General features: G+C 37.6%; 1 protein-coding gene, 1 non-coding gene and 1 pseudogene across 3 annotated transcripts; 2 read left to right on the top strand and 1 right to left on the bottom strand.

Moving 5' to 3' along the window:
* Positions 1 to 36408: 36408 nt before the first annotated feature.
* Positions 36409 to 57773, top strand: LOC118858411 (damage-control phosphatase ARMT1-like). Of its 2 annotated transcripts, XM_036768911.1 has the most exons (5): positions 36409 to 36648; positions 43129 to 43234; positions 49083 to 49327; positions 53157 to 53322; positions 55457 to 57773. In XM_036768911.1, exons 1-5 carry the CDS (start codon positions 36608 to 36610, stop codon positions 56231 to 56233), a joined length of 1335 nt encoding a protein of 444 aa, XP_036624806.1. In that variant the 5' UTR covers positions 36409 to 36607; the 3' UTR covers positions 56234 to 57773. The 2 variants fall into 2 exon arrangements, with proteins under 2 accessions (XP_036624806.1, XP_036624807.1); XM_036768912.1 differs by lacking the exon at positions 43129 to 43234 and having other exon boundaries at positions 36428 to 36648.
* Positions 47374 to 47477, bottom strand: LOC118858893. The gene has a single exon (XR_005011011.1). It is a non-coding gene; the product is annotated as a U6 spliceosomal RNA (small nuclear RNA).
* A 903-nt stretch (positions 57774 to 58676) lies between the features above and the next one.
* On the top strand, positions 58677 to 61069 carry LOC118857599 (annotated as a pseudogene).
* Positions 61070 to 66937: the final 5868 nt, after the last annotated feature.

Genomic DNA, 66937 nt, shown 5'->3' with positions numbered 1-66937 from the left:
GTAGCATGAAGTTTATTGAGTAGGAAATGTACTTTAGGAAATTCACTGGCAGCTGTGTGGAGAGTAGATTAGAGTGGAGAAGTAATTGCAGTAATCTAGGTGAGAAGTTTGGGACTAACCTAAAGTGGTGGCTATGTGATTAGAGAGTGACATGTGGCACCTGATTGGATATGTGAATATAAGGTGAAGGAAAGTATGAAGTCAGGGATGACAGGTTATGAAAATCAGGGTGCAAAAAGGATGGTAAGGATGGTGGTGACATTTGGAAAATGAGAAAGGTCAGAGGAAGATGATGTAATGTTACCTGTAACCCAACTCTAAACTGTTCATATCTATCTCCAAATAGATATTTTTCCACCTGAAATTAGGAAAGAACAAATATAAAAGCAGAAAAAAATACAGCCAGGGCCCCACAGCTGCAAGCTTGCCCAGTTGAGTCAGTTATGATAATGCCAGGGTAGAGAAGGGCCAGCTCTTTCCTACCTTGAAATCTCAGGGTTACGTGGAATGCTAGAAGACTAAAAGAAGAGAGTAATCTCACCTTTTAATTAATAAAACCCTTTTTCCCCTACGGGGTAGGAGAGGACCAAGAGACCTTCCAGGGTTTGCCATTTGGGACACCATTTGGCTGGATATATCTAGAGAAATGTCTATCATAATTGAAATGCTGAAATATGGAGGCACCAGGCCCTGGTGTCCTCACAAGTTTTTCCAGGAGTTCTGCACACGTATTATCTGATATGGCCTTTATAAGCTTTTTGAACATCTGCTCCACCATCCACAACAGGAGTCTTCTAAAATATTTAGTACATAGGACTAAGCAAAAACTAAGACAAAGAGCAGCAAATGGGTAGACTGCCATTGTAGTATAATTATTTCTGTGAACAGCTAAATTTTTTTAATATAGATTAGATTTATATTACATATACATATATATTTTTCAGCTTTAATAGCACCTTTACAAAAACTGACTACTGGCATTAAAACCTCATAAACAACTGTATAAACAGAAAGATGCAACAGATTCTTTACTGACCTCACTGCAATGAACATTAGAATCAATAGGCAATTTGAGGAAAGAATTAACTTAAGTGAAAGGAATCCAAACAAATTAGTATAATCCTAAAGAATATATGGGTTAAGGTACAAATCATTGAGATAATAGATTATGTTATCATAGAAAACTATGAGATGATTACTTTTGGGACATAGCTAAAGCAATTGGGAAAATTTTTATCTAAACACTTTCAGCAACAAGAGATCAATAAACTGATAATTCAACTTATTAAACCACAAAATTAAAAAAAAAAAACCTCCAACTAAATACAAACAAATTCTTAACAAAAAACCCCTTTCCACTGAATTGATAAATAAAGCTAGGAGCTATTAAAAAAAATTAATAGCCAAAGAAGAGAGGGATGCATTTTTTCACTTTTGGGGTTAAGCTTGGCCATTATAGTTTCATTTTTTAAATAGTCATTGTGCCTGTGTTTTGCTTATCTGTTCATATTAGTTTTTCCAAGCTTTTCTGGTTTCTTTATGTTCTTTGTTTCTCACAGCGAAGCAATGAATATGCCACATTCCATTCATATGCCACAAGTTACTTAGTCATTTCCTAATCAATGAAGTCAACCTTCAGAGTTCAGTCTGAGAAAGACAAAACAGAATTGGGTTGTATCTGTTTATTTCTCTTAAAGCAGGTAGCATGTATGCATCCATGCATGGGAGCTGCAGTTTGGAATTGAGATTTCTTTGGGGTTAAGGGTGCCCACTTTACGTAACCTTCCAATAGGGGCTGTCACTCCAAAATCATCCCCCTTACCCCCAGAGAAAATACCACCACCACCACCACCCCTTTCCCCCCCTCCCCAGCTATAGCAGACCATTCCCAGCCTTGGGTCACCTAGACAAAAGAATGAATATCTCCACCCAGGTATGAGTAGAACACAATGGGCTTCTCTACTTTAGATTAAATTACTTGCAAACTTGGGCGAGGGCTGACCCAGATAAGGAGAGTCAATGCAATCTCATTATCAGTAATGTCCTTCTGAAGAAAAACTCAACTTCCCAAGTCAGGATTTTGGAAGAAGGGTAGGGCATGGGGATGGGGAGAAGCTCTGAATCTCCAAGATACTGGTTATTAATAATCATTTTTCACATCCCCCTATCTGATTGTAATGAGAGGCATGACCTCAGTGAATCACTAACTAATATGGCCAAGACTTCATCAAGGGGGAAGAAATTGATCAACACATTGACAAGACCAAAGGGGTGAACATGTACATTTTTAAAGAGATTGGAGGAAAAAAAGGGAAGTGGTTTAGTGAGCATTAATTGATGTACTCCCAAAGGGAAGAATTCCTTCCCTCTGGAAGGGAAGCACTGCTCCAAAAGAAGCAGTACTGGATTTTTTCCAGTCTTGACAAAATCCCAAATCTTGCCAGAAAAAAAAAATTCAAATCCTACTGTGGACATTGATAGTATTTCTGTTAATTTTCCCTGCAGGCCGTGAAAATTACAGCATTGCTTGATATAGAATGTTGTTATATTGGCTAATCAAAGTTGATCCTTTTGTTAATTTAAAAAGGTAATTGGGTCCTACATTTGTTTCCTATCATCATCAGTTCTCATATGGAAGGCAAATTGCGTTGTGCTGAAAAAAAGCGAGGGAGACCCGGATATAAATTTGGATGTGGATTCATTCAAGCGAATGAACAGCCCCAAGTAAGGGAAGAGAAAGTGTACTTAAAGGGAAAGAACACAATTAGATTTCTGTGGAGAAGGGAACACAAACAGTGGGGTCCGTGGAGAGGGGGGTAAAAACAGTGGGGTGAGCTGGGGCAAGAAGGAGAAACTGGAGGGTGGGGCAGGGCATAACAATTGTACTATTAAGTCTACTAACTGTGGTCTTCTAGGGTTTCCATCAAGTTGCCTCCTTGTTGTCTCTAGAGGCAACTAATGTGGCACAGGGCAATGAGTAAGAGTCAGGAGAACAGGGACCTGGTTCAGCTTTTGCCATGTCTTTGGGAAAGTCTTATATTAACTGTGCTTCAGTTTCCTCATCTGAAAAAATGAGAGGGTTGTATGAAGCTGTACCAGACTCTCTCCAGTGGCCAAGATACAGCCCTGGCAAACCTGTCAGGTGCTTCGGAGTAAATCTCATGTCTCTCCTCCTGACACACTACAGCGATGCTGTGTGAGGTTATAGCATTCCTAGTGATGCAGATATGACTGCATTAGGAAAATTCTTACTTTTTATTTTTTTGTCAAGATATGAATTGCCGCCACTTCCACATCACAGATTTTCCTCCATCATTTAAAAGAAAGAACTCCCACAAGAGGCAGCTTTAGTGGGAGGGAGTCAGACAAAAGATAGTTTTCTGAGATGAAGAGAAAAATCCATGTATTGTCCCCGTCTCTGGAGCAGTTGGAACGCCAACTTTTCTGTACAAGTGTGATGGTAAGTAAGCTTCTAGATTTTTTTTTTCATTTATTAGAAGTTGATGTGCTTACTTGACATCTGCTTCATTAAAACTTATCCATATCGAACAAAAAAAGTTCTTTACATTTTTTCTGTCATGGACCCCTGTAACAACAATGTTGCTACTTGCCACTACTGTGGCTGCGTGAGGCCAATAACACCAGCACACAGGAGGGCTGTTAGCACAGGTTCTTTGATCTGCTTTTCTAAGGAAAGCAACTTTAAGGGGTTTACAATCTCGCTTTAATTAAACATATACATATATACATATATATACACATATATGTATATTGTGTATATATATATATATATATTATTCACTTAGTTCAGGGGAAAGTCAGCACCCTGAACTTCAGAGAAAACACAAACGGAAATTACAAGCAGAAATTATATAAATAGAGCAAAATAACACAAATCAGCAGACAGGACTTCTAACCATCTGACGAAAGCAATACATACAGTTCCAGAGAGAGAAGCACCAATATCTGGGTTTTCAAAGCTGGGGGGCTCCAATGGCTATGCAGAGTCTCATATGGTCAAATCACACAACACTCTTCCAGTGAGTGAGCCCCCAAACAAAATGCTAACCTCAGAGTACAACCATGCAACTCAAACTCATGTGACTTAGGCTTTCTTGTGACTCAGGCAGGTCATCAAAGACTCTTGATTCAATCAAAGGCAAGACTCAAAGGCACTAGATTGCTTTGGTGTGGAGCACTCTAAAACAAAGGACAACAAAAACTCCCACTTTACTTGCCATTACAACCTCTTTGGCAGTCTGATGGAACATAAAAATCCCTTCTAAGAATACTGGTTTTAAATATATAAGATTACAAAGGAAACCAATTATATTGAAATGCAGTTATCAAAATATTTTTGCTATCCAAATTCAGGCACTCTCTAGGCTCTGTGTGTATGTGTGTGTGTGTCTGTCTGTCTGTCTGTCTGTGGATCCCAGGTTAAGAACTCCTGTATTTGGGCTCTGTCCTAGTTCTAAAGTGACAATCTATGACCCTTATTTCTTACCATACCGCAAAACAAAACAAAGAATACCAATAGTTAGTATTTATATACCACTGTAAGACTTGCAAAGCACTCTATATACATTATCTCATTTGATCCTCACAAAATAGGCACCTGAAACCTCCACGTCATGAGAAGACCTAGGCATGTTGCTCTCTCTCTTCACTTTCAACTTACATCCTGCCCCACTCTCTCTACTCCTTAAGAGTAGGAACCTTCTTATTTTCTTGTTTTGTATTTCCAGCTCTTAGCACGTCTGTCACATAGTGAGGCTTAATGAATGCAATCTATCTATCTATCTATCTATCTATCTATCTATCTATCTGTCTAATCTATTCTATCTATAATCTATCATTTGCCTAATCCAGGGGTGCAGAACCTGTGGCCCTTTGATTGAATCTAAATGGGCCACACTCAAGCACCTGGAGGGCCACATGTGACCTCAAGGCCCAAGGTTCTCCAACCCTGGAATCTATCTGTCTAGCTATCCAGGTCTCATAGGTAAGTGTCTGAAGGAGGCTATGAACCCAGGTCTTCCTAACACCAACTCCAGCACTGTGTCCACAATGCTGTGGGTCTATCAAGTACAATTATTTTTCCTTGTTTGCAGGAGTGAGCTGATAAACGCGTAACAACTGGCTCTCTGGAGGAAAACACACACACACACTTTTAAGTTTGATCTGCATTATTAGCATTTTCTCCATTACTTTTTTTAAAGTCTTACAACTAGTAAAACACTAAATCAAGCCCTGATCTGTAGTGCTTGCTGATTTCTGGGTTGTAAATGCGCCCTCTGAGCATGGAACAGCTGGCTCTAGGGAGCCAATTTGAAGTGGCTGCAGCACACTCCAGCTCTTCTTTATACTTTTTTTCAGGCCAGGGCTCCCAATGGAATGCTCTATTTTTCTCCATATTACTTACTATACTAAAGAAGGGCTAATATTTCATTTTTATCCAACAGATTATTTGCTTAACATTAATCTTCCCTTTTATTAAAGGGTCCTGAAACTTGCTCTATAGAGAAGTGCAATCTATCTTCCTATTAATAAGGGGATACAGGGAGTATTGGCCTGAATGGACTACAGGTCTGACCCAATGTCAGTTTTGTTGCTAAATCCTTGAGGTTCTGTTCTCAACAGCTCTGTTTAGGATTCACCTCTTCCAAGAAATTTTCAGTGACTAATCCCATTGACTTTAATCACTGTCTATTCTCACAATCTTTTATCATATTTTATACATTTTTATTTTGTTGTAACTGGGTTTTTTATGTTTTATGTTGTGGTTCCTATGTTTATTTATAATTGTCCAACTTTGCTCCATAAATTCTAAGCCCTTTGAAGATAAAGAGTATGTCTCCTGCCATCTTTTTTTTAAAACAAATAAGCATAATTTGACCAAAAGCCCTCCCCAAATTTTCCATGTCCAAAAATGTGTGTTCTGTTGTGTACCTTGAGTCCATCACTTCTCTGTCAGGAGGTGGGGAGCATACTTGTTCATCAGTCCTCTGGAGTTGTGGTTACCTTCCATCCTTTTCACTCAGAATCATAGAATGATGAAGCTTAGAAGAGACTTTAGAAGTCATCTAGTCCTTCACCTCCTCATTTACAATAGAGGGAACTGAGGCACAGAGAAGTTAAGCCACCTACCCAAGGTCATACAAGGTTGAGGCTTTTGATTCCCATGCCAGCTTTCTCTTTGTACCTCTTACAACACTTTGCCTAATAAAAGTGCATAATAAATGCAGAGATATAAAATGGCTATAAAATCAATCTACAAAACTAATTCATTCATGCATTGTACCATCTCAAAACTTTCAGGAAGGATATCCTGAAACACTTTTCACCATAGAAACAAGGATAAAATGAGCTACTGGTTGCTCTGCCTTCTGTTTATTCCTTCCTTTTAAAAAATGGTAGAAAAAGGGGAAAGAGGAAAACTGTCACTGAACTGGTTTTTGGCCTTTAATACAGGTTTATAAATAGTATATTTTAGCTGAGGCCAAATTTGTGAATTGCCAGAAGATAAAAATCTCTTTCCTAAAAAAATCTAATGAAATTAATTTATTTTTATGATGTTGCTAGAAGAATTAGAGGGGGATCATTCTTTATAGAGAGTTGGATACACCTCAATTTGTAATACAATCTAGCCTGATCTGAATTTGAAAAATCATCAAAAGTGTTCTTTTTTCTCCCCCAAACCTCAGCAGCATGTTACAATGAACATTAAGAAGCCAGAGGAATACACAGGAGGAACAAGGACTTTGCCCTCAACCTCTCTTTTAGTTTTTAATTAACAAGAATTATTGCTGCCAATCGAAAGGAAGTTTGCATGCTTTTAAAAGAAGCCCAAAGCATGTCTGTCTATAAGAAGATCAGGCAAATCCCACACTCTACATCCCATCCTTCCCCCCCACCCCTAACCCTGAAGGATTAAAAGAAAAATTAGGAGAATAAGTATTTGTTCATTCAAATGGAGTTGATTTCTTCCTTATTTTAAAAACAAATTGCTTTTTGAACATGACAGTAAATCATAATTTTTCAAATGAAGGTTTTGGCAAATTGTCCTATGTTTTTTGAGAAATTTTAGCATTGGTCCCTCAAGATCTAGAACACAATTACTAATGAAATAATCTGGAATCAGTATTAATTTTTTACAGCTGTTCTTAAAATTAACTGCTTTGGATTGGTGTGCCTGAGAAATTGGCCTCTTCCATTCTGTACTTCCTTCTTTTCCTGGTTCTTCTGAAATTTTCTTTTGAATTGTTAAAGAAATAAATGGTTTTCTCTTTTTATTAATTTAAAACTGGTTTAATGCCTATAATATTTCCAAGTTCAGGGCAATTTAAACCTCAAAACAAAAATAAAGTTAGCTTTTCCAATACTTTTCTCAAGAATATTGATTGATGCTTTGTACTCATTTTTAAATCAATGTTTCTTCAGTTTATATGTAAAGGAAGCACTTGAGTTTTCCCAGACAACTTGATAATAGTTTTAAGTAATCAAGGACCACAAGGTAAGAAGTTCTCAATCAAAATGACCCACATATACAAAAAGATATATAGTAGTTCTTGTAGTGGCAAAGAATTAAAAACTAAGAGTATGCCCATCAATTGGGGAATGGCTAAACAAATTATGGCATATAGTTGCAATGGAATACTACTATGTTGTAAGAAATGATGAAAGAGATGGTTTCAGAAAATCCTGGGAAGATTTGTATGAAGTGATACAGATTAAAGTGAGCAGAACCAAAAGAACAATTTATATGCTAAAATAGTGTAAAGACAAACAACTCTAAAAGACCGAAGAACTCTAATTAATATATGTCCAATCATGATTCCAAAGGACTGATGATGAACCCACTTCCTGACAAAGAAGTGATGATTCAGGATGCAGAATGAGACATGCATTTGTGGACATGACCAAGGTAACTTTGTTTTGTTTGATTATGCATATTTCTTGTAAGAGCATTTTTTTCTTTTAAATTATTGGAGGGAGGGAGGAGAGAAAATATTTGTAATTGAAATGTAAAAGGAAAGGGGAAAAAAGATAAGAAAAAAATAAGTTCTTCATCAATGTAATGAAATTATAGGGCCTTGGCCACTGGGTAGAAGTCAGCTGAAGAACAAAGAGAATTTCCAGCGATTAACTGAGAACATCAGTCACACTCTTTGTAGCTTAGAGAAAAAGCAAGCTTAACCCACTCTAATGTGAGCTCTAAAAAAATAGTCTATTCTTCACCATTTCACTTGTATCCATTGGAGAGCGTAGTCAAGAAGGAAAGGGATTTCTCTTTCATTGGCCCCACCCTTTTGGGAATGGTATTCTACAGCAGCTACACGTGTTAGCATCCAGTGGAGGAGAGTCCAGCTGTGCAGTCGAGTCGAGGTGATTAGAGGAGTTAGAGTTCAGTACCCAGAAATAGGATCCTGTTCAATAGATGGCAGACCCTAGAACAGAGATTCCTTCTGTTCTAAGATATAAGCTCAAATGCTTTTCACAAATGTTTAGCAGCAGCCCAAGACAGGACATCAGCTGAGCCCCAAACCAGAGACAGTGATGACTACAGTGAGTGATGACAATAAGCAGTGAGGCAGATGCTGGCAGTGACTAGTTGAGTGGTATGTGGCAAAGACTTAGAGGTCAAGTTCAGTGGGAGCAGTGCCCACCTGTGCTGCAGCATGGGAAACATGTGCTTCCTCTCCTCTTATTCGCTTTGGCCGCATGTGTTCACTATATGTGCACATTTCTACTTTGAACTCTGTGTCTACTCTTCTCACTGACAATTTGTGTATTTATCGGAAAATGTACCTCAAGTTTATCAGGGAGATGTTCTTTGCTTCTGTTTTTTACCATGCTGTTTCAGTAAATGCCTTAGCTTTGAGCTAATTCTATCTTCTGGCTGACTGCAGGCAGGTTAAACATACCAGTTGGGGTTTATGAGTACAATTTTAGGTGTTTAACCTTACAAAACATCCTTAAATTCAGACTGTTCCTCCCCAAGGTGACTTAGCCTGTATGTTTCATTTGGGGGGGGGGGGCGTTCCTCAAAGGGGGTGCTACATATAACAGGTTGGGGGGGGAATTTCAAGGTCATACCAGAACTATGTCTAAGAGCATCCCTCATTTTAAAATTATGCAAGATCTTCCATGCAGGAGTATATTGTTTAAGTGTTCTTTTTTTCTTTTCTGTAAATATAATCCAAACAACGTGACTGGAAGCTAGGATGTCTAGCACTGCATTGCCCTTCAAAGTGGTGGATGGAATTGAATCTCCTTAACAATGCCTGACTTCACTCATTCAGAGATCTACTCTCCCTCTCCTTTCTCCTAGAGAGTGAGGCAGAAAAAATTTAAAGGTCCTTTGGTTCAAATCAGTCTCTCAGCTGGGAGATACAAAGATTATTCAGTAAAGGGTAAGGGTCCCAGCTCCTTGTGTCTTTTCAACAAAATTAGAAAACTTAAAAATACAGATTATTAATAAAATTCATAGAGCTCTGAACTTCCAGTGATTACTTTGATCTGGAAAGGAGATTTCGCAGCCAGTTGAATTTGTTGTAATTAATTATCTATAGGTTTTGCTCCGATCCTACTCTCTCTCTATGGCAAAACAAACGAACAAACAATGGCCCCCGCCCCTCAGGATGCATTAAAAAGATCTTCATCTAGCAAACTATAGTTTAAATATATAAATAACTAATATTTAAAATAGGAAGTAGCAAAGAAACACTTAGTAATGAACCAGGCTCCCACTTGAATATGACAATAAACAGGAAAGTGAATTTCCCATTCTTCTAGCAGTTTATACAACTAGGCACAATCAGTCAATCCCTGCTAGATTCTCTCACTAAACTGAGGGATAAACTAGGGAAAGAAAAAGGTGCTAGTCACTATATGGCCTATAAATATCACCCTACAAAACGTTCTTCTGTTGCTGTTACTGCAGCTTTTGCTAACTCTCTTTAATACTCCATGTCTCTCTCCAGAAAGACTGAAAATTACTTCTGCAGCAGAAAAACTCTGCCCTCCAGTTTTGAACACATTTCTTCCCAAGCTGGGAAGAAATGAACTCCTGGAGTCTTTAACAACTTAGTCTCTCTCAAAAGGCAAGCAGTCTGCGCCTTGGCTGAGTGACTAAAGAAAGGAAATGGAAATGATTTTAAGTCCGGGCAAATTAATAAGCAGCATATTTTGCCACTAGTGCTGAAAGATATATTCATCTGTTTACTTTATCCCTGGTTAAGGAAGATAGACTGTAATCACTGTTCTGTGTAGATCCAGGGCCACAGCAAGCCTGTTTGATAGGTGGAGAACTCACAAAGGTGGTGACCAGAAGCTTATTAAGCAGGCTAAAATTAAGAAAAAGCTTAGTTAGATGGGAAATGAACGACTAAATAATGAAAATAAGAGTTAGGGATGAAATAATAGTCTTCAAATACCTGAAAAGCTGACATGTGAAAGAAAAATTAGAATTCTATGTAAATTGAGATTTATAGGATTAATGTCAACAGCTATAAGTTACAGGTGGCAGTACAATAAATAGCTGTAATAATTAGAACGTTTTAAAATGAACAAACTACTCTGTGAAGTAGTGGATTCCTGGTGACTGGATATACTCAAGTAGCTTTTTTTTTTTTGGTCTTATTAAGTCCCGATTTCTTACTCACTTACCTTTTTATTGCTTCTTTTGAGTTTTGTGATTAGAATGTCAAATTTTCTATTCAGCTCTGGTCTTTTCATCAGGAATGTTTGAAAGTCTTCTATTTCATTAAATATCCCACTCCCCACCCTGTAGGACTGTATTCAGTTTTTCTGGGTATGCTATTCTTAGTAATCATTCTAGTTCCTTTACTTTCAAGAACATCATATTCTAAGCTGGGGTGGGGAACCTGTGGCCTTAAGGCCTTCACTCCTTTCAAGTGGCAGCTGCTTGTGTGATCCTTTTTTTTTTTGGCTGCTTGCAGTCTTTTCTCCCTGACCTGGGAGCTCTGAAATTTGGCTATAATGCTTCTGGGAGTTTTCATTTTGGGATCTCTTTCAGGAGATGGCCAGTAGATTCTTTCAATTTCTACTTTGTCCTCTGGTTTTAAGACATCTAGGCAGTTTCTCATTCTTATTTCTTGAAATATGATATCTAGGCTTTTTTAAAAAATCATGGCTTTTCGTAGTCTAATAATTCTTAAATTATGTCTCCTTGATCTACTTTCTAGGTCAGTTGTTTTTCCTATGAGATATTTCACATTTCTATTTTTTCAGTCTTAGGACTTTGTTGTGTTGTTTCTTGATGTCTCATGCAATCATTAGATTTCACTTAACCATTCTAATTTTTAAAGAATTATTTTCTTGAGTCAGGAGCCAAGATAGTGGAGAAAAGGCAGGGACTCTCATGAATACTAAGAAATTCCCCTCCAAACAACTTTAAATAATGCCCCCAAACAAATTCTGGAGCCTAAGACAACTTAGAAACTTGGCAGGAAAGGTCTGTTGCATCAGGGTAAGATAGAAGTGCAGTCTAGCACAGGCTGCATCCCAGCAAACCAGAAGTAATCCTTGGGGGCAACTGAATCAGTAGCATCAGCATCAGATTCCAGAGCCCTTAGTCCACAGATGGTAAAGGGGTTAGATAATTAGCCAGAAGGATATTACAGGGGTCCTTTTGCTGACATTGGGTGCAAGACTCTGTTGTATTGCCTATGCTCAGATCTGTGTCAGAGTCCTAGAGCAAAGAGGAGCACAGCACAGTAGAGAGTACAGCTCCAGGGGAGTAGGGATCCTGTTCACAGTTCCAGGGCAGGAAGGAGTGCTGGTGGTTGCCCACAGACCACAGCACAGGTCAAGAGAGTAATAAACATACCTCTCTTTAGATCATACAACCTTCCAGACATACAAACTTCCAGACTTCCAGAACTAGTTCTGAAAACAGCTAGACGAAAAACCTGAAGGTTTGGACAGTGACTCCTCCATCCCAGGAATTGAGCCCAATTTTAATATAAAACTAAAATCAAGAACTAGGCTGGGAAAATAAGTAAAGAAAAACAACAACAAAAAAGAACCTGACCATAGAGAGTTACTATGGTGACAGGGAATATAGAAACACAAACTCAGAAGAAGACAACAAAGGAAAAACTGCTACATCCAAAGACCAAAGAAAAATGTGAATTAGTCTCAGACCTAAAAAGAATTCCTGGAAGTGCTCAAAAAAGGATTTTAAAAATCAAATCAGAGAGATAGAGGAAAAATTGTATAAACAAATGAGAACAATGCAAGAAAATCATGAAAAAAGAGTCAACAGCTTGGTAATAAAGGAGGTACTGAAAATACTGAAAAAAAAAATATAAAAAACAGAATAGGTAAATGGTAAAAGAGGTGCAAAAATCTGAAGAAGAGGAGAATGCTTAGCAGAATTGGCCACATAGAAAAATATGTACAAAAATTCACTGAAGAAAAGAACTCCCTAAAAAGTAGAAATGGCCAAATGGAAAAGGAAGTACAAAATCTCCCTGCAAAAAAAGAATTTGTTAAAAATTAGAACTGGGCAGGTGGAAGCTATTGACTCCATGAGGCATCAAGAAATAATAAAACAAAATCATAAGAAGAAAAAAATAGAAGAAAATGTGGAATATCTTTCTGGAAAAACAACTGACCTGGAAAATAAATCGAATAGAGATAATTTAAGAATTACTGGACTATATAAAAGTCATGATAAAAAAAGAGTCTAATCATCATCTTTCAAGGAATTATCAAGGAAATCACTTCCTGAAAGAGATTCTAAAATGAAAATTCCCAGGAATATTACAGCCAAATTCTAGAGCTAGAGGAGAGAGTATTGCAAGCAGCCAGAATGAAACAATTCAGCTATTGTGGAGCTATAGTCAGAACAAAACAATATTTAACAGCTTCTACATTAAAGTCTCAGAGGGCTTAGATTACAATACTCTGGAAGACAAAGGATCTAGGATTACAACCAAGAATCACCTACCCAACAAAACTGAGTATAATCTCTCAGGGGCAAAATGGATTGTTCAGTAAATAGAGGACTTTCAAGCATTCCTGATGAAAAGAGCAGATCTGAATAAAAAATTTGACTTTCAAATATAAGACACAAGAGAAGCATAAAAAGGTAAACATGAAAGAGAAATCAAAAGGGATTTAAAAAGGTTAAGCTGTTTACATTTCTATATGGGAAGATGAGACTTGTAACTCCTAAGAACTTTATCACTATTAGGGCAGTTAGGAGTATACATATACAGAGAACATGGGTGTAAGTTGACTATGATGAAACAATTAAAAAAAATTAAGGGGTAAGAAAGAGCAATGCACTGGGAGAAGGGGGAAGGGAGAGATAGAATGGGAGAAATTATCTCACATAAAAGGGGTGTGAAAGGAAGAACCTTTACAGTGGAGTGAAGATGGGAAGTGGCAGGCAACACTTGAATCTTACTCTCACCGAAATCAGCTCAGAGAGGGACTAACATACACACTCAGTTGGGCACAGAAGTTTATGTTACCATACAGGGAAGTAGGAGGGGAAGGGGACAAGAGAAGAGGGGTGCTGACAGAAGGAAGGACACATAAAAGAAGGGAGTGGCTAGATGCAAAATAGACTTTTGAGGAGGTACAGGGTAAAAAGAGAGAGAGAGTAGGCTAAAGAGGGGGGAAAATAGGATGGAGGGAAATACACAGTTATCATAACTGTGAATGTGAATGCAATGCATTCACCCATAACACACTTGAAACAAACACACAGAGTAAAAATAAAGGGCTGTAGCAGACTGTATTATCTTTCAGCTGAAGTAAAAAAGGCAGGGGTCGCTATCGTGATTTCAGATAAAGCACAAGTAAAAATAGACCTATCTAATTAAAAGAGATAAGCAGGTAAACTACAACATGCTAAAAGGTACCCTCAGTAATAAAGTAAGATCAGTACTAAACATAAATGTACAAAGTGGCATAGCATCCAAATTCTTAAAGGAAAAGTTAAATGAGTTACAGGATGAATATAGACAGCAAAACTATACTAGTGGGGGACCTCAACTTTCCCCTTTCAGAACTAAATAAATCTAACCAAAATAAGAAAAATAAGAAAATAAGTTAATAAGTGGGCCAAAGACAAATTATAGAAACAAAGAATAACTTCATTAAAGAGAATGACAACCATGAAATATCATACCAAAATTTGTGGTATTAAGCCAAAGCAGTACTTGGCAGAAAATTTCTATCTCTAAAATCTTATATCAATAAAACAGAGAAAGAGCAGATTAACGAATTGGACATGCAACTAAAAAAAATTAGAAGGGGAAGAATTATATTAAAAATCCCCAATTAAACACCAAATTGGAAATGCTGAAAATCAAAAGAGAGATTAGTAAAATAAAAGAAAACCACTGAACTAATAAATAAAACTGAGCTGATTTCATGAAAAAAAAAACAATAAAATAAACTATTAATTTGATTTACAAAAGAAAACGAAAGCCAAATTATAATTATCAAAAATGAACAGATGGAATTCACCACTAATGAAGAGGAAATAAAAGCAATTATTAGGAGCTATTCTGCCCAATTATATGCGCAATAAATCTAATAATCTAAGGGAAATGGATGAATATTTACAAAAATATAAATTGCCTGGATTAACACAAGAGGAAATAGAATGCTCAAATAACCCTATCTCAGAAAAGAATTTGAACAAACCATCAATAACCTCCATAAGAAAAAATCCCCAGGGCCAGATGAATTCATAAGTGAGTTCTACCAAATGAGATTTTAAATTTAAAAAATTTTAAAATTCTTTTCTCCAACCTTCCCCCAAATTGTCCTGGGAGAAACCAAACCCTGAATTTCCCTTCTTAGTGTACTATAGTCAATTTAAATGCCTATAGAGGTGGACAACTTACTTAGAATGGACAAGAGTGACAGGGCAAGGTTATTTCAATAAAGCTCCCCAGAGAGTTGAGATGCTGGTTGTGAGCAGAGGAACTGAAAATGTACTACTCTAACAGTTTGGACACTAAGAAAGTGAGGCTGAAACACAACGTCAAGATACTGGTTGCTGTTGTAGCTCTCTAGTGAAGGAGTTCTGGACACAGCTTTATCACTCCAGATGAACCATGTCTATCTTAGCGACCAAGCAGCAAAATAGTTATTCTCATTCATAGGGCTATCAAAATACAGTGGAGTCTCTAGTGTAGTGCTCTGCACCTTGGGGTTAAGGGATATTAAGCCATAATTGCTTTGTAAAGTTTCTACTAATCAGAGCCTTCTAGCTGATGATGTTTTTATTCAAATAACATTGTTCACTGAGATGATCCTACTTGGGACCATCCTAAAAATCATGACTAAAATTGTGACTACCACCACCACTGCCACCTCTTTTTTTAGGGAGTCTTTCCTCTTATTTTATACTTTAAAAAATCTGTCTGGTTACTACAGCATAAATTTTAATTTTAAAGTATTTGAAAGTATAAGCAATAGGCAATTTACTCCAAATGGTGTTATTATTCAGCATCCCTATTACCAGAATTTTGTAGCAGTAATATAGTTTTAAAATTTTACAAAAATAAAAGGAAAGGGACCTTCTACCTTCAAAGTATTTAACAATAATATTTTTAAAAATTACTATTTTTGTCTAAGACAATTGACTTATGTTCAAATACATTACTCTTTCTTCATATAAATATGTTATTTGTATAAAGTGACTTTAATTGATGCAGGTACTAAATATTGATATGATAATTCTTCAAATAAATAAGACACAGACAATTGTTTCTTTAAAACAAATTCTACTTCCAATACATTTTTAACATATATGGCTTTTGGATTAAAAAATATGCCTCTAAAGATGTGGGAAAATTGGAACTAATGCATTGGTGGTGGACTTGTGAACTGATCCAATTTGGAGAGCAATTTGGAACTATGCCCAAAGGACTATAAAAATTTGCACTTTGACCCTGCAATCCACTTCTAGGGCTGTATCCCAAAGAGATCATACAAATGGGAAAAGAACCCACATGTACAAAAAACATTTATAGCAGCTCTTTTTGTGGTGGCAAAGAACTGGAAATTGAGAGGATGCTCATCAATTGGGGAATGGCTGAACAAGTTGTGGTATATGAATGTAATGGGCTACTGCTGTGCTATAAGAAATGACAAGCAGGTAGACTTCAGAAAAACCTGGAAAGACTTGTATGAACTGATGCTGAGTGAAGGGAGCAGAACCAGAAGAACATGGTACACAGTAATAGCAACATTGTGCAATGACTAACTTTGATTGACTTGGCTCTTGTCAGCAATGCAAAGATCTAAGACAACTCCAAAAGGCTCATGATGGAAAATGCTCTCTACCTCCAGAGAAAGAATTACAGAGTCTGAAGCAGATTGAAGAAGACTATTTGCTCTTTCTTTTTTTTTTTTTGTTTTGTTTCTTCTTTCTAGGGGTTCATTCCATTGGTTATAATTCTTCTTGTAACATGACTAATTCAAAAATCAGATTGCATGCCATCTTGGGGAGCAGGGAGAGAAAGAAAATTTGTAACTCAAAAGCTTGTGGAACTGAATGTTGTAAACTAAAAATAAATGTTAAAAATATATATATATAAAACTCTGGGGAAATTGGTTATTTCCATTGGTTATTCCAAATTGGTTATGAGATCTCAGTTGATGGGAGAGATTACCCTGTGATGGCTCATGAAGTTACTTTACTGAGGTCAGCCAGATGTTTTATTATCACTTCCTCACTTATCTTAGGTTCAACTCTCTGTTTTATTTTTTCTCTAACTTTCCAATCCAAAGATTCTCCTTGGCAGAAAAACATTCCTTTGTAAAATATGACTTAACATCCTTTAGTTTGCCATTTAAAATTCTCCCCCTCTGACTCTGACCTCATCCTCCAGTCTTATTTTACATTCCCCTTCAAGCACCCTAGGTTACAGCCAGACTGTACTATTAATTATTCCCTAAGGATGCCAGGCCATCTTATATTTCTGTGACTCATACAAGCTTTCTCCCATTCCTGGGAAGCATTTTTCAACTTGGCCTTTCAGAATATTTATCCTCCTTCAGAATACTCATCTTAGGTGTAAACTCTCTCAATTCCCACAATCATCAGTGTTTTCTCTCTCCCCAAATTGCTATTGCAATCATATTAGCTATTATTATATAGGGCTTTGGAGTTTGCAAAATACTTCACAATCATTATCTCATTTTATCCTCACAATACAACTTGGGAAGTAGGTGCTATTATTATCTTCATCTTACAAATAAGGAAACTGAGGCAGAGAGGTTAAGTGACTTGTACATGGCCACACAGCTAGTCTCTGAGGCCAAATTTGAACTCTGGTCTTCCTGATTCCAAGTGTACTAAATAGCTTATAGAAAATATCTTTAGATCTCTCCTTTACCCCTTTCATTTCTTATGCTATATTACACTTATCTAAATCATGCTGTGCTCTCCCAATTGGATATAAACTTCTTGAGATCAAAGCTTATTTTAATTTTTATATTCTCAGCACTTGTATAGTGCTTTGCATCATGTAATAGGCACTTAATATTTGTTGAATTGAATTAAGGCATGTCAAAAATGTACTAATAGCTTGATTTTTCAATTTTTTGGTTTTTTTGTGACCAATCACCCAGCCACCCCAAAAAACAAAGAAAAATATTTGAGAAAAGGCAACCTGCCACATTCTGAACTTCCAGTGCCTACTCTTCATAACCGGTTCCCCTATTAGGAAGGAAGAGTGTTTCCTCATCAGGTTTTCTGGACCAAGATTTGTCATTACAATTAATGAGGCTGCAGTAGCTCTACTATTGGCAAGGGTGGAATCCAAGAGGAAATTTCAATTGTTGAGATCCCACATCAGTTATTCAGCCAATGAATATTTGGGTGCCTGCTCTGAGCTAGGCCCTGTGCTAAGTGCTTCACATACATTATCTCATTTGATCTTCTCAACCCCCTTGGGAGTCAGGTCCTGTTATTATCCCCATTTTAAGGTTAAGGAAACTGAGACAGACAGCAGTTAGCAGACTTGCCCTGGATTACATAGCTAATAGGTATCTCAGAATGGTCTTCCTGACTCCAGTCCCACAGCTCTTATCCACTGAGCCATGCAGCTGTCATATCCCAGTCATAAGGCCTAACCTATAAAGTGCACATGAAACTTAAATCTGCCTCCCTGCATTAGGATCACTACTTCACCTATTGAGTGTATTCTGTGGATGGTGATCAGAAGCCATTTTTTCAAATTACCATATTTACTCTTAGATACCGTCTCCTGCGGATTATTAATCCTCTCCACTGCTGTTTTTCTTCCTAGGATGTACTTTCTATTATAAGGTTTCTAGCTATATTCAGATAGCTTTATCTTTTCCTCTTTGGTGTGGTCTTGTTCAGCTTTACAAGCCTCCCAGTAAATATACTTTAGGCCCTTTTTAGGTATACTCTATACCTGATCAAGAACTTGGTATGACTTTATATTAAGGTATGGTCCAGAAGTACAGATACCTTCTTTTCAATCTAATTGTTCACTTCCTAAATCCAACTCTTTTCTGAAACCTTTACATTTAAATGCTAGCAGTAATAAGAACACCATGTGTATACCTGAAATTAATTTCCTCCTGAGGATTTTATAGGCCTCAGTAATGATTTTTAGATTCCTTCTGGCAGTAGCAGCAAGGATAGTGGCATTAGGTTTGATAAGTCTCAGGAGGCTTTTTTTTTTTTGGTCATATCCCAAACACATGTACTAGGAAAGTAACAGGTCTCTATGATCAATGTCTAGCTGACAGTACACCTGAGGCAGGAATCACACATACAAAGGTCTCATTTTGTTCACTGATCCAAATCTTTACTTGTTATAGTACAAGGTTCTGTTTTATATTTAGAGAATACAGTTTCTTCCTAAGATTAATCCCATACCTATCATTTAGCACCAAATGATGTTTGTCCATTCTTCCCCCCATGGACTCCTGATCGAGGTTAAGATTTCTCTCTGCCTCTTCAGGCACGGTTGCTTCCTTGTTACTACTTACACATTGTGAATGCAGAGCTGTTACTTAGCACTGGCAGAAATGCAGCTTCTAAAAGGTTAAACGCACAAGGATGTACAAAGAACAGTCAGATAAAAAGTTTAGTGAGAGTATGAGATAATGTTTGTAAAGCACTCAGCACTGTGACTAGCATATAGTAGATAGTTAATAAATGCTTTCTGCCTTCTCTCCCTCCCCCATTCAGCAGTGGACCTGGGAGTGTCCTGTATTTAATGTCTTTCCCCTTATGACCTTGCAGGAATGAGAGGGCCTGGGTAAAACTGGAACATGTAGGCTGTACCTTTTGTTGCTAAGCAATTTTGAGGACGGTGTCCTGTATCTGCTATAGCTAACATTTGATTTACTCTGTACCTGCAATGGACCAGTAGCCTGAAGGGTCATTTCAGAGCAAGACATTAACATAACTAGTCTGTCATCAACAGAAAAGGAGTTTCCCAAAGTTTAAGTCCTACCTTCGCAGGGCAATTAAGTTTGAGAAATACTTCCTAAGTATTACTATATGCAAGGTGTTGTTAAAACAAAGATCAATATTAAAGTCCCTTCTCTAAGGGAGCTTATATTTGCCTGGGGCAATACAAGATGAATACACATAAGTATTACACAGGAAAGAGAATAAGGGTGGCAAAGAAGAGATCCTGTTCAGCAGTCAACATTATTAGAACTAAATGAGATACTCATAGTTAAGTAATGGAGATTTATTTTATCATAGCAGGCAAAGGTTAGTCAACCAGGATAGTAAGGACATTGTGTTGATTCAGCTGGGTGCCTGAGATGACCATGGTGGTCTTGCCAATGAAACATCAGGAAGAAGCCTGACCTCTTCATGGCTTTTTGTACTCAGAGGACCAGGAATTAATATCAATGGTCTGAACCTTCGGGCTCCTGAGATAAGTTTTGAAGTTGGCTTCAATACCTTTTAAGAAAAAGAATTGGGTGGGTGGAGGGGCAGAGCCAAGATGGCAGCTGGAAAGCAGGGACTTGCTTAAGTTCTCCCCCAAATCCCTCCATATCCCTGTAAAAAATGTCTCTGAACAAATTCTAGAGATGTGGAACCCATGAAATAGCAGAGGGAAACAGGTCTGTAGCCCAGGATGGCCTGGATGGTCACTGGAAGGGTCTATCACACAATGCTGGGAGCAGAGTGCAGCTCAGCCCAGTGTGGGCCACACCAGGACAGATCAGACTGGGAGTTGGCCAGAGAGGGCCTTAGGGCCAGGAATCACTGAGCTGTAGCAGTTACCAGACTTCTCAACCCACAAATGCCAAAGATAATGAAGCAGGTTAGTGGGAAAACTGTTGGATAGGGGTGATAGCAGTCCAGTCCCAGCCCTGGGGGAGGTGGAGGTGGTGTGGCGGTGCTAGCAGCAGCAGGAAGCTCCTTTGGCTGCTTCCAGAGCTCCAGCGTCTGCTGCTTCTGGAGTCCCTGGCTCACGAGGTAGGGGGAATTGAGTGGAGGATCAGAGTGGGAGGGCATGGAGTGCTTTGCTGGCACAAAGGCAGGGTTCTCTTGCTTTGCCCTGCTTGGATGTGGGTCACAGTCCTGGTTGGCAGTTCTTGGGGGAAGAGGAGTGCTTCTGTGGCATAGCTTGTGGTGAAAGTGGAGTAGAAGTAGTTCTGTAAAAAGCAGAGCAGCCCCTAAAGCTTGGGACAAAGTACTCTCTACTCTACAAGTAGTCATACCCTCACAAAAAGCTCAAAGGTCAAGTAGTTGGCTGGGAACATGACCAGGCAGAGCAAAAGGACTCAGACTCAGACTTTAAAATCCTTTTTTGGTGACAAAAAAGATCAAAACATATAGCTGGAAGAAGTCAACAAAGACATAGGGCCTACATAAAAAGACACCACGAAAAATATGAATTGGTCTTAGGCCATGGAAGAGCTCAGAAAGAATTTGCAAAAGTAAGTAAGAGAAGTAGAGGAAAAATTGGGAAGAGAAATGAGACTGATGTAAGAAAATCATGAAAAACAAGTCAACAACTTGCTAAAGGAGACATAAAAAATACTGAAGAAAATAACACCTTAAAAAATAGACTAACCCAAATGGCAAAAGAGCTCCAAAAAGCCAATGACCAGAAGAATGCCTTGAAAGGCAGAATTACCCAAATGGAAAAGGAGGTCCAAAAGACCACTGAAGAAAATACCACCTTAAAAATTAGATTGGAGCAAGTGGAGGCTAGTGACTTCATGAAAAATCAAGAAATTATAAAACAGAACCAAAGGAATGAAAAAATGGAAGACAATGTGAAGTATCTCATTCGAAAAACCACTTACCTGGAGAATAGATGCAGGAGAGATAATTCAAAAAGTATTGGACTATCTGAAAGCCATGATCAAAAAAAAAAAAGAGCCTAGATATCATCTTTCAAGAAATTATCAAGGAAAACTGCCCTGATATTCTAGAACCAGAGGGTAAAATAAAAATCAAAAGAATCCACCAATCGCTTGAGAAAGATCCCAAAAAGAAAACTCCTAGGAATATTATAGCCAAATTCCAGAGTTTCCAGGTGAAGGAGAAAATATTGCAAGCAGCCAGAGAGAAACAATTTGAGTACTGTGGAAACACAATCAGGATAACACAAGATCTAGCAGCTTCTACATTAAGGGATGGAAGGGCTTGGAATATGATATTCCGGAGGTCAAAGGAGCTAGGATTAATACCAAGAATCACCTACCCAGAAAAACTGAGTATAATGCTCCAAGACAAAATATGGATTTTCAATAAAATAGAGGACTTTCAAGCTTTCTCAATAAAAAGACCAGAGCTGAATAGAAAATCTGATTTTCAAATACAAGAATCAAGAGAAGCATGAAAAGGTAAACAAGAAAGAGAACTCATAAGGGACTTACTAAAGTTGAACTGTTTTGTTGGAGATTGTTGCTGTCATCATATACATTGTTTTATGGGTTCTGCTTATTTCATTCTGTATCAGTTTAAAATTTTTTCCATGTTTCTCTGAATTCTTCTTATTCCTCTTTCCTTATGGTATACATTTCTTATATTCATATAACATAATTTGTTTAGCTGTCCCCCAATCAATGGGCATCTACTTTGTTTCAGGTTCTTTTCTACCACAAAACACTGCTATTGTGAATATTTCTCTATGCCTTTAACTTTAATGGAGCATATATCAACCAGTGGGATCTCTGGTTCGAACAATTACCACAATATTTTATCCATATTAATTAACAAATGAGAACACCATAGCATCACTATTCTCGCTAGCCACACAGTCATGAAGATGCTTGAAAAATAAGTAAATCATGTTAGGCCCAGAAATAGAGTGATACCAAACAGGTCTAAAAAACTGCCAAAGCTTTAAGTCTGGAATGAGGAAATATAGAGAGTGAAGAAGTCTTTAAAGTTCTGACAATTGTCTTTGGGCAGCTAGATGGCAAGGTGAGTAGAGTGCCAGGCCTGTAGACAGGAGTTCAAATATGACCTTAGATACTAACTAGCTGTGTGACCTAGGTAAGTCATTTAACCCTGATTGTTTCAGTTTTGTCATCTGTAAAATTAGCTAGAGAAGGAAATGGCAAACCACTCCAATATCTCTGCCAAGGAAACCCTAAATGGGTGTCATGAAGAGTCGGACATGACTGAAATGAATGAACAACCACCACCTAGGAATTAATTTATTTATTGGTACTCTCAGTGTGAGATTCTTTTCTAACTATCAGCAAGTTCACATGTCGCTGGAAGAACTGACCTATGTCACTATTAACATTCTCACTACAAACACAACCAAAAAGCATGAGAAAGTCACATATGATGGCTAGCTTACAGATTCTCCTTGGAGTGCCAAGAAAAGGAGTTGGTTTTTATCAAATGTCCAAAGGTAATAAGAAACATTGCATAGGAAATTTGGTCATCTTGCAGTGCTTGTGATCAGCATAAGCCAAAAAAAAAAAAAACAAAGAAAAGACAAGTACCATGAAGGAACTATAGCTGTTGGAGATAAAGATAAAATGAGTTGGGCTACAAAAACTCTAAGTGGCCTATCATGGAAAGTATGAGTAGATAGCTACAATGGGTTTTGAAGTATTCTTAAGATACTAACAACTTAGCATCCTTACCACAGTGGAAAAAAGGAGAAGATGGTAGAGATGAAAGAGGGAAGGAATATATACTGATAGTCACTCCAACCAGTAGCAAGCAATGGATTCTACTCCTTAAATTGGACCCTCTGTCCTTTCTGGCAAGAGTAGCATACTTTTTGCTTAAGTAATAGAAAATGTTTTTTCTTGTTTTTCTTTTTAAAATCACATGAGTACACAATAGCATTAAGGAATGTTAAGAGTTAGAAAGAAGCATTTCTACTTTTTGTTTACTAAAGATTGTGATGGAACACACCCTCTTTACCACATAACTTCTATGTATTACTTAGCACTTTTTTAGATTGTACTTGTTATTTCATTAGCATAGATAAAATTAGTCTGTGAGTTTCTTGAGAGCAATTATAGGTTTCTGCCTTTATTTGTATCTCCAGTGCTTAACACAGAGTCTGGCACATAGTAGGCACTTAACAAATGCTTGCAGATTTGACGTGAGCACTCTCAACGAGGAACAAGGTGATGTTGATTTGATTTTCAATCTGAAGAAAGAGGGTTGTGGGGAGAGGTGGTGGTGAAGTGAGCACACAGCAATAGGGAAGATGTCCAGCCCCTGGTCCTAACAGTTAAGGGAAAGTTATATCAAGGTGAAGAATGTTGAGGTACTCTCTCCCAGCTAGGCCAGCTCTGCCTTAGAACATACTCTAATGGTGAGGATAGTATCTCACCAGAGAATTTCTCTTAAGTTAGGCTTAAAAATGTCTCATCTCATGAAAAGGCACTTTCCTCTTTTCTTTTTTGGGGGGGGCGGCATGCAGGTAGGGTGGTGGATACAGGTATGGAACACTGCAGATAATAGCAGATTTTTTCAATATTGGCTAGTGTTGCTAAAATATTTTTCCTTTTTTATTTCTTAAATTATAAAGGCTATCTCTCTGGGAGAAGAGGGAGGGATAAATTGGGAAATGCAGGTGTTGTAAAATATTAGTAAAAAGTAATTAAAAAAACAACATGGGGGAGCTAGCTGGTGCAGTGGATAGGACACAGGTCCTGGAGTCAGGAGGATCTGAGTTCAACTGTGTGACCTCAGATACTTAGTAGCAGTGTGACCCTGGGCAAGTCACTTAACCCCAATTGCCTCCAAAAAACAAAACAAAAACAACTCTACTTTTACTTAGGCAGGATCTTTATCTTTGAACTCTTCTCTTTGTGTAGCACTAAATTTATGAATCCTCTACAGCATCAGGCAAGCTTTTACTGTAAATTTTTATGGTGGTTGGTTTTTGTTAAAAACTGAAAGCAGAGATTAGATATAAAGATGAATATTATGCATCACTATCTTGATGTCAAATGGATGTGCCAAATTCATTAAGGAAGAGTATTGGCTAAATCAAACAAGGTCTATCGGTAATATTTTCTGCAAAAGGCAAATTCCACAAGAATTTCTGGCTAAAAAAAACGTGTTCCACTAGGTGGCGCTAGACAGCTAAAGACAAAGGAAAGTGTCACAGTACACTTTTTAAGTCCACAGGATTTTTTGGTATAGTAGAAGCATTACCTAAATGAAAACACACAACTCTAAGAAGCAATGTTCTATTGCTAGAGAAAATAGTGTGGAATGTACTTCATTCCCCATTATAAAAACATCACCAGAATTTTTCCTTTATTTTCTGCAATATATTATTGAAAGTTTTCAAGCATTGTACCTTGATGCTATTTATTTCAGTGGCAATTTTACTACTTACCGAACTCTAATTTTTCCTAACATTGTATGGTATTCTGAAAGCTATCAGGCTAAAAAGGATGATAAAACATATCCAACATAGCATTCATTTCCTCCTCTTATCCCTCATGGTTTCCACAAAGTCCCAGTTAAAATCTCACCTTCAACAGGAAGTCTTTCCCAATTCCCCTGAATTCTAATGCCTTCCTTCAGTTGATTATTTCCAACGATCCTGTAGATGTAGTTTGTTTGTACATAGTTATTAGCATGTTGTTTCTTCCATTAGAGTGTGGGCTCCTCACTATCATAAGAGCAGGGGCTATCTTTTACTTTTTTTTTTTTAATTCCCAGTACAATGCATGGCAAATAGCAGGCACGATGTTTATTTACTGCCACGCTCACAATAATCTTGTTAATACAAAATACACAAAAGTCACCATAGCACAGCAAAATCTTGTAAAAAGATTGCTTGGCCCATTATCCCTTTTTTGACAATTCTTGTGGCACTAACTTTTTCCTGTAGTATTCCACCTAACATTGTGGGTTTTTTCCTTACTTTCTTTTCAGGTACAAGAAAGCCTGTGTTCAACCCACATAAAATGCAGAATGGTCATAAAGGACTTAGAGTATTCTATAAACAATTGACAGACTCTCCCCCCATACCCTTTTCTGTGAGCAGTCTTTCCCTCAGGGATTTATATAGTACTCTAGACTCATTACACCTACAATTCTGTATCGCTGTGCTCCAAAGAACCAAATTAATAATGGTAAGCAAGGTAAGCCTGCAGTTCAATTCACAGGTCCACGAGTGTTTATCATGAATGAGAAGCATGGGTGTCTGTCATACTGCAGACTCATAATGGGCCTGTGAACTACGGGAATGTCTACATCATTTTCACTTTACCTTCTCTATCACCCCCCATCTCTGAAGAGATCTTATACATCAGTTAAACCTAAGCTTTAGGTAAATCTGGCCTGGCAATGCCAGAGTTGTGATAGTCATAAGGAGGCAAAGAGTATGAGAAAAACAACCTGATCTTAGATCTTTCTCCAACTTTCTATAATTAAAATTTCATCCTTCTCTCTCCCACTCCCCCTGCCCTAAACTTCCTTCTAAGACTATCTCCAATGTATCCTGTATATATCTTGTTTGTACATCATTGTTTGCATGTCGTCTCCCCTATTAGATTATGGGCTCAGGAGAGTATTTTTGCCTTTCTATTCTCAGCACTTAACACAATGCCTGGCACAAAGCAGGTATTTAATAAACGCTTGCTGATGTGATTTCTCCTAAATTTTCTATTTCTGTTAATGACACTAGCAACCTACCTATCACTCCAGGCTCAAAACTTCAGAATTTTCTTTGACTTCCCCCTTTTCCCACCCCTTCCCCCCATCCACAGAGTAGGCACTTACTAAGTTTATTGACCATCTGACTAGCAGAGTGCCAAATAGCAGGTACTTAATTTTGGTTTGATTTAATTTGTTGAGCAGAGGTTAGTTCTTTAAGGTAGTTACTTTTAAGAAGGAGCAATAGAGGTCAAAATTTTGCAGACCAGCAAAAGAGTGTGGACTGGTAGTTGGTGCTGACCTGAGAGTTTGGTTAAAGTAGGCAAACAGAGGTAGCTGATATGAAAATTCATAGTTTATTCCCTTAAAGCTAGTGCAGCTAGTTTACTTGTACATACAAGGAGCCAGACGAAATCTGACTGCCTGAACAAAGAAATGAGAAAGCTTATATATACCTTTTTCAGTAAGAGACTCAGCATACCTGTATTACTTCACTTCTATGATCCCCATGCATGTTTAACCATGATACAAGAAAAGAATTTTCCTTAACGGAATAGGTTGTAAATACAATAAGATAAGAGAGTTGACAAAGCGTCAACTGGAATTACAACCCAGCGTTTCTGTGTTTAATTTACCATTAACATTCCATAACATAACATATGCCCACAAAATATTGAGCAAGATAGTTTTCTCGGGTCAAGGGTCTCATCCCCAACGGCTAACAGGGGAAAGAATGTTCCCGAGTCAGCCCGATCCCGCCCCGCTTACACAGGGTAAACTCAGAGAACAAAGAAGCCCAGGTACAGGCTCTTCTTCCAGTTGATCAATAATTCAGGCTCTGGCCCTTACTGAAAGTTACAAAAATGATATTAAATGATGTTAATGATCATCATTGGGAAAGATTATATATAGAATCCTATGTCATTAGCGTGGAGTAATAAAAGAACATTGATCATGGCATTGTAAGGGCTGGAGTGCAAATCTAAACTTTTTTACTTAGCAGCTCTGAGTAAGTCACAACCTCTCTTAGCCTGTTTTCTTACCTATAAAATGAAGATATGCCCTGTCCCACTGACCTACAAGTCTATGCAAATCAAATATTAAATGTATGAGACAGTATTCTATAAGCTGTAAAGCACTATGCAATTGTAAGTTATTAATGCAGAACTCCATGCAATCAATAACCATTTATAAATTTTTCCTCTGACTATTTAAGTTACTTGCTATTAAAACAACAAACAACTTGATTCTGTGATGTTTATCTCAGAATAAAGCCCAGTAGAAAAGAATAATTTAATAATAACTACTTCTATAACCCCAGAAAAGAAAGTAAAATGGCTTCAGGAACATCCATGGATTGGAAGGCCTAAGAATTGAAAAGATAAAGAATTAAAATAGAGCTCAATAAAAAATTCCAAAGGAGAGGTGAGAACCTGGAAAACCACAGCAAACAGCAGATACCCTGGGGAAAAAATAGACAGAAAAAGAGCTCAATAATTTAGTGATACAACAAATAATATTAAAAAATACAGCAAAATTGTAATATGTGAAATATATTCATTAAAAAAAGAACTGACTTGGATAACAGAACTTAGGGAGAATCTAAGAATTATTCACTGGGCTCCTAGAAAAAGAAAATGAAATAAAATCCTGACTATCATAATTCAAGAAATGAATAGTCTTCCTATTACTTTCCCACCTTATATTGCCAGATCTGTTTCCTACTTCATACAGGTAAGGGAATAATTATCTATATGCACAGATGATGCTAAAATACAAAATATACATTTTGATAATGAAATTCTAAAATCAGATGAGTTATTTCCATAAACCTGCTGGCAGACTGGATTTTGTCATACAAATACTGTCTAATGAAGCCATTTCCCCAAACTGTGCTCTACAAAATCATGATGTTCGACCTGACCAAAATAGGTTTTGTGAGAACATTCTGATGTTATTAAATATTTTTCTATTTAATATATTAAATATGAAGTTATATCAGTATCAAAAATATTACATGTAACATTGTGTTAGTGGGTAAATGCTCTTCATTTCCTCTCTGTTGTTTCAGAATTCCTTTGAATTTTGCCCTTTATATCTCTGGAATACATTCGCACCAGGATCACAGACTTAAATAACTACAGATTTAGAGCTGGAAGGAGCCTCAGAGGCCATCAATTAAGAGTTCTATCAGCATGTTTCAAGCCCTGAAGTGTTCCATTGCTAATATCTAAGAAATTATTTACCTATGTATACTTATATTGTGTTCTTATCTATTATCTATCTATTACTAACAACAGTTAAAACATTAGGAATTGTCAAAGGTCTTAACCATGAAAACCAGTTAAGTCAGTTTAACTTGCTGGTTCTTGAATACAAGAATATGGATGCATGTTACATTCACAGCTCTCTAGAATGCATGATTATTATTATTAAACAGGGAATTCAGCAACAATATGAACTTTACTTCCTGCACAGGCGAAAGTGGAAGGTTAGCCCTGGATGGCTGTTTGTTCCTAGATGCTTTCAGTGGTCTCTTGATTTGTTGAACTTCTAGTCTTCCAGTTGGTATAGATGAATAATGCCTCTTTACTGTTTTAATAGGCCACTTAGTATACAATAGACTTAATTTGTGATTCATTTTCCTGGAAGTACTAAAAGATTTCAGGGATGCAATATTACTTTTTTCAACTCTGCAGAACATAGTCTTCAACTGAGATATTATGTGTGCAGCTGACACTTTCCAGTTGATGTGTCCAGGAAATGAACATTTCAAACCACCAGCTGCTGTTTCAGAACAGCATAAATCCAAGTTTCTATTTATTGTCACCGTCCTGCATGCTGTCTTTTCAAATTCCTTTAGTGGTTTTAGTGTTGGATGAAGAACTCTAGGGAGACTTTGGCACTGGCATATTTTTGCTAAAATGCAGGGAGATTTGGCCAGGTCTTGGAGGAGTTTAACTTGCATCACTGTGCTCAAAACTAAATAAGAAAAAATTTCAATTTAACATTTAACAGTCAACAAGCATTTGTTGATAAAGAAAGGCAAAAACACTCCTTTGCATTCAAGAAGCTCATATTCTAGTGGGGAGACACTTATCTGGGGACATACAAGATATATACAGTGTAACAAGCTCCAAAAGAAATGTTCTTTTATGAGATAAGTAAAATTCTGAAGGCAAAACAGAACATTTAAAAGGAATCCAAAAGATACATCTGTGAGCTTAAATGTGTTGCTTTCAATCAATGTATCAACATTTATTAAACACCAACTATATACCAGCAACTGTGATAGGAACTGAGGATCTTCAGTCATTTCTTTTAATGTCAAAGATACTGGAGTGATTTGCCATTTCCTTTCTAGCTTATTTTACAGATGAGGAAACTGAGGCAAATAGGGTTAAGTGACCTGCCCAACAGTTCCTGCCCTCAAGAAGTTTATATCCTACCTTCATCTAAGATTTTAGGCCAAGCTTCAGTTAAGTTCCAGGTTCAAAATACAATAAAGATTTTTTGGAACATAAGACACGATTAAAACCAGCTTTTGAAAAGTACAAATTTAAAATGTCAGTTGAAAAAGACAAGAGGACATTACTTGACCCCTCCTGAACAATCAACACTGCAAACCATTCTTGGAAAGCTTTCGCCTAAAGGGCAGCTAGAGGTGCATCTAACTTCAATTTTTTATGGGCTGGCGCTCATATCACAGAGGGCAAGGAAGGGAAATGGCCTCAATGCACCTTTGAAGGAACAGCCCAGGAAGAGATGATTCCCTTCCCATAATACCAAACAGGTACTACCTCTTACCTCATCCTGCCCCCTGGTGGTGGGATCCCTAAAATTTCCTAGGTGAACTTCTACCACTAAAATATTCTTAAAACCATCTCAGCATAAGCAGCCCTTGAACAGCACAAACCAAAGTACAAAAAGTCTTCTCACAACAGTGAGGGGGAATGATGTCTTCCACAGATAAAACACTTGTGATGCAGGTCCATGGATCAAGTGATGACCCCTGTCAGGCTGTCTCTGGTCCCTACTGTGGTCTGGATCATCTGAATTATAACAGCTAAGAGCTCATAGGGTCTTGCATGCAATTTCTCCTGGGATCTAAGGTGACACCAGGTTCACCTTGTACTGCTACACCTAATATTTCAGTGTTCCCTGATCATCAGTCAAAATAGAAGATGTAATAGATGTAATAGGGAAGAGCCAGAATCAAGGAGGACCATATCCAACCACGGTCTTGTTCAGGTAAGTTCTCCTGAAAACTAGATCCAAGAAACTGCTGCAAGGGAGAACCTTCCGCCTGTCTTGGGAGTAGTGCTGATTTATGAAAGACAAAGGCTCTGCAAGATAGCACAGTCAACTTCTACAATCTGGGGTGTTGTGATGAAAAGCTGTTGTTTTAGAAGTAATTTGGGTGTTCCATGCATGATACCAGCTGTCTGGAGATGGTGTGGAAGATGAGAAACAGCAAATGGGAAGGCAACGTGCTCAGTCCTAGACCTTGTTCATAGTAAAACGGGTAACCTGAGCAGAGGCAATGGCAGAAGGGAGCCCGCAGGGAGAGAGGGAATAAGCATTTATATTGTGCCTCCCACATGCCAGGCATGTGCTAAATGCTTTACAAATATTATCTCATTTGATAGGCACAACTTTGCATGGTAGGTGCTGTTATTATACCCATTTGACAGCTGAGGAAACAGAAATTAAATACCATGTCTAGGGTTACACAGCCAATAAGTGTCTGGGGCTACATTTGAACTCGTGTCTTCCTGTATCTAGGTCCAGAGCTCTATCCAATGCAACACCTAGTTGCCATATTGAAGAAAGACATATTCTTAAAGGGCTGGGATTGGCTGCCTCAGCAAGAGACTTAACTGGCACTACAAGCTGTTATCCTGAATGAGTATTAACTGCAGTCTTGTCCTGCTGTGGGAGAGAACCAGTAAAGTCAATTTGTCAATCACAGGTATGTTGAAAACCCCAGGGATCATACCAGACTGATCCCTTCCGCATGGCGGGGAGGAGAGTTTAGGGGAATGGTGCTCCCACCCCTACCAACATCTGGAAAATCCATGTAAAATTTTTTGGCCCTCCCTTTGGACCAGAGAAGAAATCTGAATTATTGTGGTATTAAAAGATAAAATATGTTGATGTTATATATACTATACACATATTTTACGCTTTTCTGAGTTTCTAAACTTTTTCTGTGCCATCTGCTGGCTCTCATGTGTTGTCTGCAGCTTCCACAAAACTTCCTCAAAATTCCCACTTAATTTCCTATGCTAACCCTCAATGTGCTGAAACTGTTAGGGAAAGTTGTGATGTGGAAGGGATGATTGTGTTCTGGAATAAGGAGCATATTTCTACTGTACACCAGTCTGATGCTTCTCGCAACTTCTCTCTTTGGTAAACAGTTAGAAGTTAGTTGAATTTTAAAATGTTAAGGTGAGCTTTGGTTGCAATGTACCAAGAAGCAATTGTGAAAGATGTCTGATGTTATGCAAAGTCATGCAGGGTGTGCATATATGGCCATATCTATAACTACATGAGATGAATGAAAAACTTGAGACACAGAGTTTCTGGGTGATTAATAATTAATTAGGTTAGCTTATAATCAGTAAACTGATGGTCAGGGGTTTCTCTCTCGGTAACCAAAGACCCCTCAGTGGAGATACTGAATGCATTAAATACCTTTGTAAAAGGGGAGCCCCCTGACAGGAGATATCAACCCTGATTGGTCTGCATTTAATGGGGAAGTGGACTAGGAATCATCAGTTCCTCCTGCTAAGAGCATGGCTTGATCATGAGACTCAGCCACCTCCCACAATCTGGACAAAAGAATCCATTTCCACCCAGACCACTCTGGTTGGTTTTCTCCTTCATGAGCTGAGTCACCCTAAATTCTAATGGAGGGTTACAAGGACAAGGCTGTTCTCCTTGAGGGCAAGAACTTGCCCAGACTGGATTCTGTTTACACTCCCCCCATCTCAGTTGCATGGTGTCTGGGCCAAGAGCATGTTCCCAGAGGGTTAGGGGTAATCTTACCAATCAGCCATGTCCTTCAGAGACAGACTGACTGATTAATTGACCTTCTACAGAGGCTGAGCCCTAAATGAGGAAAAAGCCTTGATCTTAATTTAAGAATTGGCTGTTAATATAAGAGTAAAAAAATAATTTCTCTCATTCCTTCCCATTGATTCTTCTGAGAGATGCAGTCTCCTCAATGAATCACTAACTAATATGACAAACACTTCATCAAGGGTATTTACTATGGAAACAATGAAGAGGCAGAGGAACTGACTGATGCATTTACAGGAGCCATGGGGGGGGGGTCCCCTTGGCAAGCAGGCCTTACAGAGGATGATGGCACAATTCCCATCTCAGTAACCCATTCCCACTGTAAATTTCATCAGTTTTAAGGCTCAGACATCTCTTCTTATACAGTTGTGTGAAACATCTCCTGATGCAGTCCTCTGGTCCTCTGGAGAACTCTCCTCTTAGGCAATGGGTTGGGCTTCAGAGAAGCTTCTAGGAGATTTGCTACTCTGGTTCAGGTCACTTGCAGAGATCCCCTTTTCTGTTAACATTTCTTGTAAAATAGGTCTTAATACAATTTTAAGTTTGCTTTGCCAATAACCAGGTCTGGTGGTGAGAGCTAGCTCAAACCTCATAGCTTCTAATAAGAATACCAAATTAGGAATGTTTTAGTAAATTTACATTTTTAGGTTAGCAAACTGTCACGTTGATATATTTAAGACATTTAAATAGCAACTGAAAAATGAGAAAATTCTGAGTCCAATTTTTATGTGTCACATATAATTATATAATCTTATTTTTATTTATTAGTATTATTTTTAAACAAAATTTTCACTCTTGCTACTTATTTCATTATTTACTCTAGTTATTTTCTTTTAGCTGCTCACATACAATCCTCTGGCTTCTTTGTCAAACTTTCCATAGTATAAAAACCTGAAAGTAACTTGAAGTAAAAAACCCACCATGAGGTTTGTTTGACAAGGCAGCAAGACTACAAATCTGCCTCTGGGACTTAATGTTTCCACACACATGGTCCTTAGGGTATATAGCTATCTCAAGAAAGTCACCACCATTCTCTGCTAGTGAAGGCTACCATTATCTGAGTAATTACTAACTTGCTCAGATACTCTGCTCAAGCAACTGGCAAGTCTTCTATAACTTCTCTTCTGACCTGCCTTTTAGATTGTCATGACTTACTCGCCTGCCCATCTTCAGAACCTGCAACGACTCCGTATCTCCTGCAGGCACATACAAAAATTTGAGAGCAAGAAAGGCCCTTAGAGATAATCTAAAAAGTATATCTTACCAAGAATTACAAAACATTCTTGGTTTTATCACAAGTCAGAATGTTTTCAGCAAATGGAAATGGGCGGGGGGTGGGGGGGGCAGGTAAAGAAGGAGGTAAGAGAAAATCAAGTATAAATTCAGATTTCAAACTTGAGTGCATTGAAGGATAATGTTGCCATCACAGAAATAACCAAATTTGGAAGAGATGTGGGTTTAAGGAAGAAAGATAATGAGTTTAATTTTAGACATATGATCTTAGATATAGAGCTAAAAGGGACCTCAGAGACCATTTACATAATTGTACAGTAGGGAAATTCAATCCAAGAGAGTTTAAATCAGGGATGGGGAACCTACAGCCTTGAGGCCACATGTGGCCCTCTAAGTCTTCAAGTGTGGCCCTGTGACTGAATCCAAACTTTACAGAATAAATCCCCACAATAAAAGGATTTGTTCTGTAAAACTTGGACTCAGTAAAAAGGCTGAACATAAGGACCTGGAAGGCCAGATGTGGCCTTTTGCTCTGTAAAAATCCGTCTTGCCATGCTAAATTGCTAGCTCTTCTAAGGAGCCCAGCCCGCTGCTGAGAAGCATAATTCTCAATAAAATGGCCTTGCTTGGGGTGGAGATGGTCTGAGTCTGTGAATTCTTTTAAGATGACCATGTTGAAACAGCAGCAATACCTCTCTAATCTATTCTCTACACAGATGTCAAATGAATATCTTTAAAACATAGGTCTTATCCTGTCAATAGCCAGAAAACCTCAGTGGCTATTTCTCCCTATAGGATTAAGAAAAACCCAAATTTTTCAGGGTGACATTTAAAAGTCTTCCACAGTCTAGCTCTTACCTTATCACACACTTTCATTCAGTGTGTATTTCAGCATTCTAGCAGAGCTGTTCCCTAGACTCAACTTTCCTTCTATCCTTTCTGTGCATTTGCCCAGACTGTCTTCTTATGCTGTGAGTGAACCCCTTCCTCCCCATTCACCTCTCAGAATCTTAGTTTCTTTCCACTTCAGCTCTGGTGCTACTTTCTACAGCAATTCTTTCCTCTTGCCCTTCCCCGCCTCAACCATCTGAGATTTACATATCTGTGCATGTTATAACCTATCCATCAGTAGAAATAGAAGCTCCTTGAGGGCAGGAACTGCCGATTTTTTTTTCCTTCCTACAGGACTTTCACATAAACTTAATGTTTGTGGAGCTAAAAAATTAGTGCACTTGGTATGGGAAACATTCTAGAACACTATTTGTTAAAAACAAATTTAATGGTCTTTTTAATGCACTGTTTTCATGATTTTTATCTTTTATTTTATCAGAGCTAAGGGCCTCAAAATGGCTAGGTGATATCACTTGTGCCCAGACTTTCTTGTATTACAACTATTTCTTCACAGTGAAAAGAGTGATGGATTTGGCATCATAAGAAGAGCACATAACTTGGAATGAGAACCTCTGAGTTCAAATCCATGTTCTGCTACCTCCTTAACCTTCCAAACTTTGGCCTAGTTCCCTAGCTTCTCGGGGTTTCAAGTTTCTCTATTTGTAAATGAGGGGGTCTGGCTAGGTGGCCTGTAAGGCAGGGGTTCTTTACTGTTGGTGGGTCCATGGACAGATGTCAAGGAGCTCGTGAACTTCCATTAAAAAAAAATACATCTTTATTTTCACCAACCTTTAAATGGGACTGAGCAGTTCCTTCAAGTATGAATTAAAAAAAAAAAACAAACCATTACTCTGAGAATGGGTCTTAAGATTTCACTAGGCTGCCAAAGGGGTCCCTTCCATAACAGCTTATATTTATATAGTGCTGTAAGTTTTGCAAAATACTTTACAAATATAACCTCATTTCATCCTTACAACCACCTTCCAAGGTGGGTGCTATTATTATCCCCATTTTACACGAGGAAACTGAGGCAGAGAGGTTAAGTGACTTGCTTAGGGTCACACATTTAATAAGTATCTGAGACTAGCTCTGAACTCTGGGTCCAGGGCTCTATCCAGTTGGACACCTACCTGAATTTAACATAGAAAAGATGTTCCTACTCTAGGGTGAGAAGTACAGGGCCTGGAGTCAGGAAGACACATCTTTCTGAGTACAAATCTGGCCTCAGATACTAACTTTGTGACTGGGCAAGTCACTTCACCCATCTTCCTCAGTTTCCTCATTTGTAAGATGAGCTGGGGTAGGATATGGCAAACCTCTCCGGTATCTCTGCCATGAAAACCCCAAATGGCGTCACGAAAAGTCGGCCACGACTAAAAAGACGAAACCACCACCCTCTGAGGCGACGATCCTATGACGCAGGTTTGAATCTCGGCTCCTCCATTTACTGGATGACCCTGGGCTAGTGACTTAACTCCTCGGAACCTCAGTTCCATCTGAAGGATGAAGGTTTGTTTGGACTAGATGACCTTCAAGTTCTCTCCCAAGACCCTATCTCTTACCTCCCCAAGCAGATCTGTTGGATCTGGGAAGGAATCTTATTAATCTTTCTGTCCCCTGGGGCTCCAAGCATAGTATGAAAGTACTCAACCTTCAGCAGAATCAAGTAGGTCAGCAAAGGAGGGGGTGGCCACGTGACCCCGAAGGAGGGGAAAGAGAGGCGACCACCCCCACCTGGCGGTCGGGGAAGGAAAGATTCCTTCCAGCCCAGGAGAAGGGAGGGTCAGTTCGAGGCTCCGCCGTTACTGACCTCCACTACAGGGAGAGAGGACTGCAATGCCGGCGGCTACAACCTTCCCCGGAACCTCCTACCCCCAAAACAGAGATCCTACCCATCACAATTGCAGGCTCAGACCGCCAGCCTTCAAGCCGGCGCACGCGCACACTCCCGTACCGCGAGCACTGCTCACGTGACAGCTTTTCCCCTCACTCCTCACTCCTTATTCCTCATTACCCCCGCCCCCTCCGCGGTCTCTGGTCGGAACCCGAAGCATGCGCCTTGCGGGTGTCTGACTGTCCTATCGAGAGAGGTTGAATAAAGTTTGTTTATTCAAAGCAAAGCGTGCTGTATATTTGTGGGCGGGGAGGAGGCGGGGTTTGATGGCTCGGCTGTGATGACGTGTTTCCTAGTCACTGCCTTTTACTCCTCCCCTTTTCTTCAGGGTACTCGCATTACTTCCTGTGGCTGCGGGATAACTTGTAGGAGCTGAGGCCAGACACCTAGGAATTGTGATGGAGGAGCTTCCGCCCCGGTTGACGCCTGAAGAGGAAGGGTTCGTGTAGTTTTCCTTTTCTTTTTACGCCCCCTCCCCTCCGGTCCATTACACTACATAGGGACGGGGTCTTGGACCCGAAGCAGGGTTGGGCCCATAACGGAGGGAAGGCGGCGCGAGGTGCGGGGCGCGTAGTGGAGCTGAGTTGGGTGTTGGTGAAGTGTGGAGGCCTCTCCCCTCTGGGAAGGGGAAGATACAGGAAGAGAAGGGAAGGGTGCCTCCTCCTCTGGTGCCCGAGGTGCTCGTTCCTTGCTCCTCCCTCAACCCCCCTGTGTTCGCGGCGTGTCGTGGGCGCTTCGGTTCCAGCACCGGTGTGGACTTGAATCAGCTGCTCAGTCTCGTCCTGGGAGTGAGATCCGGAGTTGTCTCCTTCTCTCAGGGAAGAGGCATTGAACGCGAACGGGACATGCTTTGGAAGCTTGGCTAGAATTTACAGTTGCTCAACGTTGCCCTCCCCTCCCCCCTTCCTGTATCCTCAAATGATTTTTTCACCCGTTATATGGAATATCTAAATGTTGATGTACCAGTTAATGACGTCTAAAAAAAGTTTTCATTTTCTCTCACCCCTTTCCCGTCCAAACCTCTCCTCCAGTAAGCCGTTCTTACGTCGTGATGCAGTTTACTCCACACCTACATCTTACTGTTTTTAGGAGGCCGCTTATCTGAAGTTACTCACCCTAGATAAACGTTTCGCAGCTGATAATAAATGCATTCAGCAATAATTCAGGAGGCCTGGGATCTAGTCCCATTTCTGCCACCCAAGGAGTATGCTGATAAATGTTTAGCAACCGGTCCAACAAAAGAAAAAAGTGCTCACAACAGGTTTTTAAATTTAATCTGCATTATTAATTTTTTTTCCTTAAGTCTAGATAAAACAGTAAACCAAGTCCTGATTTGTACCCAATGTCAACATGCTCACCCTGAAAATTTAACAAAATTTAGCTGGTTTGAGCTGGCTTCACAACATCACTGTCACTTCTTATGTGATGTTAGGTAAATCACAACTTCTCTGGACCTCAATTTGAAGTGCCTCTTTTGTTTTCTTTAGTTTTCTTTTTCTCCCCCTCTACTCTCTAGAGTTCTTATGTTATAATGTTTTAGAACTCTTGTTATTTAGACCGCTTTTCTGAAGTTATTCCCCTTAGTAGAAATTTCTTAAGTTTTCAAGGTAAAAGTGCCATGTAGGAGAAATAAAATTAGAGGGAAATTTAGGAGACCTGGGTTCTAGTGTGGGGCTCTACTGCCCACATAGCTGTGTGACCTTGGGCAAGTCACAGCCTAATCAACACAAGCTAGGATTGTTGCAATAACCTGCTGATTGATCTGCCTGCCTGGAGTTTCTCCCTACTCTGGTCCATTCTCCATACAGCTGATGGAATCCTAATATAGCTACCCCCAGCCCTAATGTTCTGATTTCCTTATAGACCTTCACTAGAACAGCAGGTGTGTCCATCAGCTCTTATTTCCCACTAGAACAACAGGCATGTCAGTGTGATGGGATCCCAACCACTGTCCCCAGACCCATTCCTCATATTTCCTACAGAAACAGCAGATGTGTCTATGCACTCAGTCAGAATCACATCCATCTAATCTCAGGACCACAATAGCTAGCCAATAAGAAAGCACCACTAGGATTCCCAAGCAGGTTGTGGACCCCAAAACAATAGAAGGGACTTTCCCTAAGTAGGCCCCTGTGCAGTAACAGCAAAAGCTGCTTTTTTGTTGAGCTTATGATGTAGATGGGCTTATAGTATTATTATCATATTAATGCCCCCCCCAGTGAGTTTTTCTGTATGCATTTTGGGTAATTGCATGTGTAGACCCCATTACCTAATCCCTTAACAAACCCCCTCCTGCCTTTTTAATATTCATAACTTCTGTTGTGTAATCAGCATCATTGTACTATAAAATTGCTTGTCTTGTTTTACTCAGTTGCTGGTTCCTTTTGGCATTCATCCAGGTGGAGAGCATCACCCTCAATAAATACCTTCTATTGGTTTGAAGGTGGTCTGAGTCTGAATTTTTTGAGATGACCCCCCACAACAAACCATAACAACACAACCCCCGAAGTGATTTTCTTAAATCACGGATCCAGTGTGTCTCCCCACCCTTCTCCCCTTTCCCTGCCACTGGACAAACTCTGGTGGTTCCTTATACTGTGGGATCAAATGTAAAACCTTGTCTGGCAGTCAAAGCCCTTTATAACCTAGTACTTCGAGGCTTCCCAGCTTTCAGTCTAACTACAGAACACCTTTCTCCCAGAAATTCCCATCACTCTAGGCTGGACATTTTCTCTGGCTGACCTCCATGCTAGCATGCTTTCTGCTGTTACTGCCTGCTGTTTTCTGTGGTTTCCCAAGTAAAATCCCATCTTCTACAGGAAACCTTTCTCAATCTTCTTAATTCTATTACCTTCCCTCTTGGAATTATTTTCCATTTAGCCCGTATATATCTTGTTTGTACGTTTGTTTGTTGTCTTCCTTCTTAGATTGTGAGCTTGAGGGCAAGAATGGTCTTTTGCCTCTTTTTGTATCCCCAGCACGGTGCCTGGCGAATAGGTGGTGGCTTAATAAATATTTATTGATTGATAATCTCCATGGACCTCAGTTTGAAAATGAGGGGATTAGGTTAAATGATTTATCAAGTTCCTGTGGGTCCCCAGTTATATGTCTCTGTAAAAATAATAATGTTGAACATTTATATAGTGTCTTAAGCTTTTGTAGAGCATTTAAAATATATGATTTGATCCTATTTTCCCTGAAAAGTTAGACTAATCATATGCACTTATTGTATTCATGACTCCTACCTTTAAAAAAAGTTTTCTTTTAAATTTTTTTCAAAACTGTGAAAGAGTGAAGATAATATGATGGGTATTTGTTTAAACTTAATGGCCAGAATTATCTCAAATTCATTTTCAAAATGGTAGTTAGTTACATAGTACTTTAGTTTCCCTAATTTATCCACAACATCCTTATGAAATATTATTGTATTTGTAGGCTTAGAGGGTGTCTCAGGGCATAGGGAGGCCATTATCATTATTTGTTCTAACCAACGACTTATTTTACAGATGGAAAAAGTGAGGCACAGGGAGGTTTGGTGACATGACCAAAGTCTTATGGGTAGTTCATGTCTCATTGTCCCTCTCATTTTATAGATGAAGAAATTGAAGTTAAAAGAGCTTAAAAACAGTGATTTGCTCAAGGTTAAGTGGCTGGGTCTTCAAAGGCTTTTTCCAGTGTTCTCTTCATTGTACCTTGGTTTTCTTTTCTCCAACATGGCCCCAGAGACAAACACAAATAGATGTTCTTGAAGAAATAACCTTATCCTAGGAATGTGGCTCCATTGGAGAAACTATAGTAAGCAGTAGTCACAGTCAGATCTCATAGAACTGTCTTTCTGTTATTTTACTATCAAAAATTTCATCAGAGACCACTGTCTTAATGCTGAAACTATTCCACCCTCTCAAAAAATACAAAAATCTACGATCTAATCTATTCAATACTACAAGTAGTGAATATTCCTTAATATTTAAGAATAATGATTCACATATACATAACTCTTTAAGGTTAACAAAACTCTTTAGGAAAACACTGTTAGGTAGTACATGTAATTATTGCATTTTTATGCAGGCTCAGAGGGGTTATTAGTCACAAGCTAGTAATTATCAGATCCCAAATTTGAACCCAGGTTTGACTCCATATTTCAACTATTTTACAACATACCCCCACTATGTCTTATATGTAGTTTTTACTATATGTATGTTCTTATAAGACATTGAAATCATTAAGGAATTAGAATTTTCTTTAACCAGTACCATTTGAGGATACTCACAAAATAAATTTTTTTTTAAAATGGAATGTACATAGACAAATTTAAAAGAGTCAGTTGATTCAAACAGTGTTCTACGTGGTGATTTAATTGAGAAAAAGTGGTTTATTGTCTTTACTCACCCAAATTACTTTTGTAGCTTTCTCAGTTTTTCCCTACTGTTTTGTTATGAATTACTTTTATTGAAAGTTTATGTCAAAGAACAGCCATTTATTAAGGATCTGCTATACATCAGGAATTTTGAGGGATGTTGTGGTTACAAAGACAAATATCAAATAATCCCTGCCTGTAACTTTCATTTTCTCTAAGAGAAAAAGCATATAAACTCTTAAGATCACATATAAACTTCTCTGATACTTAGAGCCTATCACAGCCTAGGTCCAACCCAACTTCACAGTTTTTGTTACTCTTCACATGTACTTCATGTTTCAGACAAACTGGCCTTTTTGTTGTTCCTCTCCCATGACACTCCACCTCCCTTGCCTTTGCATTGGCTTTCCGCCATGGGTGGAATACAGTTTCTCTCCACCTCCACTTAGAAAATATTTTCCTTCAAGAATCAGTTCAAGCACCACCTTCTTCATGAAGCCTTGCCTGATTGCCCTCTCTTAGCTTTTAGTTATTTTGTCATGCAAGCCCACTGAGGACAGTAATTTTAGTTTTGTCTATATCCTCACCATTTGTCACAGTGCCTTGTCTTTAGTGAATGCTTGTTGATTTATTGAAGTAACATCTACAAATGAATTAAGTTAACATATGCTGTGATACTTGGAGATTTTAATGCAAAGGGAGAAAAGTTGAACTTGGGGAGAAATATATGGGAAAGCGTGGTTCAGGAAGAAGGAATTGAAAGAGGCCAAAAATTTGTAGATCACCCAGCAAACTCATGCCTCAGTCTCATGACTTTCTTTGATAAAAGAAGTGGTAGGTGCTGGAAATGGTGGTCAGCAAATAACACTATAAAGAACAAAATAAATTATATATATTAACAGAGAGAGAATAATCAATGTGGAATTATTCCTGAGTAAGTTCAATGTATAGTCAGGTCTTTGACTTATCAGACCCAAATTCAGAATTAGTAAAGAACTAGATGAAAAAATAATGAGAAAATGTGTAATTGAAGTAATCCTAAACTGTTTAAGTGAGTCCTTGAAAAAAAAATTGGAAAGGGACAACATGAAGACTGTAAGTCATATGTCAGAGTTTCAGAGAAAGGGAAGAGGGTGGTCTCCCAGGTGGGTAAATGATCGGGAAGGATAGTATAGCCAGAATTAAGTTTCTACTGAAGAGAGTTTCATTGAATCTCATATTGTTGAATGACTTGAGGGTTGAAGAACAAAGGTTTAGAATTTGCAGTGGGGAGTAATTAGGGTAAGGGATGGAGAAGTAGAAGATGGAGCAGTTAGCATTAGAGAAGAATATCAGAGATCCAAAGGCCTTGGGAAAACCAGACCTAAGTTAATGCAAGGAAATGGAAGGAATGTAAAGGAAGACATTAAGTATAAAGGGGAGTTTTATAGTACAGTGGGTGAGCCAAAGGGTAGAAAGGAAAGAGCAAGCAGGGAAAAAGAGGAACTTGTTGGCTTTTGGGGGTAGTGCATTATGGCTACTTGAATAGGAATGAAAGTACTGGGGGCCAGGAAATAGGAGAATGAATTTGTTTTTGGGTTGGTATCTCTGGGTAATAAGGATTAAGTTTGGGAGGTATACATTCTAGCCATAAAGAAATGGAAGTACCAAGCCAACAGGTCATTTGAGACTGACTTCTTCTATATACTTACACAATTAGCTAAAATATTAGTGAGAAAATGATCCTCTCAGATTGGAGGTTCCCAAACTTATTTGGCCTACTGCCCCCTTTAAAAAAAGTTTACTCAGCACTCCCCTGAAATTTACTTTCTTTAACCCTTTAATTTTTTTTTGAAATTTGTATCATTTCAAAAAAAATTTTTTAAAAATGATGCATCTTAAATTTAATAATTTATTGTAAATTTGTTTTTTCCTGCATGAAATTTTGATGATGCAGTATTGAGTCATATAACTGTATAGAATCGTATTGTAAATAAGTCATTACATGCACATATTCTTGCTGAGGCATGCTGGTTTTCCAATGTGCAACACACTCTCCTGCCAAGACTTGCTTGTTAAGACCTGACCTCTGATGGGTTCTGACTTGAGTTTTGTGTGTTTATTTGGAAAATAATGTAATCTGTACAACTTTAACTCTGTTATACAACAGATGAAACATGTTTTTCAAAATTTTCTTCTCTTTCTTTCCTTATGCTTCCACTGCCCCCTTATTTTTATTCAATGCCCCCCAGTTGTACCTGAGGCTGCTACTGCCCCCCCTGAATTATTCTAGCATCCCAGGGGGCGGTATTACCCGTTTTGTGAACCTATGTCTAGATTCTAAACTCTTTGATAAATGTTTACTGGAATAAATTGAATAGTATTCCGGTGTAGGTCTTATATTTAACCGCTGTATCTCAGAGTAGTATACACTGACATACTAATAATGAGATGGCAAATATGTGAAAAGTAGTTGTGAAGAGAAGATATATTTTGTAAGTGAAGGGATACCAGATCAATTACTGTTAACATTTTATTATCACTAAATAACATACTAGTATGTATTACCTCTCTCTTTTTTAGATCTTTTCAGTATCTTAGAATTAAAGACCAAACACCACCGATCCTAACTAAGGCTATCGATGCATTGCATCGACATAAAAATGAGTTCTTTGAGAAGCATGGAGAGGTAAGGGCTGTATGTTTAATAATTCTCTTTTGATTAGTCATTAAACAGGAACCTGGTAAATGTTACAAAATAAGTCTTTTGACTTCAATCTTCTATTTTAGTAACAGTTGGATATGATGATTTTGATGTGGTTTTATTAAAATCTTACAAATGATAGTTTCTAAGATTGTGCCACAAAAGCCTATTTATCCTATGATTTGGCTGTGTGATATCTCTTAGTATTGACCTGAGTTCTGACTGCTAGGAACATCCTTCTTTAAGGTCTCAGTTCATTTTGAGGTTTCTTTCAGGAGGAGATTGATGGATTTTTTTCTATTTTCACTTTGTCTTCTTGTTCTTATAGTTTTAGGCAGTTTCCTTTTATGATTCTTGAAATACAATATCCTGGCTCTTTTTTTTTGATCATACCTTTCAGGTTCTTCATGAATTATTAAGTTATCTCTCCTTAATGTTTTCCATATCAGTTGTTTTTTTTTTTAGGAAACACCTTACATATTCTTTCATTTTTTCAATCTTTTAAACTTTTTCAAGCTTTTAAAAAATATTTTGTCTCATGGATACATTATAAATGTTTGGCCCATTCTAGCTTTCATGGAAGCTGTTAATTGGATAAGGTTTTGTAATCCCTAAAACTAAGCTATTAATTTTCTTTCTGAACTTCTCTTCTAAAGTTATCATTTCTTTTCCAGTTCTTTCCTCTAGTACTCTCATTTCATTCATTATATCATTTTAAAATTCTTGCTTCATTTCTTCCAAGAATTGTTGTTCACTTGTTTCAGTTATGTCTGACTCTTTGCAACCTCATTTGGGATTTTCTAGTCAAAGATACTGGGGTGGTTTGCTATTCATTCTCCAGCTCATTTTACAGGTGAGGAAAATGAGGCGAACAGGGTTAAATGACTTGCCTAGGGTCACACAGCTAGGAAGTGTCGGAGGCTGTATTGAACTTAGGTCTTCCTGACTTCAGGCCTCATACATCGAGTTGCCAGGAATACTAATTGATCTTGTAGTGCTTGTAGATGTTTTGGAGTTATTCCTTTCTGATTTTGGGTCTTGGGTATCCATAATGCCAAATACTCTTTATTGTGGCAGTTTTTAAAAATTCAGTTTTCCTTACTTCCCAAATTGGAACATATGGTTAGGTTAAGGCCAGATTTTGTGTTCTTCTGACAGCACTGTTATGTCCTTTTTTGCCTCTGCTCTTTGTTATCTGAGGACATACGCCTTTTCTGGAAATTGAATGCTGTGTTCTTCAGGGATTACAGGGGTAGCTTGGTATGAGAATGGCCAATTTTAATTGTGCTCTCTGTGGTGTAACCTAAGACATGCTCCAATCGCTGCCTTTCTTGGCTTTTCCAGGCTCCCTTCTTTGTTTTGGTTCTAAGCAATACAGCTGCAGACCTGCCTCTTGGAGTTCATGAAATGGTTGATGATGTTGCCCATGTGCCACTGCCCCACCCTAACTCTCTGCCTTTCCAATTAGCCAGTTAGAAGGTCCTGCAGGTTCAGAGCAGCCCCACTGTCTGCTTGTCCTCATATGAGCTTGTTATCCTTCCCACTGTAATCCTGGTCTGGGCCTGGGGCTGAATATTTACTCCTACTCAGGGTCAGAGAGTCAAGAATACCATTGTCGGCCTATCCCAGTTTTGACCCTGGAGGTTGCTGCCTCCAGTCTTGCTCAGTGGTTACAGTGGCAGCACTATGGCACTTTTCCTACCCTGGTCATTTCCTGTTAGGCCTAACTAGTGATCTTGGTCTAGAAATACAGCCCACTGTGGTTTCACCTCAGATTCTGATACTCTTCTTAGATCTTTGTTGGTGTAGTTCTAAGAGTAACTAACTAGTGTGTGCTTTCTCTTCACCGTCTTTTCTATTGGTACTTAATTTTGAGAGAGATTTCACTTCTCCCCTTCTCATCGAGTCCTTCAGATCTGTTTCTTTCAGCTCCTTTTTCATAAATTCTTCTTTTTAGTTCTTAACCTTAAAAAAAATTAGTGGTTTAAAGTCTATATAATAAACTTAATACGTTCTTTTTTTTTTTACTCTAATTTTAAATATTTCGTTTTCCAAGTACATGTAAAAATATTTGACATTCATTTAAAAAAATTTTGGGTTCCAAACTCTCTCCCTCACTTCTCTCTCCCCTCATTAAGAAGGCAAGCAATTTGGTATGTTATACATGTACAATCATGTATAACATATTTCATATAACATATTTCCATATTAATTATCTTGTGAAACGAGACACAGACCAAAAAAAAAAGTCCGAGGAAAAATAAAGAAAATTTTAAAAAAGTATGATTGATCTGCATTCAGATACCATCAGTTCCTTCTCTGGAGGTAGATAGCATTTTCTACCATAAGTCCTTTGGAATTGTCTTGGATTGTTGTATTGCTGAGAATAGCTAAGACATTCACAGTTGATTGTTGTACATTATTGTTGTTACTGTGTACAATGTTCTCTTCGTTTTGCTCTCTTCACTTTGCATCAGTTCATGTAAGTTCAAGTTTTTCTGAAATCTACCTGCTCATCATTTCTTATAGAACAATTATTCCATTACAATCATATACCACAATTTGTTCAGCCAAACCCCAGTTGATGGGCATCCCCTCAAATTCCAATTCTTTACCACCACAGAAAAAGCTGTTGACTCTTTTTTTTATGATTTTCTTGCATCACTATCATTTCTTTCCTCAATTTTTCTTCTCTTATTTGGTTTTTAAAACCATTTTTGAGAGCTTCCAGGAATTCTTTTTGGGCTTGAGACCAATTCATATTTTTCTTTGAGTCTTTGGATATAGCAGTTTTAATGTTGTTTTCTTCTGAGATTGTGTTTTGATCTTCCATCACCATAGTAACTTTCTGTGGTTAGGCTCTTTTTTATTTGCTCATTTTCCCAGCTTAGTTCTTGAATTTTAGCTTTATATTAAAGTTGAGCTCTTGTGGTGGAGGGGGCACTGTCCTAAGCTTCAGGTTTTTCTCTTGCTGTTTTCAGAGCTAGTTTTGTGATTCTGTAAATTTTCAGTTCTTCCAGAGTAGAGTGGAGGTGTGGTCACTGTACTCTGGTCTGTGAGCAACCACAAGTACACTTTTCCCCCCTGCAGCTGTGGCAAGGATCCCTGCTCCCCTGGGGCTACATACTCTAGCATACTAGTTTTACTCCTTGCTCTAGGACTGTGATCTAGTACTGATTATGGAAAATGCACTGAGTCTTACACCTAGTGCCAGCAAAGGATCTCCTGTAATCTTCTGACCAGTTGTCTGACTCTCTTACCGTCTACGGCCTGAGAACTCTGGAAGCCTCTGCTGATTCAGTTGTCCAGAAAGCCTGCTGCTGGCTTGCCAGGGGCATAGCCCGCAATGGACTGTGTTACACTCTCACCCCAGTGAGACAGACCTTTCTCGCTGACCTGAGTTGTCTTAGGCTAGAAAATTGTTTTAATCCATTCTTTTTTTGGTTCTGCTGCTCCAGAATTCCATTTGAGGCATTATTTTAAAGTTGTTTGGAGGGGAATTTGGGAGAGCTCAGGCAAGTCTCTGCCTTAACTCCACCATTTTGACTCTTTGCCCAAAACTTAACACAATTGCTTTTAAAAAAATTATTATTTATTTAATATTTTTAGTTTTCAGCATTGATTTCCACAAGAGTTTGAATTACAAATTTTCTCCCCATTTCTAACCTCCCCCCCACTCTAAGATGGCATATATTCTGATAGCCCCATTACCTAGTCAACCCTCCCTTCTGTCACCCCACTCCCCCCCATCCCCTTTTCCCTTTCTTTTTTGTAGGGCAAGATAGATTTCTATGCCCCATTGCCTGTATATCTTATTTCCTAGTTGCATGCAAAAACTTTTTTTTTGAACATCTGTTTTTAAAACTTTGAGTTCCAAATTCTCTCCCCTCTTCCGTCCCCACCCACCCTCCCTAAGAAGGCAAGCAATTCAACATAGGCCATATGTGTATCATTATGCAAAACCCTTCCACAATACTCATGTTGTGAAAGACTATATTTTGCTCCTTCCTATCCTATCCCCCTTTATTCAGTTTTCTCCCTTGACCCTGTCCGTTTTTGAAAGTATTTGCTTTTGATTCCCTTCTCCTCCTATCTGCCCCCCCTTTTTTTATCTCCTTCCTCTTAAAAATATGGAACGCTTCATGAATTTGCATGTCATCCTTGTGCAGGGGCCATGCTAATCTCTGTATCGTTCCAATTTTAGTACATGTGCTGCCAAAGCAAGCACAACTTAACACAATTTTAAAGCATGTTAGCATTTATTCATCCTTTATTCTTTACTTGCATATAGTTCTAGTATGCCCTTAACTTTCAGTTACTTGGTCAGGTTATATGTCAAATGCCTTCCTCTAGTTCTATATTTCTCATCAGGAAGAAATAAACTTCAAAAAAATTTTATGTATGAACCATCCTTTTTCATGACAGAGTATGCTTCTTTTTGATGCATAGACAATTTTAGGGCATGGGCCAATTTCCCTGGTCTTTCTACTATGTTCTATTTTGGCCTGTTATTCCTTGTCCTTATTGAATAGTCTTTCAAAATTTAGATTTTGCTAATAACGTAAATTGCCTCTTCATGGATATTTATGAATTCTCTCTTTGACATGGTAGTCCTAGAATTCATCAGTTAGTTAATTTAGAGTTCTACACTTTTTTTCCCTCAAGTCTCTCTCAATGTGTACTCTGTGTTATGTTTGTGCTACTTCTGTGTAGTTTTATTGGGTGATTTCCTAGAATGTAATACTCTGATACTTTTTTTCTTTGTGTCATTTTTTTTTGTGGGAGAACAATAATCCTTTGATTTTCTTGCTAAGCTCTGTACTCTGGTTTTGTTGCTTTTGTTTAGAAAGGTCTTTCCTCAGTTTTACCATTAAAATTTTTTTATTCTTATTCCATCTCTGCACTTTTTATTCTGTTTGACACTTTACTCCTCAGAGTGTGAATAACTTCTTTGAGATCTTCAACTGTTCTTTCAAAATTATCAATTCTTATTTTCATATTCTTGGAAATCTTCCTTTAGTAACATAACTTATAGTCTTAAACCTATCAGATCTTTCTTTATATCCCTAGGAGACAACATAGCGTAGTGGACAGTGTTGGCCTTGGTGTCAGGAGAACCTAGATTCAAATCCTGTCTGAGGCAAGTCACTTAATGACTCTAAGCTATGTTTTTCTCATCTTCAGTCTGTGGATAATACCGATATTTCCTGCTTCATCAAGTGGTTTTGAAGCCAAAATGAGATAGTTTATGTAAAATGCTTTGTAGACTTTTAAAGTTCTATATAAAGTCCAGTATAAATGTGAATTATTATTGTGATTCTAAATCTCCCTGGAAGTTTCTACCATATTTTATCCTTTCTTCTAGGGATATAGTTGCTGATAATATAATTTTTATTTTCTTACAGATTTCCCCTTGCTTTCTTTCATCCCATGGTACCCATTGAATTTGGTCTTCTTTTCTACTTATTTATAGAATCTTTACGTTAATCTTCTAGTGATTTATTTCCTTTGGTTGTTCTCTTACCTAGTCACATATATCATTGTTTTGAGGTGGGCTGGGAGGCTGGGTTTCATGTCAAACACAGTTCACCATTGGTTACTACCATCTGGTGTTGGATTTTTCTGAAATGTATTTATGTATATTTATATGAGACCTGCATGGATAGGAAGTGATTTGGGACTTTGGAGTTCTAGATTGGAACAAGGTTCGTTCTAAACAGCTTTTGGCAGCTGTAATATCCAAGACTCTCAAAAAGCAATGTTGTTTTTTGAGCTTCACATATAATTTGTGATGAATACAATTTGTGAAAGTACTTTTTATCCTCTTTTCCAGGAAGGCACTGAAGCAGAAAAGAAAGCTATCTCTCTTCTTTCTAAGTTACGAAATGAACTACAAACTGATAAACCATTTTTGCCTTTGACTGATAACTCTGTTGATACTGATATATGGAACCAGTACCTGGAATATCACCATAGTCTTTTAAATGAAAATTATAAAAAAACAAGCTGGTTTCAGTCTCCTTGGTTGTATGTAGAGTGTTACATGTACCGTAGAGTTCATGAAGCCTTAATGTTAAGGTAAGTTAATATCTTGTCAAATTCTGCTACTTAATGTATTTTAAGACATTCTACGTTTTTTTTGTTGAAAGGTAGAGTGGTATAGTAGAAAGAGAACCAACCTTGAAGCCAGGGAGTCCTGGATTCAAATCCTGCCTCTAAACACATTGTCCGTATGACCCTGGGCAGCTTAACTTCTCAGTAAATCTTTAAGACTTAGAAGTTTCAGAGAAAGTTCTGACCTGCACTGGTAGAAGAATTTCCTCATCATAGCAGTGAAATTACAGATCCAGGCCCAAACTTCATCTCTTATGATTTTAAAAATTGCTTAGAGCTATAAAAGCTAGCTAGTTGATTATATTAGTGGGACCATAAGTGAGTTTCAAAAAGTTTTTAGATTCACATTTCCTAAAAGTTATGTTATAAATATGTTATAATTGTGCTAGGTTTCACTGAAGTGCATTTGCTTCTTTTTGAGTGTGCCTGGCATTCCATTTTAAAGTTCTTTTAAAAATTTATTACTTTGCTTATTTTATTGTATTAAAGGTTTATTTTCCCACAAAGTCCATATTCATAGCTTTTGGCCAATTGTTGTTGCAAGACTTAGCATATAGACACAATCTGGCCTTTAGTTAAAAAATATAAAAGCAAAACAGTAAATTTTCTAACAGTAAAAAATAGGTAACATTTCAGCATTCATTTCATAAAAGAAAGCATTAGATTGGTACATTACCATGTCATTTTCATTATTAATGTCTAAAATCCACCAGCCTCCCTGCAAAATGCTAAAAATCATGACATCTTTCACATTTGTTCATTTTTCTCATTCTCAGCACCCTGGTTCAGACTCTTGTCCTGTTTCCATTGTCTTTATCCTTCTAATCCATCTATATATGTTCCCAGAAAAATGTCTCATGAAGTTTCTGGCTAATCACCCTTTTGGTCACATGTCTTTAGTGACTCCTATTGTTTTCTGAATAAAATTCTTTTGCTTACCCTTCATGTTCCTTCCCACAACCTACCACTAGTCAAACTGGACACCTTGCTAAGCTTACCTCTGTGCCTTTGCCTCAGGCTATTGCTATGGTTTGGAATGTCCTTCCTTAATGTTGCCTGCTCCCCATAGTGTAAAGAGCAACTTGGTTTTAATTTCCTTTGCCCTTATAGTTAATTAACATTGTGTGTTGTTTCATAATTATTGTACTTGTGCCATATTGTTTATTTTAGCTATGTTGTTATATTATTGCCCTACTAGAAAACAAGTTACTTGAAAGGAGGGAATATAAATTATTTATATTTTGTGTCTCCCCCACTGCCAGGCATGGTACTCTGCACATAGTAGGCCCACAATAAGAAAACACATACAGCATTTATGTAATACTTTAAGGTTTATAAACTGCTTTATGTGCTATCTCATTTGCTTCTCATAACAACTCTATGAGGTAATTAATTTTTACAGAGGAAACTGAGGCAGAATTTGAACTCAGGCCTTCCTGGTTCCAAGCCCAGTGCTATCCACTATACCATCTTTTTGATTTCAGTGACATTCAGGTCTACTAACTTTTTTTTTCTTCCATTTTTCTCCCATACAGCTAATCCTAATTCCCGCCTTTGATGTTTGAATTTCTTCTTTTTCTGTTGTTAAAGTGCTTTTATCCGTAGACTTCAAAGAATGTAAATGTTGAATGGAATCTACCCTTTCTCCTCCATTATTGAATTTTGTTGGCTACAGTTCATTAGTTCTTGTGCTTACAGTATTACTCATCAAGCTATTCTGTAAATGATAATTATAGTTAGATCTGTGTGTTTATAATTGACATAATAATCTACAGTGCCAAGTGAACATGTAAAAAAAAATTTAAGAAATCTTGTGTCATTGATTCAGAGCTCTTTGAAGGAATGGAACTAAATGACCTATCTTTGTATTTCAGCATAGGGTTTGGTAATTATACAAATATTGTCAAATGGCTCATTGGTTTCTCTTTTCTCCAAGTTGGTTTCAAGCTAAGAAATTTTGTAGGAAAGAGCCACAGGAACAGTGATAGGGAGACTGAATATTAATTTATAGCAGTTTCTTTAATTTCCTTTAGCAACACAAAGCTATTAATGATGAAGCTTACTGTAAAAGAAACTATAACATAGCCTATGGTACTGGATACCCTTCTGTGATGATTAGGAGTATAAGTTCCAAAGGAACCATTTCTTTGGAGACAGTATAGTTAATGAAAATGTAGGAAGGAGCTCTAAGGAGTCTTAGAGTAGACTTGTTTATATTTTGGCCCAAGATCATTTGGAGGATAAAAGCACTTTCCTTTTAGTATTTCTGCAGGTTCTAATGGCCCAACATGAATTATGTAATGGTTACTTATTTGTGAGTCCGATGTAAGAATTAAACATTTCTTAATTTGTGACATTTAGTGTAAGAATTGTGCTTTTCAGACACAGAAAAGTGACGGTAGAGTGAAGTTATTTTGAACTATATAGGAATTATTGTTGATTATTCATTTTTGCATAAAAATGAAAGTCAAGCTTATTCTTAATATGAGGTGTGACTGTAAACTAAGGAGGCTTATTTCTAAATGAATGGAGTAGAAGTTAAACATGCAAATGGATGTTTTTCTTCAAAGTCACATATACTTATTTCAGTCGTACTGTCATCACCAAAAATATTGTGAAATTCCTCTTTAGGAATTGCTTTCAGAACAGTTTATGAGCCATACAAGAAAAGTCTCACTATCTTATGGTCATACCTCATTTTTGAATCAAGATGGTATTACTTAGTTCGATCCAACCCACCTTATTTACCAGACTTGGCTCCAAAGGACTGTGGCTGTTTCGAAAAATTAAATCTACCATCAAAAGATGAAGATTTGCCACCATTGAAAATATTCAGAAATATTTTGAGCAATGATAACATCGTTGGAATAAGTATAGTTTCTCCTAATTTGACTCCTTTGAAGGGGAAATACTCATTTGGATGTACAAACTCTGGTAGGTGTGTTTTTAAAAATCAGTGACGTTAACTTCCTTGTCACAACTTGCACACCATAAACTTTAAATTTTTCACATGAATAGAAGATAACCCTCAAGTTTTTTGTACTTGACTTTGAAATGTGTTATCATGTTTTTCCTTCAGATTTAATTTCCTGTTTATTTTCTCTGGTTAATATTATTTTTATTTCTCCATATTCTGTTAATATGTACTGGCCAGGCAGCAGAATGAGGTAGCCCAGGAAAATAATTGATGTCAAGTATGAAGATAAGGAGATGGGAATTCTAAATTTTTCAGAGATAATCTGCACATAGATAATCAAAATTTGACTGTATGAGGAAGTCAAGTCAGCTATTGGCCAAATAGATAAGAGTGCTGCATTTGGACTCAGGAAGACCAGAATTTGAAGTCTTTCTGCTTAAGCTTCCTCATTTGTAAAATGGGGCTAATGATTGCACCTACTTCACAGGGTTATTGTGAGGGTAAATGGGAGAATATATTTAAAGTGCTTTGGAAACCTTTAACATGCTATATAAATGATGTTATTTTAAGACAGTAGCTTTTTCTACTCCCTTTTGCTTCCTGACTTTTGAAGTTTTCATCAGGAGAACTTGACAGATAGAGAAAATACCAAATTAGTCAGTATTGTAAAATATCATATATTGGGAAAGGGCTGTGATTTGTCAGAGTAAGTGTTTAGGATTATAGGAGATTTAAGTTTTCAAGAAGATTTGTGCTTCCTAGCCTTTGCCACAGTTTGAGATTTGACTATTTAATTGTTAAGATTATATTGACAACTATTTAAAATACAGCATCATGATTATTTTTATACCTCCTGTTTCTTTTGTCCCATTTTAGTTCACCAATAAGTTACTTTGATGTATTTAAAGAAGCAAAAGACCAGAATTTCTTTGAATCACAGGAAGCTATTAAATCTTTATGTAATTACCTACAAGAGTTAAAAAAAAGGATTGAAAACCTAGATGAAAATCAACTGAAAGATGAGTTTTTTAAACTCTTGCAGGTAAATGTTAAAGTACTCTCTTTTCTCTCTCTTTCTGTCTTCATGTGGGTGCGTGTGTGTGTACTATTACGTTTATAAAAAGTTAATGGTTTTTAACATATTTTTCTTTAAATTTGCCAAGTCATCGAAGGCTAATCTTACATACTTGCAGTGGTTTTTTTTTTTTATAATAACGTTATTCAAGGAATAAAATTCATTTATATGCTTGGAAATGGATTTTTAGGTCAAGTTAGATTTTTTTTCCCTTTAGCTAGAGATTCTTTCTAGTAGCACCGTAACTGTCTGCCTTAATACTTTAAATGTAAGTAAATCTTGAGCAATCAGCCAACTCATTAGATGTTTTCTTGACTCTGTGAAACACTGTTTCTTGGAACTGTGTTCTGGTCCATTTGGTGAGAGAATGGGTTCAGGGCTCAAGGAGTCAAAAAATTGAAAGAACAGAATATTTGAAGGAGGAACCAGATAATTAGGAGGCAAAATATAAAAGGTATGAATGTGAATGTGAAGCAGAGGACTTTTTTAAGTCAAAATTTATTGAGAATCTTCCTTATCCAAACCATTAAAGTAGACATTCTGAGGAGATACACAGAACTGTTGGACTTCTCTCAATCTTATTTCCTCACCTTAAGGAGCCTATCTAGTTTGGGAAAAAAGATATTAACATGTGAAAAGTAAAATAAGAGATTAAAGTAACAGGAAATATTTTGAGGTACTAATATTGATAAATGAATTTTGTAGGCATTAATTGACTTAAGAATATCAGTCTTGCATCCAAAAAAAGGGAAAAGGACATATTTGTACAAAAAAATTTACAGCATCTCTTTTTGTGGTGGCTAAGAATTGGACATTGAAGGGATGCCCATCAATTGGGGAATGGAGAAACAAGCTGTGATATGTGATTGTAATGGAATATTACTGTGCTGTAAGAAATGACAAGCAGGATGATTTAAAAAAGAAAAACCTGGAAAGACTTATATGAACTGATGCCAAGTGAACAGAACCAAGAGAATGTTGTACACAGTAATGGCACTATTGTTCAGTGAAGAACTGCGAATGACTCAGCTATTCTCAGCAATACAATGATCCAAGACATCCCAAAGCACTCATGATGAAGCATCCTATCTGCTTAGTGTTGTTTGAGAAAGAACTGATGTTGTTTAAATAGAGACTGCAGAATGCTATTTGTCACTTTCATTCTTTTTTTTTGAGTCTTCTTTTACATTGTTTTACATGATTGCACATATATAATCTATATCTGATTGCTTACTGTCTGGGGTGGGGGGAAGGGAGGGAGAGATAGAATGTGGAACTCAGAACTTTTTAAGAAAAACAAATGTTAAAAAATTGTTGTAGAGGCAGCTAGGTGGCACAGTGGATAGAACACTGGCCCTGTAGTCAGGAGGACCTGAGTTCAAATCCAGCCTCAGACACTTGACGCTTACTAGCATTCTGACCCTGGGCAAGTCACTTAATGCTGATTGCCTTGCCCTTCCCCCCCCCGGCCAATGTTTTAACGTGTAGTTGTGTGTGTGTGTGTGGGGAAACAAAATATATATATTAAAAAAGATCAGTCTTAATAGAATACATTTTCCATTCATCATGGAGTTCATTTTCCATTTCTACCTTCTCAGATTAATGTGTATGTAAGCATATGTGTATGTAGATACACAATTTCTTCACTAGATCTGTGATCTCATCAATGTGGGTATTTTTTCCATCAGCGCATATTATAACCTAGCTATATATTGTTATCACATATAATTTCTTACTCATATCTTTTCATAAATCTTCTGTAGAGGAGGTTTCTACCCACTTTCTTATCCTTTAGTACTTGGGCTTGTTCTTTTATCCTTCACTTTTGTTATATGAATTTTTTCATTTCTGAGTCATTTGTTTTTTTCCAATTTCAAAAAAATTGGTTCAAAAGTAAAAAATTTCATCAAACTGAAATATTATCTGTGGGATAGCAAAATGATTTTTTCATGTAAAGCTTATTTAATATCACCTTTGACTTGTAAAGGGAAACAGTTTTAAATGGAAATTACATATGACTTTTGCCACTAAAGATGTAGCCTTTGGAGTATTTCAGTTGTTTATAGGTAATGAGCAATGATTATTTTGTACTTTCTTTCAGATTGTGTTATGGGGAAATAAGTGTGATCTGGCAATTTCACCTGATGAGAGCAACCCTCAGACATCTAGTCCACTAGCTACTTTGGAAGATCTGAAACCTTTCATTGTAGTGAATAATATGGACTACCTTTGGTTACTCCTTATAAACAGAAAGAAAATGAGACAGGAGACATTTTCTGCTACTAGAGTGAATTTTATCATGGATAATGCAGGGTTTGAACTTGTTGCAGATTTGGTAATGGCAGACTTCCTGTTAGCATCCAAGCTGGCTACTGAGATCCACTTCCATGGAAAACGTATTCCCTGGTTTGTTTCAGATACTAATAAAAAGGACATGGATTGGGTGATTGAACAATTAAAAGCTGCTAATATTAAGTGCATGTCTGAGTGTGGGATTAACTGGGAGTACTATCTTAAGCATACATGGATTTATGAAGATCATATGTTTTGGACTCTGCCTCATGAGTATTGTGCTATGCCTCAGGTTGCTCCTGACTTGTATGCCGAACTACAGAAGTCACATTTAATTCTTTTCAAAGGTGATTTGAACTATAGGAAATTAGTAGGAGACAGAAAATGGGAGCTTACGGTTCCATTTCATCAGGCTTTGAATGGCTTCCACCCTGCACCCCTCTGTAGCATAAGAACAATAAAAACTGAAGCTCTGGTTGGTCTGGCACCTGGGCAAGGGGAACAGGTTGCGGTTATTGATCCTCAGTGGAGGACCAGTGGAAGATTTGGTATGTTTCAATTTGATGGGGCAATTGATTTGGCCTAGGGGCTTTTTAAATCTTTAAAGAGAAGCTTTAACATAGCTCATTTCCTCCACAGAAAAGTAATTTTGAAATTTAATTACTTTGAGGGTTTTGGGTTACTTTTTGAAAGTTTACCCTTTCGGTATCAGTTGTCCTTAATTATGTACTGATGTTGCTGATTAAGGGTCTTTAGGTTCAGCTGCCTTTGGGAGTCTTAAAGACATTTCATTTCTTATTATTCATTGGAGTTTTATTTCTATCATCCAACATTTCAAGTAGTTCAAAGAAGCTACTGAGATAAATGTAAAAAGTGTATCTATAATTAATTATACTTGTATTTCTATTTATTTTTTGCCATTTAAAAGTATAGTAAGCTACATGATATATAGTATTTTGGGAAATATTAAAATTATTTTAACTTAATTTTGTATTGCTGCAACACAAGTCTGGTGGCATAAATTCTAATTTATCTGCCGTTAGGACAAATTGCTTTTAAAACTGTGTGATGTTTGAACCATAGGGAAGTAGAAAATTAACTTGATGGCGTTAATAAATTCAGGAATTGTCTTTTGTACTTGAATTTCTTAATGATAGTAGCCTGCATTCATAGGCATTCTGCATTCCTATATATATATTTACTTTTTTGAATGGTTTGTTAAATTGCAAAAAACAAGAAGAAATTAGACTGGAATGATATACATTATTGAAGAATGAGATATCTCTTTCATGCTTAGGAATTTTATCCAAAGAAAATAAAAGGTAGTTTGATCAAATTGGCTTTAGAAATGAACAAATTCTTGTTTTGGAATTTTAAGTACTACCTGCTTGAGAGAATTTAGGTTATTATAGACTTTAGTCCCTGACTGAAAGGCACTTATTTTCATACTTTGAATTTGGAAGGATGTCTTTTCACCATGGATCAGCTTTGAACCTGAGTGATTTTAAAAAGTATAACTACTTTGCCACCTTGGTTTGAAAAAATATATAACTGAATATGTTTTCTGGGGCTTTGCCAATAAAATAAAGTACATTAAAATTCCATTTGGTTTTGTTTTCCATTCCGGAGTTAAAAATAGACAATTAAAAGACCAGTTAGTACAATTAACCAATGCATCAGTAACACAAAAGCAATTTACATAAGAGATTGTTTATCTTCCTTTCTTCCTCCTTAGCCGAAAAAAAAAAAAGCTTGGTAGTGACAATGTATATGTAAAATACTAGCTAATTTATTTACTTCTATTTATAGTTACATTCATGGATGATTCTTTTCAAAGATAAATTATTCTGCTATCCAAACAAATATAAGGTTTTTAACAGTATAGTGTAAAAGGATAAAAACATTTGCATGGACTGCTCAACTATAGTGCAGCCTCTTGTGTAGATAGTACATTTTGTTAGAGAATAAACAAAACAATAGATATTAACAGGTACATCAACCACAAAGAGCTTGAAAACTGTGAAGTTATTTTTCACTTCACAAATTTTTCAATTCAAGTTTTCTAAGTTTCCCAGTTTTTAAATATGTGGTTAACTTGCTGTAATAAAATTTGCATTTGAAAAAAATTTCTAGCACTTTCTTGTTTTGTTCCTAAATTATGTCGCATGTGACTCTTGGTTCTCTTTAAAAACTATTTCTTTGATGCTCTTTTCCTTTTCTCACAACACTGTCTTTATCCACTAATTCTTTTACCCTGTGAGTTGGCATCTGCTTTTGTCAATATAGTCTAGCAAAACAAATCAATACATTGGATATATCTGAATATGTATACCTTATTCTGTACCTCTGTTTTTATCAGAGAGGCATGCTTCACCATCAATCTTCTGAAGTCATGGTTTGACACTTGTCTTAAAAATGTTTTAAAACTTGACAAACATGGATTTTTACATTAAAAAAACAGAAAAAGGATTGTATATGAATTTGTGACTCTATTAATACAGTTTTGGGTTCTGTCAACACTGTCTTGCTTGTCTGTTTCCTTTCCAAATTTTTTGCTTCTGTGTATATGTTTTATTGACAACCTTTCACATCACCATCACCAACCTTCCCCATATTCTTTCCGAAACACCCCCTCTTTGCCCCCACAAAAAGCCCTCTCATAACAAATAAATTTAATGAAGCAAAACAAATACCTTGGCCAGATGTGAAAATTGGCATTTTATTCTATGCTTCTAGTCCAGTGAAATATAAAATTTTTGAGCATGTATTCTTGATATGTGTATATTTGCTTAAAAATTAGATACATATGTTATTACAATAATTGTGTACATTTAAAAACAAATGAGATGATGAAAATATTTGGTCTTAGGTAGTGACAAGTTTATTGAGTAGGGAATATAGGAAATTTACTGGCAGGTATATGGGGAGTAGATTAGAGTGGGGAATAGTAGGACCCTTGCAGTAGTCCAGGTGAGAAGTTAGGAGGGACTAATCTGGAGTAGTGTCTATGTGAGTAGAGAGTGACAGACATGAGGTATGGCACCTGATTGGATATGTGAATATAAGATGAGGGAAAGTGAAGTCAAAGATGACAGATTATGAGAACCTGAGTGTTAGGATGGTGGTGACATTAACAGCAATGGAGACATTTAGAAGATAGGAAGGAGTGGTGAGTGGCTGGCAAAGGATAATACAATGTTATCTGTGACCTGATTCACAATCCATCAGGGGCTGGTTATCATGACTTCACTTTGCCATGAAAATAAAAAGAAAATAGGCTGCTTACCAGTCATCGTCCCTGAGAGCAGAACTCATCCCAAGAGGATGTCTGATGGACCCAGGAGGTGTTCTAGAGTGTAGTGATTAGACTATAACTACCCTGACGGGTCTGATACCTATCCATAATAAGGAAGTTTGGGAGTTTGCGCAGCAGAGAAAGGATATTGTAGGGAAATGGTATAGGATAAGACAAGAGCCACAATTGGGAGAGGGTGGTGATGGGACCTGTCTTCTCAAAATCCCACTGGTTGTTTACACCTCTTGGGACTGGAATGGGGTAACCCTGACTTTGGAGTAGTTCATCATTATTGAGTAGGGTTCATCTAGTTAATCACTTCTCTGCCAAGAAGAGGTAAGCATACTTCATCAGTCCTCCGAAGTTATAGTTAGTGATAGTATTAAACAGAATTTCTTGTCTTTTAAACTTGTTTTCCTTTATAGTATTATAGTCATTGTCTAAATTGGTCTAGTTCTGTTCACTTTGTATCACTTCATACAAATCTCAGGTTTTTCTGAAACTCCCGATAATTTTTATGGTATTACAATGTTCTATTATTTTAAAATACCATCATTTGTAAAGCCATTACCCAATCAATGAGAAATTCCTCTGTTACAACAAAAGTACTGCCTTTTGTATGTACAGATCATTTCTGTCTGTGATCTCTTTGAGTTATGTGATTAGTAATGGGGTTGAAGAGTCAACAAGTAATACATATGTTTAGCAACTTTTGGGGTATATTTCCAAATTACCTTTCGGAATGGCTAAATCAATTCACAGTTCCATCAATAGTATATTAGTATGCCTATTTTCCCATAGCCTCTCCAACAATTGTCATTTATGTTTTTTATTATCTTTTCTGATTTGATAGGTTTGAGGTGGGCCTTGCCTTATACTTCACTGAAAAAGTTGAGAATATTCCACCTTCACTCCTCATTTCACACCACCCAGATATCTTCCTTTATCCTGCACTCTTGTCTTAGATGAGGAGGTGGTCTTTCTTCTAGCCAAGGCAATCCCCTCTACAAGCACCATCCCATCCCCCCCCCCTGACTTCTCCAGATTTCCCTCTAAGCCACACTCTAATCATTAATCTATTCACCAGCTCTTTTCTTTACTATCTGCAAGGATGCCTGTGTCTTCCCTTTGTGGTTAAACTTGAAAATAGCTACCTACACTCAGTGCCTTCACTTCCTCTCCTCTCTCTTGTAAACCCTCTGCGATCTGGTTTCTCATCCCATCATTCAGCTGAAACTGCCTTCTTCAAAGTTGCCAATCCCTAATCTATACTATTTCACTTGATGATCTCATCAGCTCTTGTTCGATTATCATCTCTATGAAGATGATTCCTAGATCTCTATTTCCAGGCCTAGTCTTTCTCCAGAGTTCCAGTCCCACATCACCTTGTGGACTTCTCAAACCAGGTGTCCCATAGGGATCTCAAACTTAACATGTCCGAATCAGAGCAGGGGCAAAAATGGCACCAGTAAATCCCTACACCCTGATAGTAGGCAGGCATCTCTAGGCCTGGAGAGGTGAGCCTACCTCACCAGACCCCGTAGCCTGCAGATTGGGCCACCATCGCCACCTGAGGAAAACCACAGAACCTGAGTCTCTTGGGTGGAGTAACATGTCAGCAGTAGTGGCAACCACAACAGCCCCTTGACAATCTTAGTCTATAATGGCAACATGGAAAAGGTCATTCTGGATCCCCACCATCGTTCCGGATGGAGCAGTTTGAAGAGTTCATAATGTAACAACCCTACTCATTCAGACTCTCCAAAACAATAGTGGGAGTTCTGAAATAGATCCCCAAAACATTGGAGAAAAAACAGCTCAATCTGAAGAAGACTATGTGGAAAGACAGAAGGGGGAAAGCACCTTGAAGAAAAACTGACCAGATCTAGGACTGGTCAAGAAGGCCTGAAAAGAGCCTCCCCTCCGCAAAAGCAGTTTCTTTTTAAACACTCAAAATGTTCACCTAGCCTCAGAGAAATATGTGTCATGAAAAAGGAGGGCCTCTTCTCCACTGAGTTTTTGAAAGTTTTTTTCCCCACCCTTGCTGTTATCTCACTTCAACATTTGTTGGGGATTTATATTGAAAGATGTCTCACCACCTCTACCAGCAACATCCTAGGGAAGTAGGATTGAGAGTCTCACCAAATAGCAGACAATGTACAATAGTTACTGGAGTAAGGTCCTGCATCTCATGTGACTTGTATTCATTTGTCATGCAAATGCTATGTTCCTAGTTCATTAGAATAGAAGTGTAGATACCTATATTCATACCCTAGGGATCTGCTTAGGGAGCATGTCAGACTGGTTCACATATTCTCTCTAGCTGTTAGCTAAGTTAGTTTTCTAATGATATACTTAGCACAGTGCCTGGCACTTAGTAGGCCTTAATAAATGTTCATTGATTGATAACCAATACACATTACCTTTCCTACCCCAATCCTATGGCTTCCTGGACTTTTATGAAATTAAAACAAAAAAGTCTGAATTTCCCTAAACAATGGCTTCTACTTTGAATAAGTGAATATAATAATAGCATGCTCTCCAAGAGTGGTTTTGAGAATAAAATGAGATAATATTCATGAAGTAATTTGCCAACCTAATAGTGCTATATAAATACTAGCTATTATTATTAATAATTACCTATCAAATAATTATATGATCAATATTTAGTAATAGTCTTCCACTGGGAATTGGTTCTTTCCTGCTATGGCCCAGATAGTTTCCAATATAATGTTCGAGACTATGCTTGTGTTAGGCTTCCTGCAAGGCCCCTAGTGCATGTACTTGGGGATTAAATTGACCCAGTCTCCTGTTGTGGCTCTGAATGCTCTTAGGCTTGTAATGGAATGCACAGGTGGTGTGAGGGCTGCTTTTCACCTTTGGTGTCCACTTGCCACCCAATTCTCACCTGTGGTTCCAAGAAGTTTTGGCACACCCTGGTGACCACACCCTGGTAAGCCATTTCAGCAGACAGGCTAAACCAAGTTAAAGGTAACTGAAGGGCCTCAAATCTCTCAGTGAGTTTGGAGAGTGTCTACCCCAAGCATATGAAGACTTTTCCCTGCCGGAACAGGCAGATATGAACAATTTATTCCAACGGAACATGAAGACGGCAGAAGCAGAGTGCTTAAAGCTTGGTCAGACAGAAGATTCCAAGGTCATCCACTGCAACCTGAGCCATCACTAGTCTTGACTTTTGTCTTGCCATTGGACTCTGATGACTCTGGAAGAGAGTGAGCAACTCTTCCTAACATTAAATCCAATTTATGCACAAGCCAAAAGATATCACCCATACTATTTTACCATTTTTACCCACCTCAAAGTCCTGTGGTGACAGGCAAGTGACAAAGAGGTAGGTGAGGATACACCAGGAGCTGTAGTCACAACCATGTACATAGGCACACGGGGAAAATGGGGTTGTCTTCCTACTGGACTGAAGCAGCAGTGGGATTCAGCAGCCCCCTGGATTTCTGAACAGCCTTTTTAAAGGACCACACTGCTCACTTCCTGGCACAAGGAAGGAGCTAGAAAAGGTTCCCTAAAACTTATCTGTTTCATTCTAACACAATCCTGAACTGCTTATTGCAGCAGCCAGGGATACCACCCTGTGGTCAAAATGCAAAAAAAATGTACAAAAACTTTCAGGAAGGTGATTCCACTTACCATTGGTATATGGAAGGTGGGCAGGCTAAATGGGCAACAAGAAATCCAGTAGAACTAAAAGATGACTAGCTCTTGTGAGGGAACTCAGCAGGTATTGAATCCAAATAGCAACCCAGAGTGAAATAAGGCTGGGAAATGAAAGCCAGCTTACCAAAATTGCAGCTGGATACATGTTTTTCTGGAGTTAGCATGATGATGGGGAACACCATGAAGCTGATGTAGGTTTTACAATCAAAACTAATCTAGTTAACAAGCTTGTATGCTTCCCAAAGGAGTAAACAACAGACTCCTGACAATATGATTGCCACTTGCAGGAAAGTACCACACCACCTACTATGACAAACCCTGATGAGGTCAAAGAAAAATTTTATGAAGACCTGGACACCCTCATCATTAATATGCTAAAAAAGGAAAAGCTTGTAATTCTGGGTGACTAATGCCAAACTAGGCACAGACTATTAGACATGGTAGGGAGTCCTTGGGAGGAATAGAGTCAGAAACAGCAACAGCAATGAACACTTAGTACTGAAGACTTGTGCGTCTCATGACTTTCTCATCACAAACACTGTCTTCTGTTTACCTAGATACAATAAAAATTTGTGTATGCACCCTCACAGAAAACATGACATTTAATAGACTATGTCATTGTAAGGAGAAGAGACAGACAGGATGTGAGAGTGATTGGCACACACCAGCCACCACCACCAGCTTCAACTCAGCACTAGGTAAGCTATGGCATTATACAGCTTCCAGCTGCCAGAACCTGAGTCCCCAGCATACACCAAGCCAGTAACCAGGCCCCCTAGCCCCTAAAACAAGAAGCGTGGGACAGAGCCCCTTGTGCTCCAGAAGGAGAGATCAACTTTAAAAGCTAGGAAAAAGGCAAGCACAATGAGCAAAAAGCAACTTAGAAAAGTAAAGACCATAGATTCTTACTATGAGGACAGGGAAGATCAAAACACAAATTCAGAAGAGGACATTATCACTATACCACATCTGAAACCTCAAAGTGGAATATGAATTGGTCTCAAGCCCAAAAAAACCTTCTTAGAAGACCTCAAGAAGGATTTTAAAAGTCAAATTAGAGAGGTAGAAGAAAAATTGAACAATTCCTTTAAAAATACAATTGACAAAATGGGAAAAAAAATTCATTGAAGTAAACAACACCTTAAAAAGTAAAATTGGCCAAATGGAAAAGGAGGTACGAAAACTAACTGAAGAAAATTTGTTAAAAATTAGAATTGGGCAAATAGAAGCTAATGACTCTATGAGGCATCAAGAATCAGTTAAACAAAATCAAAAGAATGAAAAATAGAAGAAAATGTAAAATACCTTATTGGAAAAACAACTGACCGGGAAAATAGATGCAGGTGAGATAATTTAAGAATTTCCTTTTTTAAAAATTGAAAGTAGAAAACAAAAATTGGGGCTATTTTTAGATACTAGAAGAATGAAGTATCAAATGATTAAATGATGTATTTTGTACTAAAGGATATTGTAATAATATAAGTAATATTTTAATAATCTAAAAAAGTGACAGATTATATTTGTTAAATTCTATGACTTATCATAATAACATTTAAGCATATAGGAAGAGAAAATGCTTTAGGAGAAACCAATTTGATGAATACCTAAAATTAAAATGAGTGCTATATGATGCTAATTACTAGATCATAAGATAAAAGTTTTAGAGCTGGAAAGGATGTTAGAGGTCATCTAGTCACCTTCACTCTACAAATGAGGAAATTGAGGCTCAGACAAGTAAAATGACTAATGCCATACAAGAAGTAAGTAGTGAGTATCAGAATAGGCTTTGTACCCAAATTCTTTCTCTAAATCTAGTATGCTTTCTATCATGCTATGCTGTCTCTCTCAGTTATAGCAGAAGAATAAACAAAAGAAAAGTTATACCTTGAATTTAGGACCTCTGGATTACTTTTCATTTTAATTTTGTAAGCTTTTATTCTAGCCTTCTAATCAGTACCTACTAAAATATATATTTGGACGTGGCTAATTTTTGTTGTTCATTCATTTCTAACTCTTTGTGACCCCATTTTGGGTTTTCTTGGTAAAGATACTGGAGTGGTTTGTCGTTTCCTTCTCCAGCTCATTTTACAGATGAGAAAACTGAGGCAAACAGGGTTAAGTGACTTGCCCAGGGTCACACAGCTGGTAAATGTCAGGCTGTATTTGAATTCAGGTCTTCCTGATTCCAGACCTCTATCCACTGTGCCATCCAACTGCCTTGCATATTTATTTCTGATTCCAGTTCTCTTATTAGCTGAGACTATATAAATCTCTTTTCTTAATTTTACTGGAAATGAGAAGTTATTTCTGTCATACTTGAAAACTATTTGATCCCCAGTCTTGAAAACCCTTGGGAGGCTGGATTTGTTCCAAAAAGCATTCGACATTCCAACATCCCTTAGGGGACACCAGAATATCCTAGTATTTACCAAAATTTTTTAATGATGGGAAAGTATTGAGCTGTTTATACAGATCTCTCTAGGAATGTGGATTGGCTTAGGGAAACTGTTCTGGTCTGGATCTAATTTGAGTATTTTTCCAGAGAGATGTTCTAAGAGCCATATGAGATCCAAATGAAATATGTGAGACCTCTTCTTGAAGTTCTCCTGAGGAAGTAGTCTCAGAGAAGAACTTATACTATTGATTCAGTCTCCTTTTAGGTCTCTTTTTAACTGAGATCTTTGATTAGGTTCTTTGTCCCCATTTTGGAGTGGGACTCCTACATCCCAAATTGTTTTAGATATTACACTTTCTAGAAGTGCACTAGAGGACTTCAAAGCTTTCTGTGATTTAGGGGAAACATAATTTACTGCTACCAATGACCATTCCTACTCAACTGAAAGTAGACCATCACCCATTGCATTTTCCATTTAGATTGACCATTTGGGGAAAAAATTGAGCAGTTTTATCAGGGGTTCTCATCATATGTCTGTATTCCTCTGAGCTATTGAGATTACCCTTTTTGGTTGATTTAGTATTGCTTCATCCTATTTTCAGGCACTCGAGGAAACAGCAAAAAGAAAAAATGGTTGATGTGAGAGAAATATGTGCAGATTTGTATCCCATTATTTGTAATGTTACTTTTTATTTTATATGTTTAAGGCATTATTCTGACTTCACAGAATATCTAGGGAAGAGTATATAGTGAGTTAGAGAATGGTGCAAAAAATACTGTAAGTTTTTTTAATATTTATATTGAACTTTGTGTTTACAGAGCCCTTAATAATTAGAGATTGCCAGTGAAAGAGAGTATTGGCCTCCAAAATGGTCCATCACGGGTCTTGTCTTCAATACAACCACATCTAACCTTTACCCATTACTATTAGTATCTCTCTCTTCCACAACTCTAATCTTTAGCTTTCTGCTCTGGGTGTTGGTCCCTCAAGGCAGTTATAACCTCTGACCCGGGCACTCTCAGCAGCTGTTATATATATATATATATATATATATATATATATATATATATATACGCCCAATTGGCACCCACTCCCCCAAGATCACCTTGTTACTTGAGCATGTTCCTCTTACAGAGTGGGCTCTATGCTCCAGGAAAGAATGGCTTGCAATCTGCACCAAAGATATTACCTTCTCTTTTCCTCCAAACCCATTCCTTTTCCAAACTTCCTCATTGTTGTCAAGGATGCCATCATCCTTCCAGTCACCTAGCTTGTCACCCTCAATGTCATTCTAGACTCCTCACTTTATCTCACCCCAGAGATGTAAGCAGTTCCCATAGCTTGCTATTTCTATCTCCATCAAATTTCTTGCCTACATCCTATTCTTTCCACAAAACCACTTTGAACCTGAAACACTTTGGTTCAGGGCCTCATCATGACTTGCCTGGACTACTACAATGATCTACTAATGACATCTGCTGAAAAGCTATACTCACTGACTCTCATGACCTATTATTTAATGTTGTATCATGCCTTTTTCAATGCTGAAAGTATCTGAAATAAGAAATTTACCTGCTTGGCTAGGTACATTGCTCAAATTAATGGAATAATTATTAATAATTATTATTAACAAGTCTATTCTATCTTCCAGGATATATACAAATTGGATTTTTCTCACATAATGAAAGATATTCAGTACATCGCTCTCAAAAGCAAAAAAGTTTTTTGTACCATTGCGAAATCAAAAGTTTAAAAGTATTGCTAATTTCTTCTTTATTTTATCCTTTGAATTTTTGTTTTATAATGTACATAATAGAGTAGCGTAACTATATATGTACATAATTTATGAAATGTGGCTTGAATGTATATATGGGGAGGAATGAAGGAGTAAGTAAATGAATGAATAAGA

Source organism: Trichosurus vulpecula, chromosome 7 (genome assembly GCF_011100635.1).
Source record: "Trichosurus vulpecula isolate mTriVul1 chromosome 7, mTriVul1.pri, whole genome shotgun sequence".
NCBI lineage: Eukaryota > Metazoa > Chordata > Mammalia > Diprotodontia > Phalangeridae > Trichosurus > Trichosurus vulpecula.
This window is presented reverse-complemented; position numbering and strand designations above follow the sequence as displayed.

What these genes read in the sequence shown, in the direction of transcription:
- LOC118858411 (XM_036768911.1), top strand. Translation starts at nt 36,608, where the DNA reads ATGGAGGAGCTTCCGCCCCGGTTGACGCCTGAAGAGGAAGG. An exon ending in TTGACGCCTGAAGAGGAAGG is followed by an intron (nt 36,649 to 43,128) that starts GTTCGTGTAGTT and finishes TCTCTTTTTTAG; the next exon opens with ATCTTTTCAGTATCTTAGAA. An exon ending in TCTTTGAGAAGCATGGAGAG is followed by an intron (nt 43,235 to 49,082) that starts GTAAGGGCTGTA and finishes CCTCTTTTCCAG; the next exon opens with GAAGGCACTGAAGCAGAAAA.